This window comes from Ziziphus jujuba, chromosome 3 (assembly GCF_031755915.1).
Source record: "Ziziphus jujuba cultivar Dongzao chromosome 3, ASM3175591v1".
Classification (NCBI taxonomy): domain Eukaryota; kingdom Viridiplantae; phylum Streptophyta; class Magnoliopsida; order Rosales; family Rhamnaceae; genus Ziziphus; species Ziziphus jujuba.
In genome coordinates this window covers 3,046,882-3,118,970 of record NC_083381.1, presented here as the reverse complement: position 1 = coordinate 3,118,970, position 72,089 = coordinate 3,046,882, and the positions used below count along the sequence as shown (strand labels likewise).

Sequence of the window (72,089 nt, the reverse complement as noted above, 5' to 3'; positions counted from 1 at the left end):
TGATGGATTTGTGATTATATTGTGATGCAGTGTTGGCATATATTTGATCGGAATTTTATACCACCTCCTTCCAATAACTCTTCAGCTTATTATACATCACTGGAAGTTATTTCCAACCTTTAATGGTTTATGGATAGTAAGGCAAGGAACCATGTTACAGGAGATAAGTCTAATTAGCTACAAAAATGGACTATGGAAGCATTGAAGACCTTGTGGCGTATAACGGGTAGATTTGGATATTACAAACTAGTTCTTCAATTATTAAATTGTCACAAAAAATATTAAATTAAATGACATGTCCCTTGTTTCCTATTTTAAGAAAAATTGTTGATCATTGCTAAATTGACTTTTGATAATAATGTAATTGTTGAATTTAGATCTACTTTTTTGTTCGTGAAGGATTAAACTGTAAAGAAGGTCCTATTGTGAGGAACCCTTAAAGATGGACTCTACTGCATTATTTTGCCAAACATCAATCCCATTTCTACAACTTTTATAGCACATTTAGGGATTAGATCCTCTTTTAATTGTTTTTAGTTCATATTTATCTACTAATAATCTTTGGCAGTTGTGCCTTGGATATCCAACTTTTCTCATTATGAAAATAATTGCTAATAGTTGTAAGAAGGTTTTGGTGAAGAATAATAAGAATGATTTTTGCTATACTTGTCCATTGGGAAAATTACATTGTTTGTTTGCTCATCTTTCACATTCAAAAACGTAAAGAGCCATTAGAATTTGTATTTTCATATATGTGGGGTCGTGCACCTATAGTTTCAATGGAAGGGTTCAGATATTATATATCATTTGAAGATGAATTATTCAAGATTTTTGTAGATATATCCTCTTAAATTAAAATCAAAATTCAAAAATATTTTTCTTCAATTCAAATTACTGGTTGACAATCATTTTATAAAAAAAAAAAAAATTTAATAATAATAAAGAACTTTCAATCTGATTAGGGGGCTGAGTACAAAACCTTCTTACCTTTGTTGTCTAATTTTTGAATTAATTTCAACACCTATGTCCACACACATAAAATCAGAAAATCAGAGTGGCAAAATTGAAAGAAAACGCAGACATGTTATTGAAATTGGCCTCTTGATGCCTGTTCTACTATGACTTTTTAAATAAATAGGTTACTTACCAAAGTCTTGGAAAATAAATTACCACTGCAAAAATTATTCAAAAAATATTTTGACTTTTCTATTTTAAAATGTTTTGTATAGGAATGCTTCCCTTTCACAAGACCCTATTAAGCACCAAAATTTTTTTACCTTTATGAATGTTGTGTCTTTCTTAGCTATAATTCAATTCATCAGGGCTATAAATGTAAAAGTTTATCTTCTAATAAAATTTTTATTAGACCAAATGTTATTTTTAATGAGTCATGTTTTTCCTATACTATAAATCAACTTACTCAGCTAAAAACATATTAAATTCCAATTTTGCTCCTTTAAATTCTTTATCTTTATCGCTTGTTCGAATTCATATAGATCCAATACAGTTAAATTGGTTCCCAAGTAGGCCTTTTTTTAGGACACCCTCTAGGATTCCCTACCGAAATCCTAGGCTAGTGCTGACTAAGGGAAGACCTCATCGGAAATTACACAGAAAATTTGATAGCAACTCCCCTGGGCTTCGACCTTTCTCAAACGTCTCAACATAGAAAACACATTTCAAAGAGTACAATCACCTTATTCCTTCCCTCTTTACTAGAAAATTTTCATAAACTTGCAGCACTCCAAGATAAACGTACAAAGCACAAAATAATAATTAACAAATATGTAGCATTATACATGCCACCAAATCCACAGTTTAGTACTAAAGCATTCTAAGGATTATTTTAAGAAACAAAGATATTACAGAAACAGGAGTAATATAAATGAAAATACTATAAAGATAAAGAAAGATGATTTCTACTTGGATTTGCAGCATCGAAAGGAGATAGTCAATAAACTCGCAACCGTGTGATCAATCTACTAGTTACTTGAACATAAGGAAAAAAGTTGAAGAAAAAAAAAACTAATGCGACGTTAATCATCCCAGTAAATGGCATCATTCTAATTGCTAATAGTAATATTAAATAATAATAAATAATTACATAAATAAATAAATAATTAAATTAATAAGTAAATAATTAATGTGGAAATTAGAGGATTAATAATGGTTAAAGTGATTTGAGAAATTCAAGTAAATATTTAAAAGAATAATTTTCTCTCAAAATCCTTGCTAATTCAGTCCATTTGAAAAGTTTCCCTAGTTAAAATCATTTTCACAAAAACCTATAACTTCGTATTCCCAAAATATTATTGGACATAAAATAAATTAAGATAAAATAAAATAAAATAAAGTGAAAAGTTAAATAGGATTAAAAACAAAACAAAAAATTATTTAGATAGATATCCCAAAAATATTCATTTAATACAAGTGAAATTAGGATGAAAAAAAATAATATGTTATAATAAATATTATATTCAAACAATTAAATAAATTTAATAAATGACTTATTAAACAATTCAAAACTATAATTTAAATAAATTAATAAATAAATAAATACATTAACAACATGAACATAAGCATTAAACCAGGTATATACCTGATGCTCCACACTATATACCAAGAGGCGTAAAAAGGTACTTAGCGTCCCAAATATCCCCTGACAAAGAGAGATAGGGAGAGATACTTGCAATTAACCACCATGGTATCCCAAGGTGCAGATACTAACAACCAGCTATCCTACAGCTAAGGAGAGAGTAACTAATGCTCACAGTGCAAAAATACTTGCTGACTCTCTCTTGCTTAGCTTCCATAGGATGCTTAAATAATACATGTATGCTAATTAATAATAATGACAGTATAGAACACTAGCACTGTATGGTGTATCTAAAACAGTAGAAATATACAAATTTATCACAATACCAGTTTTGTAAACTTTTATCGGGTTATTATAACATACCGGTAAACTTTTATCAGGTTATTATAACATACCAAAACCATATAAATTACTTAATTAATCTAAAATGTATTTATAAGATTCACGGCTTTTACCAAAATATTTTACTAAAGAAATACATATAATTTTCCATCAAAAAATTATTCCTCAAATCTCAATCAAACATTTCTAAGAAAATAATCGTAAAAACCCTAAACCCTAAAATAATAGTTTTCTTTAATTAATTTACACCACATGTGATTGACTATCATTATTTGCACAAACAAACCATCATCATGGGGAAAATCTATCCCACAAAAATCTTGCATAATGAAAGCTATGAGTGGACCAGTCCAGACAACCACTTGTTAAAAACATGACATTTCAACTCCAAAATGCACCACTTTCAAGCAAAAATAGTTATTCCTCCAACATGAATGGTGGAGATCAAACGCAGTTACTCATTAGTCATTTATGGTTGTACATCGATTCTGGGTGGCTCTTCAACATCCATCAGACTCATCTTGTCTTGTGACACTTTCATATCCTTTCTGCAGCATGCTTTTTATCCTCTCTTGAAATTTCTAAATCTATCTTAACATTGACTAATGTCCTTATAGAATGTGCAATAGAATGATAAATTTCTTTTTACGTGCTTGAACTTCATGAAAATCGACCACTGCACGAATTTTTCCCACACATTGCTTTATCACTTCACCTAAAGTAACGAAAATTTATGGGATTGTGGTAAAAATTTATCTCTACATTCTCATCCTTGCAGCTTTAACATGTCCAATTAGAACTTCCAATCTAAATCTTATTTACCTATTATTTTGCTTTAACCATTTTTTTCCTTCTTCTAAGATGGATAGTCAAACCAAGCATCCTATTGCAATTTGTTCTCTTCATGTTTAAGCTAATTACTTATTACAAGCTTATCAATGCCCAATCACCTGGAGGTTGCTTTAATGTAAATTATTTTAATCTTTTTCATATTTTGTACCTTTACCAGGTAAAACATCATATTTTCTTCTTTGGCACTAGATGATCCATTGTGCTATTTTTTAAATCTTGAGTGATGGTCAAATATATTTCTTCCTCCAGTACTTTTTGACTTGTTCGATCAAAATCTTTTGTTAAAATTCCACCAGTAATGTATCTCATGATTGGATTTCTCAATTAGCTCTTTCTAATTTAGAATTTTTGAATTCTTTCCATTGACTCTTCTATCTTCAAAGAAGGAAACAACTTGTATTTGACTCCATCAAGATTGGAAGAAGGAATACAACAAGAAAGTATCATAGTTTTGTGATAAATCATGTGTTACAGAGACTTTATTCTTCCATCATGCAACTTTATTTAGTAAAAAACAATCAACTGAACTATAGTAGCGGATGTGCATCCAATTAAAACTCTGAGAATCTATTCTAACTATCTTAATGGATGGGTTTGATTGGAACTTCAATACGACTTAAGGCCCGCTTCTTCGGCCATCTCATGTCAACCTCAAACTTTTCCATTCAAAATATATGCTTAGGCTTTAGTCAATCTATATCAAGAGTAGAAATGATGATTGTCGATGTTCCTAGACAACAACACATAGATCAATTGTGTTCATCCCTTTTTTTTCTTTTTTCCTTTTTTCTTAAAGCAAATTATGTCACAAAAGAGATAGCCAACTTTGGAAATGATTTCATAGAGTCAGCCTTTAGCTAATTTTTAACCATGTAAAGGCTGCACCTTTCAGGCTGGATGGAAAAACTTTCCACATAACTTCATTTATATTAGAAGGAGGATTGCATGATGGCATCCTCATCGTTCTATAGTGGCTTATGTGCTCTAATGGATCTATAAATCCCTTATACACGTCAAAATGTGGCAATTGGAAGTGGTGAGGAACCTCTACTCTTGTCACTTACTTAGTGAATGGTACGTGGAATAGATCTTCAAATGAAGTTTTCGGTCACTTAACCTTTCAAATGAGTTTTCGGTCACTTAACCTTTCAAATGATCTTCTTGACATTTCATTCCACCATCTTTAATCTTTAATGAAGATTGGATCAATGGGAAATGCCTTCGATTGAACTCTTGCTTCAACTTCATGAGCTAAATGATGATTTAGCTAAATTAAGAATTCCAGTCCTTCCCTTATTTCATTACAAGAATTGTAATGATAGAAGACACAATTAATGCTTTGGGCAAAATAAGAGTCGGCGCTTCACAAAGCGTCACCCGATATGGTGTCGCTAGAAGTAACAAACAAAAGACAATGCTTTGAAAAGTGATGACTACTAGCCAAGAATAGCCGATGCTTTTCTTTAATAAAAGTTTCACCAAATCTATCAAAAATACTGACACTTTTCTAAAAAAGAGTGGCTAAAAGTTTATAAAAAGCCGATAGTTTTTCTAAAAAAGAGTCGGTTATTCTTAGGTTTTTAGCAATGATTTTTTTTTAAAAGCATTGACTGTTCTTTACATTTTCAGTGACACTTTTAGAGTATCGTCACTAAAAGTTTACAAAATTGTCGATGCTATTTAAGAAAGCGTCATTAGCCAACACTTTTACAAAGAGTGTTGGCTTTTCTCTTTTTAGGGACGCTTTTTCCAAAAAAAAAAAAAAAATTCATCTTTTCCTTTTTTTTTTTTTTTTTGGTTGAATGTTGCTTTTAATTTTGTCAAATTTAAATTGTTTTATAGAGCTTCATGCAAAATATTTAATATATAACAAAATTAAAATAAATATTTGCATAACAATACAATATTTCAAACTAAATTACATATTAACTCATGTAATATTTTGACAAATTGGTCAAATATTTTATATAGTTATATACAAACAAAATCAATTAAACTATCATACTCATTGAGATGAAAGGCTTGAGATCATAATTGATGAAAGGCTTGAAATCAATTCATCTCTAAACTGGTTGACATCATCTTGAGACCAAGTTACACCCTCATACTGCACATGAAAAAATTACGTCAAAAAATTATTAACACATATAAAAAAATAATTAAATGTTAATTATTATAAAGCAATTAAGTATATGGAAATGTTAAAATTACTATTGTTCTTAAGTGTTGCTGAGGTACATTTCTCCTAATGATATCCATCATTATCATCATGATATAATAATCACGTTCGATGTTCCCAGGTTGGTTAGAAGTCTAAATTTGTAAAATTTAATTTAAATATAATATTAGATAAGAAGTACATGTTTAAGATAACAAGTATATAAATTAACAACAAATAATGCTCACTTTAAATATGAAATTCAAACTACAACAAAAAAATAAAATTAAGCATATCTTTGCCAATGATACAAAATCCGATGCAATCCCGGTAACCAAACCCAAACACAATTTAAGGTCAAGCTCATCATCCAATGGAGCAAACTTCGGTCGTCATGCTAACCCAATCTACTGCACAACGAGTGACCAAAATAAAAATGAAAAACCTAACTTGATGCAAAATGAAGAATAAAATCCCAATCCTAAGTAAAATCAGGACAAAAACAACAATCCCAAGCAAAATCTGAAATAAAATATCAAACCCAAGCAAGATTGAGAAAATCCACCAATTAAATTTAAATTTGAAGAAAAACCCACAACCTAAATTTTTTCCACCTGCCACCCATACAACACAGAAACCTAGTAACAAACACACCAAGAAATCCACCAATGACACAACCCAGCAAGAAAAAAAAATTTTGATCAAAAAAGGAAACCCACTGATGAACCTAGCACAATCACTATTCAAAATGGAAGAAAAACTAGTGAATATGTGCTCACTAATGATGACAGAGGAAAAAGAAAAAAGAAACCCACAAAACCCAGCTAACTCGAATGTTTAGCTCTTCTTAAAGCATGACAAAGCTTAGGTCTTTTAGGACTGGTACTTGGTAAAAAGATGGGGATTGAAAAACGTGCCCAATATTTTTTTTTTAGTTGAAAAAAATGGAGCCAAATACAAATGATTTTAAATTTGAAAGAAAAATTAATTTGCTTAATATTTTATTCATTTTTGTGTATATCGCTACTTATTTATAATATTTTAGTCAAGGTTTAAAAAAATCGATATCGATGAAAATATCGAGAGTTTAAAATATGAAAATTTCCATGGAAATATCAGAAAATATTGAATATCGATAAAAAATTATAAAAATGATGGAATTTTGTTTTAAAAAATGGAAATTTTTATTAACACTTTAGAATTAGCTTATTTGATCCATCAATTATTAAATTGATTATAAAACTTATTAAAATATTTAATGGATGTTATATTCTTCTTAGTGAATTGATTTATAATAAGCATTAATTACCATAATTAAATTATTATTATTAATAAAAATATCTCAAAAAATACATATATGATAAAATTATTTATTAACTAAAATATATAAAACAATTATTACAATTATATTGTAGTTCATAAATGTCATCTTAATACCACATAGAATTTCTGGGTGGTTGAAAATCATCGGTTTCTTCCTCATTTTGATTTTGAAATGTGAAATGTGAGAAATAGTTATGAAAATATGTATCTTCCTAATAATTGTATATATAATTATTAATATGCCAACCTTATGAATCTTACATTATTGGTTGACTATGTACATAACTACTATTCTCTGATAGTTGAGTTTGAGATAGTACTCATGAGTTACTACTTAATGACATTCCATAAATATCCATTGAATAAGAGTTATGAAAATGACTTCCAACCCTCATAGATTCAAAATTCATAGAAATCGAATATTCTTCTTGTCGTGACATCTCTATTATAGATTTCTCTTTATGTATATAGTATTTTCCAATAGCAACGAATCCTTAACCTGCATCTCTACTCCCATGATCTTCATCTTATATTACATGTGTGTAAATATTATTCACTAGTAATTGGACTTAATCCAACTTCTCAATTTGGTGATTCCTTTTAGCCACTATCTTTTCTCAGTGATGAAAATATCGATATCAATAAAAATGTCGAGGGTATGATTTTATGGAAATGTTGATAAAATTACAGAAACTGTAAATATTTAATTTAGAATACAGATTTTTACATATGAAACAATTCATGTAGTAAAATAATATAAAAAAATACAATAATTAAAATATAATGATAATAAAATAGTCCATAAATATTAAAAATTATTGTAAGTAAAGAAAATACAGTGAAAATTTAACACCAAAATAATTCTAAGATATATGAAATTCTCAAGTGTAATTCATAATACATCATTAATATAAAAAAACTCTTTGGTGCTTCAAATTGATGATCATATGCATATATTTCACGGGTGTAATAATAGGCATTTCAACTCATCATATTAGAGAATTTTTCTATGTAATTGTGGATATGCCAACTGTATCTCTCTCCATCAACTCCAACCAACTGTCCAAGTGAAGGATAATGTGGATTTATCCAAAATGGTTTTACTTAAATTCAAGCCACTATCCTAAAAAACTTTAGAATTGTTTTGTATTTAGACTATTAAAAATTTTATCTGATCGTATTAAACTAACTTTAAAATCCTTTAATTTAATTGGTTTAAATTTAAAATAACTCAAGCCTATTCAACCTAAACCTACAACATAAATGGATAAATGGTCCCTCAAAGCAAATTTAAAGAAATATTTTGTTGGTATTTTTCTTACACCTGAAGGTTTGACTTTTGACTCTTTATTTTTGTTTCTAATAGAGGGAAATGAATTGGGAAAAGCAGAAGAGCATTAATGGGGCAAGTAGAGACTAACTCAAGTGACAAAACGACCCATCATACAAGGCCAAAAATAGTAAATAATGAAAATATATATAAAATTAAAAAATAAAAAATAAAAATCATAAACAATCCTATCCATCTCCATTTTCCTTATTAGGAAAATCTTGTCCACCCAAATCTAGGACCAAATTAAAAAACTTAGAGCTGACAAAACCCCAAAACCCAAAATTTATAACTATTTTACTTGTTTTATTTACTTGGGCCCGATCTCCAAAGAAATTAACCTAAATTTATTTCGTCCACATTCATCCCCCAAAAAAATAAATAAAAATAAGAAAAGAGGAGCGTCATTACATATCTCTCTCTCTCTCTCTCTCTCTCTCTCTCTCTAAAAGCTTAATAGGCATTATAACACCCCGTCCCGAAGTACATCAGAATTTTATCAAGTTGACTGATGTTGACCAGGTTTGACCGTCATTAACCGAAAGGGGTCAAACTTTGACTTTATGATTTGGATAGAGTTCTGGGTTGATTAAGACACCATTACGAAGTACGTGTCATTCCAAGTTCATAGACTGGTAGCACGTTGAAAGTGGAACTATGGTTTGAAAGTTATAAGCAAAAAATTTGAGGTCTGAATTGTTCGAGAGTGTCAGAGTTGACTTTTATTTCTTAGGGAATTGAGCTTTGACTTATGCATGGTTGTGAATTACTTGTCAATATGAGTTCATAGACTAGCGGCACGCCCGATTTGGACATGTGGTTTGAAAGTTACGGACCAATGAAGTTTTTTGAGACAGCTGTTACTATTCATTTATCTGTAAGTGTGCGTGAACAGCGACGCCACATGTAACATTATAAAGGGTGCCATGTGTCACAACAAGAAAATGCCACATGTCAACCATGATTAAATATTACATTATTTTATTATTTTATATTATATTATTATTTTAATATTATTTTATTTATTTATTTATTTATTTTATTTTTCTTTTTTCTTTTTGTTTTCTTTTTGTTTTCTTTTTTTTTATTTTTTTATTTTCATCCCGCACGTGGGAAAACACCCCACGGGACTCTTTCCTTTCTTCTCCCTGTCTTCTTCTCCTTCCTTCTTCTTCTTCTTCTCTCTTCCTGTCTCCCTCCCGTCGATCTCTCTCTCTCTCCCTACTGCATCTCTTCCGGCCACTACATGGCCACATGCGCCAAACAATGTGGTGGCCCAAGGCTAGTTGACCGACAGACGTGCTGGGATTGGTGCCCAAAACCGACGGTCTGCGTGGTGGTGGTTAGCCGGTTTTCCTGTGGCCACGGGTCCAGTGGCCGGTCCTCCCTCCTAGTTTTCGACCCCCTGATTCCAAAAATGGCCTTCATTTGTTCAATTTCGAAAGATTGTGAGATCTGTGGAGGGGAGTTTGTGGTCAATAGAGGTTAGAAATGTGTTCCTTATCTCATTAGCTTTCTATAGGTGTCTCATTTGCGAATCATGATGAAGTATTTTGAAGGATGCCATTTTTGAATAAAATATTATTAGTTTATTATGGTGGTTTGAAAAATGTATCTGTTTAATATTTAAATTATTATTGTTTATATTGGAGATGTCAAATTTATGTTGAATGGAATAAATATGATTTGAAATAATATTTCCGAAAATTTAGGAAGCTATAATTTTAAGCCACTATAAAATTATTGTTAATTTTACAGTGAGGTTAGGACACCTATTAGAATATATTTTTATACTTAATTATATGTGAAATTGTATATGGTTTTAACGATATTTGGGTGGATTGATTTGAAGGTCGAGGAATTAATTGTATCAAGATTACATTGATAACAAAAATATGTTATGTGTTTGATTATTTACTTAGTTATGGAATTGAATTATCACGGAAGAGATTAATTTTATAAAATCACGATTTAAATCTTATTAAATTTATTGTTAATTTAAATGTTGAAATTTTGATGCATAAATAATGCATTTATGTTATTTTATATATTTTTCTTTATATTATTTTGGCATAAATTGATTTTATGGATTTGAAGAAAATTATTTATTTAAATTTTAGTATTTCCAAAAAATATATTTATGCATTAACTAATTAATTAATTTATTTATTATTCATAAATTTGATTTTTATCAAAACTTATTATTTTAATAATACTATAAAAATTTAGAGTTTTTCTTGATACAGCATACACGTACCGGTGTTCTGTATATATAGATATGAATAGCGTGCATATGGATATGGTTAGTACGCAAATGGATGTGATTAGCGTGCAGGCTTATTTATGAGGTTATCCTGATGTTGCTATTGGAGCGAGGGCAGGCAAATTTGATATTGGCCACAACCGCCCCCCTCCATTGCCAGGACACCTGTTAGCAGTGACGCTGTGGGATGCCACGTGACCGTATGTCGGTTTCTCTCTCTAACCTCCCATCTGGTAGTGCTTGGGACGCTGAGTACCATCGACACCATTGGTATATAAGATGTGCATCAAATATCTTTATATGTATATATATATATATATAAACATATATGTGTGTTACATTTGTATGTATTACACCACACGGAGCGACGATCCGATGTGGTCCATGAAGAGCTAGGCTCGTAATTATGTTACCTACGAGTCAAGGGAATCGGACGGCCAATTTAGGCAACCATCCGAGATCGTATTGGTAGAAAAGTACCGGTGACAGCTAGAATCATGGATCGCGCAGAATATTAAAGAGTATCGTTTGTACCTCCGATACGGGTGTATGTTTTATATTATGATTTTAGTTTTAAAATATTATTTTACCTTATATTATCTTATTTATTCATAATCTGATTTTCTAATATTATTATTATTATTATTACTATTATCATTATGGTTACTGTAATTGTTATTATTATCTATTATGATTATTTTTAGTATCAATTTCATTATTTATTATTATTATTATTGCCATTAATTATCATTGTTGCTACCATTTTATTATTGGTATTTTGTGATTATTATCGTTGTTATTATGATTATTAATTATTTATTCCTTATTATTATTATTATTATTATTATTATTATTATTATTATTATCCTTATTATTATTATTTTTATTGGTATCATTATAATTTATATTTATCTTTATTATTATTATTATTATTATTATTATTATGATTATTATTATTGGTATTATACGGAAGCCTTCGGGCAAGTGGGTAAGCTTATGAGCAAGTACAGAAGCCTTTGGGCAAGTTATGAGGTTATTGTTATTAATATTACTATTATTAATATTATCATATTTTCTCCTGTTTACGTTGTGCATTGGAATGTGGTAAAATGATTTTAACATGTAATATGGTACTAAGTGGGTGGTGTGGCCGGACGTGAATAATTAAAGGTATTTCGTGTCTTTAAAATTATTTCTAATACATGTACCTATAGATAGTTTGATATTGAAGTACTATAAAGTACGTGAATTATTGTAGTAAGGTAGGAGGAATAAGGAGATATTGTTAGAAGTAAGTTTTTGTATACATAAATTTTGTGGTAAGTCCAACCTTTGGAAGGATGTTGCCGGATTTTCCATTGAAGGGTCTGATAGGGTTTCTCTGGGATCAGGACTTGTCTAAGATTCCAGTGGGGAATTTTAGACGGGTCCTGACAGCCATGGCAGGAACTTCATCTTCTCCGGCAACAACCTTAGAAACTAGTATTCCCCAGCAACAAGAACAAGATAACTCCGCTTCCTAATCCAATCAAAACAATCCTCTTCCCGCTTCCACACAAACACCAGCACTACCACAATTTCAGATGTCCACTGAAAGAGATGAGAAAGACATACAGTCGAGATTCCATCAGATTTTCACTGACAACTGACATTTCCATTGGATTTCCACAATTATCCATTGAAAATTCGAGATTTTCATCAATTTCAGACAATATCAATGATATTTCACGGCAACGATGAGATTTCTTCGACATCACGGACAAATATTTCTTCTCTCCCCTATCGGTATCACCGTTCGCCAAAACCCAATATTATCGCTGAAATATCGATGTTCTCGATGACTTTTTCTTCCCTGTATTTAGTGATGCTTTTTTCTTAGAAAAGTATCCTCCGTTGTTTAAAAAATAATCTCTTTTCCGTTTAATTATAAGCTGTCTATATATATAGAGATATATATGTAAAAATATAATATTAGTAATTATAAAGTTTTGCATATGCTTGAGTACACAATAACCATGCCATCATGAACCTTGCATGTCATGTTGCTCAAAATCTTATCAAAAAGGCAATGCATAATTAAAAATAATTTAAGATCATTTTAGTATACGAACTGTTTTTCCAAAAGGAAAAACACTTTTTTTCAATTTTTATTTTTATTTTTATTCCATGCCATTATGATAATGCTGCAATAATGTGATTATTATTTTAGCAAGTTTGAAATATAGTGGTAATTTTTCTTTTTGTCATAAATACCATTCAAACCAAAAAAAATAAAAAAAGAAGAAAAGAAGAAAAGCCAATGCTTTTAAACAAAAGTGTCGGCAAAAGTGATAATAGCCTATGTTTTTAGTTAGAAGTGCCAGCTTTTCTTCCACTATATACATATATATTTTTTAAGTTTTTCTTTTATTTTTTATTTTTAATTCGGAGCTATCTATTAAACAATCCAAATTTGAGGAAAATAAAAGCAAAATTTAAAAAATAGTTGATCAAATGGCAAAAATATTACATGAGTTAATATTTAATTTATTTGAAATATTATTTTGTTATGCAAATATTTATCTTAATTTTGTTGTCTTTTAATTATTTTGCATGAAGAAATCTTTTCAACAATCCAATTTTGACAAAATTTAAACACTATTCAAACAAAAAAAATAAAAAAAAGAAGCAAAGCCAACGCTTTTAGCTAAAAGCATCAGCCAAAGTGATAATAGCCAATGCTTTTAGTTAAAAGCATTGGCTTTGATTCATCTTTCTTTTTTTTTTTAAAGTTTTACTTTTATATTTTTTTCAAATTCAAAGCTACCAATTAAAACAATCCCAATTTCAGAAAAATAAAAGCAAAACTTAAAAAATAATTAACCAAATTGTAAACCTATTACATGATACCCAAAAAAAAAAAAAAAGCCAATGCTTTTAAGAAAAATGGTTGGCAAAAGTGGTAATAGCCAATGCTTTTTGATAAAAATGTCAGCTTTGCATCCTTTTTTTTTTTTAAAGTTTTATTTTTTTTCAAATTCGGAGCTATCTATTAAACAATCCAAATTTTAAAAAAATAAAAGCAAAACTTTAAAAATAGTGACAAGTTGTAAAAATATTATATGAGTTGATATTTAACTTATTTGAAATATTATTTTATTTCAAATAAAATAAAAAATATTATATGCTTCTTTAACATAATTATTCTCCTTCACACTTTTAAAATTAAATAAAATAAGTATAAATTATGAAATGAAATTATAATAACCGACATTTTCATTACAAAAATGTCGTCAAATATTAACCATTTTTACCTATGCCTTGTTTGTAAAAGTGTCGGCTAATGTTTTCAATCATCTATCCAGCGATGTCGAAGAAAAGAGTTGCTTATTTTTGTCATTAAGCAACGCTTTATCTTCAGCTTTTTTTGAAAGTGTCGTATATTTTTAGCATTTTAGCCGACGCTTTATCTTTAGCATTGCAGCTTTCTTTCGCAGATGCTTTTTTTTTTTTTTTTTTGTAGCATCTCATAATTGGTATGGCTAAATCACTATTTCGCATAGTGTTTGCATGGTACACATTGTTTTCAAAGGTGTATGTACTCTCAACCTGTCATTCTTAATCATCCCCAGCTCTTTTGCGCTTATTAAGCTTGCTAGAACTTTCCATGGGTTTCCCTAGATTTTCTTCTTATCTTTATTCATGTGATAGTCCACTTTGCTTTCTTGACGAGCCATCATAGCCTCTAGTTTCCTTAAAAGTTGGTTAAACTCATATTGAGGAGCGTTTGGTCTAGCAACTTCCAGCTTAACTTCATTTTGTTCCTGCCATTGGAATTCTTCCCCTATTCTTGGCTTTGATTCAAGGCTTGAGAACTACTTTCATCTTCATCCTCCGTAGTGGGATGCCAAGCAACCCTTTGAGAAGTGTTTCTTATGTTCGGCATGCATTTTTCAACAAAAGAAATAAAAGAATCCAAAGAGGTGTATAGCTTTTCTATTTGGAATGGATGGAGTTCAAGGTGACAATATTTATAACGCTGAATATATTTATATATATATATATATCCACAGAAAAATTATACAATGTGGACGGTCCGCATGTGCAGTATTGATAACGGTTTTTGAAGAAACCATCGTCAATATTGTCTATGTGTGATGATATTGATGATGATTTCTTCAAAAATAGTCTATGTGAGAGTATTGACTACTGTTTCTTCAAAAACCGTCTTCAATACTGCAGGTCCGCGTGCGGATAGTCCGCACCATAGACGGACTCTATATCTACATATATATATTGATAAGGATCTCTACTCTTGGCCCCTTATATGGCGTGCCACATTTTTCTAGTATAAACGATCTAAACAAAATTTTTGACCTTCCAATGAACTTTCCAGTGGGTTTCACCTAAAAACAAGAAAAGTAAAAGAGCTAGGAATCAATGGACAGGAATAAGAAGTTCATAGGTTCAACCCTTATATGGCATGCCTAATTGTTTTGGTACAAACAATTATCAAAATGAAATTAAATTTCATCCTTCCAACAAATTTTTTGATGGGTTTTACCCAAAAACAAGAAAAGAAAGAGTTGGGAGTATATGGGCACCAAACCAACCTACTGCTCCTTGACACTCAAGTGAGTAGAGTCATTCAATGGATATGTGGAGAAAAAAAAAAAAAAAGGATTTTAGGACATACATTGCCATGAAATCATCGCATTCTGTTTATATTCTTTCCTACTTGGATAATTTATAATGGTGTCACATGTTGAGGTTTTATAAAACCTTAGCTTATCAGTCTTTTTCTTCATCTAATTTAGATGGAAGTTGTAACCAAGTGATGAAATGTTCGATTAGAATATACTATACGTGTACATCTGATGGGACTATATTATAAGTGTATATTCGATTAGGCTATACTATAGGTGCAAATATCTAATCGAATTTCATCATTTTTGCATGATATAAAAACTAATGAGTTAACACTTCAATTAAACTACACTAACGCATATGTTTGGTTGGAACATATTATGCACATCCTAACTTATTAGAATGGGATGAATAGCTTAGTGGGAAAATATCCAATCGGACTTCGTTGTGTATGAAAGGTGTACAATCAGAGTTCACTCAAACTATCAAGTTTTGATGAGTTTAATTTGTACTTCAATATTCATCATGACCTTCCTTTTTTGACCTTACCATGAAAGTTTTGGTCTTGAATTTAAACTACTCAAATCTTTCCCTTGGACTATTTTATATAGGCTTAATAACATTGGTTTGTCTAGTCAGCTTTTAGGCTTCATGACCAACATTTTTGAGCTCATTCATCATGAACTCAATTTAACTAGAACTTAATGGTTTGGTCGAAAGGTTATTTCTTCAAAATGGATGACCAGATGTTTTCACTCTTCCATTATTTTCCACATTTCAAATAGAGTTCTCATGTAGTAAAAATATACCCATCCATTATCCAACCTTTATCATTTGAAAAAATCCAACTTTTGAGCTACTATTGCAATTTGCTTTTTCTTGGCATTTTATTAATATTTGGGGAAAATATTTAATTTTAAGATGGGTTATTCGGTTTCAGATTTTTGAGATCCATGCTAGTTCGACACCAATATGAAAATAACTAGTGGGATCCATAAATATAAATCTAATTTAAGCTATCACTTATTAAAATTGTGAACATAATAAACTTTAATATTATCAAATAATCCCATCCCGAATCACCAGAAATTTTCATATTGACTGAGGTTGATCGGGTTGACCGTTGACCGAATGGGTCAAAATGTTGACTTTTTGCTCTAGATGGAACTTTTCATTGACAAAGACACCATTGCGAAGTACATATTGATCCGAGTTCATATACTAGTAGCATATCGAAAACAGAGCTACGGTTTAAAACCTATAAGCAAAACAATATACGACCCAGATTGGTCAACGAGCCCCAATTGACTTTTTAATTACGTAGATTCTAGTGTTGACCCATTTGTTATATGAAAGTTCTTGTAGATCCGTAGATTGGCGGCACGCCTAATTTGGATCTACGGTTAAAAGGTTATGGCTCTGTAAAATCGTATATATATTTTCTAAGGTTGATTGTTACTGGTTAGTAAAATACTTGAGAGACTTTTTAAAGTTGCACCATGTGTCACTACTTGAAAGTTGCCATGTATCATGGTTAAAGAGAACCACGTGTCAGAAAACTGCCACGTGTCATATTAATTAAATATTATATTATTATTTGATTATTTTAATATTATTTTATTTTATTTATTTATTTATTTTTCCTTTTCTTTTTCTTTTCTTTGGTTTTTTTCTTCTCCCCATGTGGGGAAATACCCCCCACCCCGATCCTTTCTTTTTTCCTTTCTTCTTCTTCTTCTTTTCTCCTTCTTTCTCTCTCTCCCTTTTGATTCCACCAGAATTGAAGTTTTTTCAGTCACCAATGTGTGATATGCACCATATGAGTGAAGAGAGGATAGAAATTCCGGCCGACACCCTGAAGGACACGGCCAGTAGTCATCGAACGTGCCCAGATCGGGCTCCCAGCATCGGTGATGGCAAGGCTTGTTTCCCGGCAATCCGACCACCACCCGGTCAAATTGATATGCCTCTCCACCATTTTTGGATCTCTTGAACCCGATTTTGAGATCCATTCAGCTCAATTCCTTATGATTTGGGAGATATGACGAGTTAAACTTTGGCCGAAACTTTCCATCCATTTTCTAGCCATCACCGATCGAATTGAGCCCAACGGATGTTGGTAACGCATTCCTCATCTCTTTCGCTTCTATTGGTATATCATTTGTAAATTATAGTGGAATATTTTGAAAGATGCCATTTTTGAATAAAATATTATTATTTTAATGTTCTACAAAATGTATTTGTTTAATATTTAAATAATTATTATTTATATTGAAGATGCCAAATTGTGTTGAATTGAATAAATGTGATCTTGAATTAATGTTTTTAAAAGGTTGGGAAGCTGTGAATTTTAAACTGTTGTTAAATTATTGTTAATTTTAGATGACATCTAATAGAATGTATCTTTATATACTTAATTATATGTGAAAATTGTATGTGATTCTAATGATATTTTATATGAATTGATTTGAAGGTTTGAGGAATTAATCATATTAAATTACTGTAATAAAAAAATATATATATGTTCATGTGTTTTATTATTTATTTATGAAATGATGGTTTAATTTTTATTAAATTTATTGTTGATTTAAATGTTGATGTTTTGATGCATAAATAATGCATTTATGTGATTTCAATTATGTATGAATTTTTATATATTTTTTCTTTATGTTGTTTTGGTGTAAATCGATTTTATGGATTTGAAGAAAAATATTTATTTAAATTTTAGTATTTTCAAAAAAAAAATATTTATGCATTAATTAATAAATAAATAAATTTATTTATTTATTCATAAACTTGATTTTATCTTATTTTATCAAAACTCATTATTTTATAATAATATAAAAATTTATAATTTTTAGATGCACTATACACATACCATTGTTCTGTAGTTGATGGTGTGATTAGTGTGCAGGCCAATGTGATGAGTGTGCAGGTTGTATACTCTCGCGTGGTGGCCACCGGACTAAGAGCAGGCAAGTTTGATATTGGCCATAACCGCCCCCTCCATGGTCGGGATTGAGGTTTATAGCATTGGTGATGCTAGGACGCCAAGACGGCCTGGATGCAGGGTTTTCTCTTTAACCTCCACGCCAAACGGTGCTTTGGGACACTGAGTACCATCGGACATCACTGATATAAAGAATGTGCATCAAATATCTTTTTATATGTACACATACATGTTTGTAAATATATATATATATATAAATATGTTATATTATATTATGTTTGTCTGTACCACACCGTATGGGGACGACAATCCGACGTGGTCCATGAAGAGCTAGCTTCATGACTATGTTGCTTATGGATCCACAGGATTGGACAGCCAATATAGGCAACCATCCCCAGCCTGTACTTGTAGCAGAATATCGGTGACAGCTAGAGCCATGGATTGCGTAGCATATTAAATGATATCGTATACGCTTCCATTACGAGTGTGCACATTTCATTATATGTTATGGATTTTAAAATATTATTTTAACATAAAACTTTATCTATTCATGATTTGATTTCTTAATAGTATTCTTAAATGATTTTATTAACATTATTATTATTAATATTATTTTTGTTGTTAATAATATTGATATTATTATTATTGTTACTGTAATTGCTATTATTATTTATTATGATTATTTTTATTATTATTTCTATTATCTATTATTATTATTTTTTATTATCATTATTATAATTATTGTTGTTATTATTTTTACTATCAATAGTATTTACCACTAAAATTGTTATCAATTATCATGGTAGTTATTATTATTAATTATTAAGACTATTATAATTATCATTACTATTGTTATTATTATTATTATTTTATCATTTTTATTATTATTATTACTATTATTTTTATCGTCACTATCTTTATTATTATTATTATTTACTATCATCATGATTATATCTTTGGACAAGTATCATAGCCTACGAGCAAGAAATATGACCATCAAGTAAGTATAATAGTCTTGGTAAATGATAGCCTTTGGATAGGTGAGATAGCCCTCAGGCAAGTTATATTAATAATATTATCATTAAAATGATTACTAATATTATTGTGAATATAGTGGTTATTTTGTTACCTCTCTATCTATATTACACATTGGTATATTGTAAACTGATATTTAAAACGATATTTGATATGTGTGGCACTAAGTGGATGGTGTGGATGGACGTAAATGTTTAACGGTATATTTTGGTTGTTTATTTAGTAAATTATTCCTATTGCATATATATATATATATATATATGTGTGTGTTTTATATGAATTGTTATCGAAGTGCTGTTATTTATGGAGTTTATTTGTAATAAGGTGCGAGGGATAAGATGATACTATATAAGAGTGCATTTTCGCACAGGTAAATTTCGGGACATGTTCTACCCTTTACAAAAGATGCTACCGGATTTTTCATATGATAGTCTGATAGGGTTTTCTTGGGATTAGGATTTATCTAAGAGTTTCGGAAAGGGATTTTAAATTGCTCTTGACAATCCAACCTTTATCATTTGAAAAAATCCAACTTTTGAGCTACTATTGCAATTTGCTTTTTCTTGGTATTTTATTAATATTTGGGGAAAATATTTAATTTTAAGATGGGTTACTGGGCTTCAGATTTTTTAGATCCATGCTAGTTCGGCACCACTATGAAATTAACTAGTGGAATTCATAAATATAAATCTAATTTAAGCTATCATTTATTAAAATTGTAACATAGTAGACTTTAATATTATTAAACAAAGCTCAAAAAATGCAGTGTAAGTCTTTTGACGTTCATTTAAATATTCATAACGAACCATATAATTCATGAACCTAATTCATGAATATAAACTTAATTCAAGCTACCATTAATTAATTTCATGTATAAACATATCCCTCACACCCATATGATGAGATTATGATTTTGAGATATGCTCGCCTTCGCTTTACAATAGAGATGATTGTAGCCTGATATGTTTTTCTTTATATCATACTATATAGTATTGTCATTGTATTGTGGGATAAGGATCTTCTCCTGGTTTAAACTTCACCTAGGCTTTTAAGGATATAAGAACAAGTGGCAATTACCCCATTGGAATGTTAAGATTTTATTTCTCTCTTTTTTTAATTTCAAAAACTTCCGAATATAGTTAGTTATTTAATAAACATCTGTTAAATACATACGCAAATAATGGTCAACTACATATTAATTACAAAAAATAAAAATAAAAATAAAATTAAAAACAAAACTATGGAAATGGAAATCTTGAAAAATAATAAAAAAGTGCTCATAAAATCTGTACACATAAGAATTTAGATGAAATATTTTCTCAAACTCCTTTTTAAGTATAGATGGCCGCTTATACGTAGAGGTTCAAAAAAACTCAAAAAAAAAATTCAAAATGAAAGAAAAAAAAGGTTCTAAAATCTACCTAAGTATTAAAAAAATGAAAAAAAAAGTATAAATTATTTCAAAAAGAAAATTAAAAATTAAAAATTTGTACAATCACTGAAGTAATATTTTCTAAAACATAAATTAAAAATGATTAATTGTAACTATGTTATTGATTTTCTTTTATACTTAAATCCGTATAACTTTTGTCTCAAAATGCTCTAAGTTAAAGTGCACCTTTATTATCAAACATTTATACATATACTTGTCTAAGTATAAAATGTGAAGTATTCAAAGTTTTTTTATTTTTTAAAAATGTTTATTAGATAATATATTCATGAATATTATTATTATATTTTTTGAAAGGAGATTCATGATTTTTTTTTTTTTTATGCATGAATATCTGAAAGAAGTTAAAAAAAAAAATTGCTTTTTATTTTATGCATGAATATCTGAAAGAAGTTTTAAAAAAAAATATAAATATATATATATATATATATTGCATTAAAGAGTGACTTCATGCATTTATTATAAAATGTCCTTATTTGGAAGTTTTAGAAACTAAAATGAAAGGGAAATATTCTTGACCATACAAACTTAATGGAACACTTGATGATAATCTTAGAGATTTTGGATTTAAGTCGTAACCAACTAGGAGGGTCATTTCCTGACATAGAAACATCGTAACCAACGAGGAGGGTCATTTCCTGATATAGAAACATTCTCATCTCTGTGGAAATTGTATTTGGCTGATAATAAATTGGAGGGTCCTTTCCCATTTAGCCTAAGCCAAATTCACAAGCTTGTTGTCCTGCATTTATACCAGAACTCACTCAATGGGTCATTGCCTGATCTTTCAAAACTTTCCTTTTTGAGAGAGTTGAGGATAGATCACAATAAGTTAAACGGTACCTTAACAGAAAGTATTGGTCAGCTCTCTAATTTGTTGATCTTGGTTGTTTCTTTAAATTTTTTTACCGGGATAAATCTCACCCGCAAAAGCTTTTCAAACTGCAAGTATTGGACTTATCCTTCAACTCTTTAACATTCAAGTCCAATATGATTCTGCCTAGACTATTAACAATTACAAAATTCAATTCGTGCAAGGTGGGTCCTCAGTTCCCTTGCTGGCTTCAAACACAATTGATATCTTTGATGCCGGTGTTTATGATGCAATCCCAGAATGGTCTTATCATATGACTTCTAAATTATTCTACTTAAATTCATCTTTAAACCGTATCAGTGGCACCCTGCAAAATTTCCAAGGGGATTTGGTCCATTCCCTACAATCAATTTGAGTTCCAACCTATTTCAGTCATTCTAAATTTGGAAAGCAATAATCTATCGGGAACAGTGTAGCTCGTTGCCTTCATTTTATATTCCAACATTGCGTTTGAGGAACAATAACTTTTCTGGCATGATTTCAATATTGCAGAATTGTGCTTATTTGCATTTTTAGATCTTGGCAACAAGAAGTTGAGTGGAAACATACCCACATGGATTTGGTCAAAGACTCGAATACCTGTTGGTTCTTCGTCTAAAATCAAACAAACTCAATGGGAGCATGCCTCTGGAACTATGTATTGTTTCTTATCTTGAGATATTGGATCTCTCTCTAAATAATATATCAGGAAAAATTCCATCATTAAGTCGCAATCTGACCTCTATGGCTTACAATGGAGGACTATATCCAATATCCAAAAGTTAATGGATATTCTGGAATTCCTTTTAGTTTTGGATATATGAGCTCTTTTGAAATAAGGTCTGCAGACAATGCACTGTTAGTGTGGAAGGGAATAGAGTATCAATATGTAAAAATTCCTGAAAAGCTAAGAATAATATTATTGATCTGTCATGTAATACATTGGTTGGACATAACCCTTAAGAATTGACAAATCTTGTAGAGTTGGTTCAACTATACTTATCAAGGAATTGTTTGAATGAACTATCCCTGAGAAGATTGGACAACTGAAGTGGCTCGAATCCATGGACTTCCCACAACCAGCTTTCTGAAGAAATTCCTTCAAGCTTGGAAAACATATCTATTCTTGCCTTTTGGACTTGTCAAATAATAAGTTATCAGGAGAATACGTACAGACACTCACCTGCAAACCTTTAATACTTCTACATATTAAGGGAAATCTAGGACTGTGTGGGCCTCCCTTGACAAGTATGTGCCCTGGATATGAAACTTCACAACCTCCTTCACATTCAACTGAAGTTGGAGATTTCGAAGATGGTGGATTATGGTTTGACATGTTGTGGTTCTATATAGGAATTGGGATTGAGCACTTTCTGGAGAAGGGCCTATTTTGGGTTCTTGAGCAACTTGGGGAGAGAGAAGGGCCCATTTTGGGTTCTTGAGTAACTTGGGAGAGTGGCTCTATAAGACAGCATTAAGCGGAATAAAGTACCAAAGAAAACCCTTCAAAACTAGCAGGTTCGAATACCATTCGTTTCTTTATTTTTTTATTTTATTTTATTATATATATATATATATATATTGGGTAGATGATTCCTATTCTTTTCTATAATTAAAACATATCATGAAATCAGCCTTAATTACAATGTCAGCGAAATACCAATACCAATTTGTATCATATGTTGCATGTAAATTAATCACCATCTTAAAATCATATTTTGTTGCGTCATATTCAAAAATGATGCTTTAATTTGAAGTTTGCTCTTCAGAGTACATATGTATAGTAAGTGAAACACCCTTTTAGCTAATTGCTGAATTCTGTTAATGTCGCTTCTCTATTTACAGACTGAGCATCTGTTGCAAGTTATTTGGGATTTAACTGTACCAGAAGTTGAAACTAATAAATGCAAGACCTGTTTTCTCTATTATAATTCTTTAAACTAATTTGAGCATAAAGGACACTATTATAAAATTATATGGGATTTGAGTTGGACATCTTGATGAGTATGGATTTAATCTTGTGTTTGATCTGTAATATTATTTGTACAATTATTATGCATTTCATGCTGCATTCTTTCATAATGATAATGATGCCTGGTTTTCAACTTAAAATCACAGCTCAGGTCATATTTCTGTGGAGAAGAGATGATAAAGGTGGCAATGGTGCACAACTCCTGGAGAAGGGATCTAAAATCTAAGTGACTGAAACACTTGAAGACCACAAATTTACTTTCTAAAGCTTTGGTTGTAATTGTTCCCTCTTTTTTTTTTTTTTTTTTTTTTTTTACCTTTAATTTTGCTCCGTGAGCATTGTAAGGCAATTTCATGTCAGTCCCCTGAACTCTACTTGTTTTGGCAGTTCAATATTTGAAGTGACAACATTGATATTCTAATTATTCGACTCATTTGTCGCAAAATAACGACATAGAGTGACAATTTGTATATAGCAGATGAGAAACTGTGGCTAAATTACAGATGTTTTGGTAGTTTAGGTTGGACAAGGTTGATATCTCCAGTCCACTCTGTTCTGTTTCAGCCGATTACATATTTCCAACTTTCCATAAGACAATTAAATGCATATTTGTTCTAGGAAGCAAGCCTTCTTCCTAATGTGTTGATAATGCATGAAAAAGTTAAAAGATCAATAACTCAAAATTTTAATAAAAATATAGTTTACTAAATAAATAATAGCATGTAATTGTGTTACAAGGTTAAATGGAGTGCTCTGCTCAACAATTTAGTTAGAAAGGCATTCTACTCTAGAATTTTCCATCACAATGAACAATGAACAGAATTAAAACAGTTACACGAGTCAATGACTCACTTTGCGTATCTTACAAATATTTGAAGGCATATACTAAAATCCGCATTTTTTAAGACATAAATGTCAAAAATTTCCTAAATCAGTTCACCTATATCTCAATTTAAAAATATTTTCATCTACACGAGGCTTGTAAGGTAAAATTAGTGAAACTCACAAGTTTGCAATGTTCGAGAAAGTCTTTGTAATAAGCAACGTCAATCAAATGCAATGGGGAGCAAAAGAGCCATAGTTTGAACAACAATACGAGATACAGTCATACAGACGCTTTCCATTGAATCAAATCATCGCATTACTGATTCTTTTACAAAGGAACGGCCCCCAGAACTGCAAGGAAAAAAGATTAGTTTGTGAAAAATGTAAGCTAATTCTGATTTGACAATATACAAAGTACTACTAGGCCTATAACCAGTGATGACTCACGAGTATTCAAGGTGAATGTTCATGAACCGTGCGTTTTCTTTGCTTTGCGATAGTGTTATGGAACCTTCAATGAGCTGATCTTGCTCCACTTCTATTGGGTCATAAAAGTAAATCAATGTCTGCAAATTTTATTTGTCAGACACATTGACCATGAAAAAGTCCTCAGCATATATGATATAACCAATAAAAAATAACAAGCACTGATTAGTTTGTTTTTTGCCGGGGGCCTTAGCTCCCCCGTTTCACCACAGTACAAACTAAATAATATGCAACTAAATATCAATATCATTTGTTCATCTAAGTCTTCTGCAGCATCTAAACCTCCTTTGTATAACAACTGATCTCTGAGGGTATGTGGAAGTGAACTTAAAGATGACATTATTTAAGTCCATGCAAATGGTCAAATTTGTTCTAATTTCCAAACTAACATCTAAGCAAATAAGCCGATCAACTTACATTTACATGCATATAATTATACATGCATAAAATGTCCAATCAGCCAAAAGCAGACGGCGTATCATTCAACCAAAAGCTATGGCTGCCAGTAGAGGTTCAATTTTAATCTCTTAAGCTGGCATTTCTGACGGGACCACTTTTACCGTGCAACATCTTTAAGGGCTTCCACCAGGAGTCACATTGGACAACCCTGAGCCACCAATATATACGAAGAAGAAAAGACATCACAAGCTCATGGTTGTGATTTAATTTTATTTTGTATTTATACACATTAAGCGGTGTAACCTAGAATCTGGAAATGTGTCTAAATGTAATTCAGCCAGTCAAAAGAAAAAACTAAAATTAAATGTTTATATACATTACCTGTTGCCAATGTGTTGGAGGATCCTCAGGTGCAGTAGAAAGCACCAATGCCTCGTTTGGATTTGAACGTTTCTTCCTCTGATTACCATCCATTATATTGTTGTCAACAAGCAAGGATGGTTCATGATTATTGGTAGGAGATTCAGCAGCTCCACTGAATTCAACATCAAACCAAAATGCAAACCCATGTAGCGGAGCTGATATGAAAGAACAGTTAGATCTCCACTCTCCTAAGAAGATGGCTAGTAAAAATTTTCCCACCAGAATAACCAATTTTTACGTTGCTCATAAATACTTCATTAGAAAGTAAAAATTGTAACACAAAGGAAATAACATATTGTATTAGGTTATGGATGGTGAAAACAATAATTAATCCCCTATATATTTGTTAACATCATGAACTGGATCTTTGAATAAGAACAGTATTAGAGCATGTCTGGTTGTAAAACCTAGAATTTTAAAAGTGAATTACAAATTAACTTATTCTGCTACATCAAAATGAGCAACGTTGTTCTACATATTTGAATTATTATACTTTTAGCATAAATGAAGTCAGGCTCCCTATCAATCAAGGCAGATTACCAAACTTTAGCTTTTGTCTTCATAAAAGCTTTTCAAAAGAATCTAATCATTTCTTAATCATTAATTTTCATTTCAAGTGATAGAAAATTTTGAAATATTTTAGTCAATTACTCCCGACTAACTAAGAAGTAAAACATCTGTTAACAATAGCATAAACAATATACTTCAGAGGTGAAATGGACAAGAAAAGAAAAATGAACCATGTTTTCCTTTGCAGTAATACAAAACAAAAAGGATTTTCCAAATCTATAGGAAAGAGATGATGAAACTGATGATATGGAAACATAAATCAATCCTAATAGAGATAATATATATATATATACACATATGATGAAAATCTGATGATATGGAAACATAAATCCATCTTAACGGAGATAAAATAAAAAATAAAAATAAAAAAAAAAGAAAGGAAATATATATAGATATATATATATATATATATGATGGAAACAAATAGTGGGGGTAAAGAATTTAAATACCCAAAAACACATATAAGAGATAGAGAGAGAGTACCTCGCATCATTGATTTGAATTTATATCTTGTAGTAACAGATTCTAGTTCATGAATTGATATTGAATAGCAGTCCACGTGTTTTACCTACAATCAGTTAATAATCAATTACAATGGTTAATTTCATAGTCCCTATAAAGACATAAATGGACAATTGACGTGCTAAACCCAAGACCTCAAGCTCCTGTTCCAGGATTCCAACCACTCACAAATAAACATCAATGACCAAAAATTAATCTTCTAGGAAAAATAGAAATAAAATAAAAAAGACCATACATTTTGTATCATAAAATTCAAAATCTTCATCTAAATTACTTAAAAGGGAGAGGGAAAAATAAAAAATAAAAAATAAAAAAATAAGAAAAGGGTACCTATGATGAAAGGGACTCAATTTCAGACTCAAAACTTCTTGCAGAAAAGTATTGAAATTGTGATATCATATTATTGGCAGGAACTTATGTGATTACAAATTTTTGGAGAAAAGTCAAACACAAGAAAATAGAGAAGAAAGTTGGGAGATGAATTACAAATATTTTTTTCCCCCTGAAAAATATCCATTACTTAAATGAAAACTGAGATGATATAAATTCCATCATTGAACTAAAGTGATAATACTTACCACATGTGGCCATGTCAAAACATTCTCACCCGTTATTGTCTCCACACTTGGCTCTTCAAATGCGCATTGTTTTGCCAATGGTAACATCGCAGACACTGGATCAATTACAAAACTTGAATCACAATGCTAGCACTAGCAACGAATAGCAAAGCATAAATTCTCCAGGACTTAAGCCTCAGTATAAATATATATTATCATCTTCATATATCGAGAAACATATCATAAGCAGCTAAATAGTAGTACAAGTCAATATCATGAAAATTTCATAGTAAATGCATCCACAGAAGATCAAAGAATGTTTTGTTAGTTAATATACTGTGCACTTACTATCAATTCCATAGACATTGCGCCAGAAATCAATGCTTTCACTGTATCTGTCAGTGTGTGTGACAGGTGCCATGTATAACTGCAGCTCATTCAAATGAACATGAGCATCAGAGACAAATCCATTTCATTAAACAGCTAAAAACACATATATAAACAAAGATGCATCCCAAAAGTCAAGGCTTCTTAACAAATAGATTAACTTATTACAAATTCAGATTCGTAAAAATTTCAAACAAATTGGAAGCAGCAATTGAAAAACCGAAAAATAGAAATAAAAAAATTGAGGTAGCATCAATGGAAGAAATATCCTAAATATTGTTGTGGAAGTCATAATAAATAAATAAAAAGAAAAGTACCGTTGCATTTGAAGGAAGTATAAGACCTCCAGGTTTGAGCCATCTATCTCTGGCAGTAATGACACTTCCCAGCATGCTCTACAAAATAAAGCAAACAGATCCTTAAAGCAGCAGATCATGAAAAAATGGATATATTATATAATCTATTCAAACTAAAAATTATGTTAATGAGTTAAAGAGTATTTTCAACTGCAATTCTTCGATAAAAGCTCATGCACTGAAAACCCATCATGATCACCTCATACAAAAGCATGTAGCCCATCCACTCGGAAATTATAACATCAACCTCCTCATCAATTTCAACATCCTGCATAAATCATAATCTAAATCATAATCTAAGTGACATTTTATAAAGCTGATGCATGGGAAAAGAACACTTTTCAGTTATAATACTAGAGTATAATGTATAAATGAGACCACAGTAAAGTTACTTCCATACTATTCATATACATTTCAGTTCAATGAGCTGTCCCTCCCACATGCCTCCACTCAACTCGAACAAGCCCTTATGCCAAAAAAATTGCTCAGAAATTTGCGTTACTCCCAGTAAAAGGTAATTTGGTACTTTTAGTGATCTCCTTAATCAATTCACTTTTATTAGTTATCTGATTGAACGTTAAGGTCCCCAACCAACAAAATAGCAATTTACATTGCATGCCAATCTATATAAATGCAATTGCGAGTAACTTGACCAGAAGGTCGTGCACCCTATCTCCCACCTTCCTTCCAAACAGCATGGCTCACATAGAACAGCTCTTATGCATGCATTAAATGGACAACTGCTCTTTTACAATAACAAAGCTCCCAAGCAATAATCAAGTAGGGAAAATGCATAGCATATCAAATAAAACAGCAAAGTCTATGTAGGTATAAATCTTATCATCATGAACAAAATCTAATATCACTTTCAGTAATGGCTCATCGGTCCTATTTGCCTTTACCTATTGCAAGCATACAGAAGTTACATAACTCATCATAAAAATCAATGACATTACGCTACCACCAGAATGCAAATTCACATCGTTACTTTTCTTGAAATGGTGTCAACAATGATAAAAATGAAGTAACAAGGCTAGAATGCAAATTCCCATGGTTACTTTTCTTGAAATGGTGTCAACAATGACAAAAATGAAGCAACAAGGCTACTATGCTCTCAAGCACATTTAACTCCACTTTATAAACATTCAATGGAAAAAGTCTATTGCTTTCCTCTTCTGTAATATGATACACATGGATCCCAATTGTATTTAATCAAATAGATGCAAATAGGTGATACAATCAGCAAATCTTAAAACTAAAACTAAGTTGAAAAGCTTTTTATTAGCTTCATTAAGGAAGCCTACCTCAACTCGCCCATGAAGTACAATGACCGTATCAGATAAGTTATTTGCTTTAACAACTTCATTTGCCTGCTTACAAAAAGAACAAGATCAATCCATGCAGAATCCTTAACACAAACTTTAGAGACAATAACATTTCTAAAAATAAAACATAGCAAGTTTTGGAAAATGCAGTACCTGCACTGCAATATCACTTGCATCAACTGCATACACCTGGTAAGTGGTAAGAAATAACCATTCATAAAGCATGTTAAATTCCCGAATGACAGAACTTGAAGCCAGCTAAACTTACATCATACAAATTAAGAGTGTGTATGTAAGGAAAAGGCAGTACCTAAGTTCCTTATCCAAAATAATGGCCAAGGCCAAGACTGAAAATTATTATTTCAACAAAATTTAAACTTTTGAACATACCATGAAGTAGGAAACTACAATTCAATAAACAAGAAAAAGAATGAACAAAGAAAAGAAAACCAATATCAAAGTTTGTTGTACAAATGATAGTCAATAAATATATTCTTTAACAAAATTTGTTATTTTTAGGCTATGTTTGGTACTTGACAACTATTGAAGAAAGCAAATAAAAATAAAAGAAAGAGACAATTTAGTTTATAATATTTGGTTATGAAAAATCATAAAGAAAAAAATGTTTTAACTTTTGGAAACATTATATTCCATTAAAAAAAATAAAAATAAAGGAGAAACTCTTTTTCTCTTTCTTTTTTTCTTTCACAGTAGAATACAAATTTCAAACAGAGTATTAGAAAATACCATAACATAACTTTGTACATGATACATCAAACTATACTACTGGTTCAAAATTTTGACAACAGAAATAAAATTGAACCACATTCAAAGAAAATAAAAAGCATGTTCTTTTATTTTTATTTTTTTTCTTTTATTTTATTTTATTTTATTTTTTTTTATTTTATTTTTTTTTCGTGTTTGACAAAAAAGTTCCCTGATACCAAATTAATTTGCAGTGCAACCTAACACATCAAATAGCTTATTAGCTTACTCGTTTAGCGCCAGCCTGAGCACAAAATATGGAAAGAATGCCTGTGCCGCATCCAACATCCACTACAACCTGCAAACATTTTTATGTTGTAGAAGAAATGAGGAAGTGAAACACATAAACAACATTTTTTTTGCTCTAAATTTTACTATAGACCAGCATAGATAGTCTTAAGATAAATACATTATCATTTCATAAGTATTACTTTGCCTGCTATGGAATTTTGGTGCTGCATGATTGCTGCCCTATAAGTATCAGTACGTACACGATCCTGCATAAGAAAATTTTACCATCTGTCAATAATTTATGACAATAACCAAATAACAGCTCTAGCATGTTTTGGACCCACTAAGATTGAATGTAACTTTTTGCTTTTAACAAACATTCTAAAATAAACAAGTGTTTATTTATAAAACACATATTACTTTTTTTAACAAACATTCTTAAATAGGCCAAGTGTTTATTTATAAAACAAATGTACTATAGCAAGACTGTTCCATCACAGTATCAATAGAAAAAAGTCATACCCAATTAAAGGAAACATAATCAGGTCAATATAGTTCTAAGATTTTTTCAAGTGGACTTTCATTCACAAATCTATTAGTTGACCCATGCTTTGCTCAAACTAAGTTAGACCATCATGCTAGCACAGGCAAAAATAATCAATTTTAGTACAGTGGCATGCATATATAAATATATATATATATATATAATCAGATTCTCATTCAAAATAAGCACATGGAATTAACAGTTCTTTGAAACAAAGCAGTGCAACACTAATTTCTTCAGAAAACATGAAAAGTGGACAAACCTAAGCAGCACATATAAGCTTTGTCTGTACTCTAAAATGTAAGGGTACTTCAAGCACAACTCTCCAATCGAAAAGCTCTCACTTAGGTTCATGATTGAGGCACTTAGCTACTCTCTATTTGGTTGCAGCAAGTGCATCCTAATCATGTCATTCATTCTCAAAACTCACTTGTTCAATTATCATTACCTATTTACCGTTTAAATTGTACTGGAAACTTCTGAAAAACAATTCTCATTATCGATGAAATTGCAGCAAATAACCAAGAATAGAAGGATGAAACACAGCTTTCCCCTTGTTGCACACAACCAAAGTAATATGATCAGTCATATCATATAGTATCTTTGACATCACATCATTGGCTGCTGAAACCTATAGCTTCATCTCATAGGCATCCATTTTCTAACTATTCTAGGGTCACTTATTACAAATTGATTAACATAAGTTGAGGAAAACAAAAACAGAGGAATACTAAATTCTATATTAGACATAATATATATTCAATGACCAAGCGACGATAAAACAAAGTGAATAGTTACACAGCAAATTCCCACCGTACAAACTAAAGAAAGAAATTCATTAGACCATTTATAGAAGTTAGAACAAAGAAGGCTAAAACTATAACTCCAACACTCAAAACGTAATCAATCATTACAAAATCCATGTCACAAAATTTCATTTCCTTAGCCATTTCTATCAGACATCCTAAAAAACTCGAGAAAAATTCCATAAAAAATAAATAAATAAAAATATGGCATCCCAATGCCAGAAAAACAGGAAAAGAACACAAACCCATGATTCAAAATGCAGTAGAACTTGAACAAAACAAAACCCCACTAAAATGGTTATGAAAATTCCCATCACAAACTCCATTTCCTATGCCAAATTAGCCACAGACCAAAAATAAAAATCAAAGATAAAAAAATCCACACAAGCCAATGACAAAAAACCAAATGAACACAAACCCATGTTTTAGAATGCAGCAGAATTCGAAGGCAAAAAAAACAAAAAAGAAAAAAAAAATGGAGAGCAAAAACCTTGATCATCTCTTCATGGATTCCAACATGAGCATAGGAGTGGAAATAGGCCATGTCGAAGTCCGTAGGTGGTCTCTGAGAGTGCTGCTGTTGTTGCTGAAGCTTAGTGTTAGTATTATGGTCAGAAACCCTAAACCCAGCACCACTAGCACCGTGTCCATGGCCGTCTCTCAAGTCACGTGACCTCGAACGACTTCCTCTGCGAACTCGTTCCCTCTGACTCATTCCGAGTCGCCTCTCTCCCAGTTGCTGCTGCTGTTGCAGCTGGTGTTGGTCGTCGTGGTGGTGGTGGTAGCCGTTACTGTGTGTCGGGCTCGAATACATTATTATGGCTTTTTTCCTTTTTTCTTCTTTTTTCTTTTTTTTTTTTTTCCCTCAAACTCTCTTCCCTCTCTCAACTCTCCCAGGCCTACTACTATTCCTAACTGAGACACAGACACACATTTCAAAACTGCATCGTTTTGTATCACTCTTTTCCTATGGTTTTTGGGCCTCTATTATGGGCCACCCATTTCAACCCAGCTCCGCCCAATCTCAAATTCCGTGGCACATATTTTGGATTTAAGGTCATATATCGATAAACGATTTTTATTTTTATTTTTTCACTTTTTTCATGAATAGGAATTTTTTTTTTTTTTCCCACTTATGCCTCATGAGACTTTGCTTGTAATTTTCCTCCTCGACTTTGTATTGATAGGTGTGTATTTCTACAAAATTTAGAGGGCATAGATACACCATTCGATAAAGTTGAAGGGGTATAAATAACACAAAATTTAATTAGCAAATTGCAAATCTGTATAAACGTCAAGGGACATAATTGTGAATAGCCCTAATAATAAGTTTTATTAAATTAATAAACAGGTTCGTGGCCATTGCATTACTTTTAAAAAGATATTTTGAATTTATGAATTAAAATTCATTTATCAGCCTGAAATTTTATTCGAGAATGTTCAATTTTTTTTAGCATATAACTTTCCTAAATTTTTTATCCAAATGTACATATAGATATATATTCCTATATGCATTTAGTTAATTTTTAATATATGGAATGTCAATGTTCAGACTTCTCAAACAATTTTGGATTGTGGATTTGAATGAATTTTATTAAAGTTAACTAAACGGCTGGTTAATTAAGGTAACCGGTAAATTTTATTTTATTTTTTTAATGAAGGTTATTGGTGAATTGAAAAACATTTCTAATTAAGGTTAATTACATCTACCCTTTTTTATATTTAATTTAAATACAATTTGGTCTTTTGATTTCAAAAATATCATCAACATCTTTTTAACTTTCAAAAAATTATTATTTTTGTCTCATATTTTTTCATTCACACCTTTCATACTATTATCACCCACACCACCAATAAGTGCTAGTTGTAATTTTCAAATTTTAAAATATTAAATTATAATTAGTGCAAACTTTAAAACATGCAGATAAATTGTTATTTGATCAATGGTTTTAAAAATAGTTCCATATGATACCTTATAACAATCAATACCAAAATACTCATATTGTACAAGTTTGACTAGGTTTGATTAAATAGACCTTATGTTGATCCCAGATTGATTTTTTTTCTATGGTAAAGGTTTTGATTTGACTGATATATCATTGTGTAAAGCTCGTCAATACGAATTCACAGATTGGTGGCATGTCAGATTCTAAGTTAAGGATAAAAAGGTATAGTTCTAGAAAATTTTAAATATCAGTATTATACCCGTGTTCAAATCAGTCTTAGATTTTTATCTACTAGTGACCCAATGCTTTATATAAGTGTTAGTTTTTTCAACCAAAAAAACAAAAATGTTAGGAAGCATGCCCAATAGTGAAGAAATACCAAAATACCAGATTTGTCCCCCTAAACTCAAGAAACCTCTCCCCAAACCAATGGGTTCGAACTACATTTACCAAACCCTGTTTGATGCCTAAACTAGGTCTCTGCTGTTTTGCCTCTTTCCTGCCACTAGCAAGCTACACACTCTAGCTAGGCTTGTAGCCTATCAACCAGTGATCACACCCTCCAATTTTTCGGGCCAATCCATTATTGGACGCTCCTGGATCATGCCAGCAAAGCCAACAACACAGACGGAACAGGTTGCTAGAGTTTGTGGTTTTTCCAACCATTTCAGCCCGATCCATACACCTCACCTGCCCTCCCCCACCCCACCCTGCCCCTCCTGCCTAACAATTTTTGGATCTTTTGAATCCATTTTCGTGCTCTTTTTGCCAAGATTCCTCATAGTTTGAGAGATTCATCAATAGGAAATTTAATCAAGCTTTAAGATGAGTTTGTTGGCCATAGATGACACTTCTAAATTGAGGTGAGCACACCAATGTATTCCTTATCTCTTGGGCTTTCTGTTTATATAAAGTTTATAAATTTTAGACATCATTTGATAATGTTTTTCATTTTTGGATCAATTAGTTATATATTTGGATTGTGCTTTAGACATTATTTTTGGATTGTGTTTAGACATTATTTGATAATCTTGGATTGTGTTTAGATAAAAATTGGTCAAAAATGATAAAATTAAAATTGGTTTAGTGTAATTAGATATTAATACGATCCATTTGAAGGTTCAATTTCATAAAATTAACCTTCGAATGAAAAACTCCAATTTTGAGTATTAAGTACTATTGCGGTATAATTGGACTGCTCAGAATCTAACTTTTGTAATTTTATAGTTGTATAAATTATTTTAAAACATTTGGTATATACCAATGTCTTTAGTTTAGTTGTTAGAGCTTGAAAAATATTTTATTATATTACAAGTGTATGTATTGAGCATGGAGGCAATCATATAGAGGAGCAAGAGTAAGCATTGGTAGTACTTGTAAGTGATTATATTTTTAATTGAATTCGGGCATGCTAGTATATATTTATATATGGTCTGATATGATATATTTATGATTAGATTTAACTATTTATTTTATACATATATGGATATTGGTTTTCACATATATGTGTTATCATTTCATATGACTTTTAATAAGATTTTTAATGGTTTCATATTAATGAGTTCATAATGGACTTTTGAATATTGGTATTAAAATGTTTTGGTGATTGAATCGATATTTTAGTCTTTTTAAAAAATATTTTATTTTGAGAAAGAAGATTAAAAATTAAATTTTTTAAGCATATTTAAGTATAGCAACCCATACCAAAATACTCCCGCTGTACACTGGATTGGATTGGTTTTGACAAGATGGACCATATGTGTGTCCCAAGTTAATTTTTTCTATGGTCAAAGCTTTGGTTTGTAATGTACCATTATGTAGAGCTTGTTGATACGAGTTCACAGACTAGCAGCACGCTGAATTCCCAGTTACAGACAAAAATTATGGTTCTAGAAAATTTTGAACATTAGTTTTATATCAATGTCTAAATCAGTCTCTGGTTTTTATCTGCTAGTGATTCAAGGCTCTATATATGTGTTAGAAAGCATGCTCAACATTGAACAAATCCCAAAATATCTATTTTATCTCCCAAACCCGAGAAACTTCTCCTCAAACCTACAGATTCAAATCATGTCGACCTGAACCTATTTAATACCAAAACCGGATCACCGTTGTTTTACCTCTTTCAGACCACCAGCAAGCTACATGCACTGGTCAGGCTTATAGCCTATTGACTAGCGATCACACCCTCTAATTTTTCAACCAATCCTCTAGCAGACGTGCTCAGATAGGGCTAGCTAATCCAATGGTGGCGGACAAAATGGGTTGCCCGAGTTTATGGGTTTTCCAACCATTTCAAGCCAATCCATACACTTTCCCTTCCCCTTCCCCCCAATTTTTGGATCCTTTGAATCTGCGCTTCGTTTGCCAAAATTTCTCACAGTTTAAAAGATCAATTGATGTGGAGGTTGGCCAAGTTTTCCAACAAGTTTTCCAGCCACTGGTAACATTTTTGGACTGCAACACCCATATTGAGCCAATGGCAATACTATGGAGGAGCAGGAGTGAGCATTAGCGGCATCCGTGAGTGGTTATAATTTTAAATAGGTTTGGGCATGCCAATATAATAATATATGTGATTTGAATATTTTACATATATATCGTTTGAATTAAATGTTTATTTTATCTATATACGAATATCAGTTTTTACATATATATGTTATCATTTTATATGATTTTTGACAAGATTTTAAATAGTTTCAAATTCTAATGAGTTTATAGTGAATTTGCAGATCACAGTATTTAAATATCTTAGTATTTGAATTGAGATTTTAATCATTTTGGAAAATAATTAATTTTTAGAAAGCAGATTGGAAATTATATATATTTTTAAGCATGTTTAAGTATTTTATATTTTTAAATGCTTAAAAATAATTTATGGTGATATATATTTCACTGTTAATATTTATGTTTTGGGCATGAAATAGTGATTTAAAATTTTTGAAATATTTAAATAAATGGTTAGATTTGAACGTCAAATTATGCTTTATGGTACAATATTGTTGGAAAAGTATGATCTTGAAAATAGTTTTATGAATATTGTACTTATTTTTAACTGGTGTACTATAGTACTAGTATTTCTATTCAGTATTATATTATTATATATAGATTTACCATGATACTTGTAGTATGCTAAGGGTCATGAGATTAGATTCATCTCATAGGTTTATTATTATCACGATACCTTTCGTATACTAAGAATCGTAAGGTGAGTTCATCTCTCATATTTGTATTACCACGATACCTTTAGGATGCTAAGATTCGTGAGGTTAGTTCATCCCACAAGTTTCTTTTATTTTACTATTCGGTTTACTACTAGTTAGGTATATTTTATGGTACATTATTTATATTTCTGAGTACACTATTGATTTTTTTATATTTATGGTTTTATTGCACTTTCATAATCATTTTGTGAAATTATGTTTATATTATTTTATGCTAAATATTTATATTATAATTGATTCAATTTATAATATTTTTAATGGGCATTAATTTGTACTACTTGTGCATCGGTTTTGTGATATTTATTTAGAGTACAAGTTTAGATTTTGTGAAATAATTTTTAAACGAAAAATCTTTCAAAAAAGTGAAATGAGAGGTCTTCAGAAAATGATTTATACAAATAAAATATTATTTTTCTATTGTACTATGCCACTTATTGAGATAAAATAAAATATATTTTCTATTATACTATGTCATTCACTGAGATATATTTATCTCACTTTTAAAAAAAAAAATTATCCCTCTAGGTCCAAACAGTTATCTGGCAGTCTATTTTATGCATCACTTGTTATTTCGTATTTTCTATAGTAGTAGCAATGTTAAACTTTACTTGTAATATTTATTTTTCTAGAATTATTCACATCAGTTGTATTTGTAAATTTTATAAATACTTTTAAGATGCTCAAACCTAAATATTGGATATGGTAGTGACCCGTAGTTATGGCTGTAATATGATGGGCTGTAGTTGTAGACCATAGTTGTAGATTTACATGTTGTTGTGGCTCTACCTTTATATTTTGACGTATTATTTAACATTGCATGTGTTTGTTTGCTCGTGATCATGGAAGAAAAAATTGACGAAACCTTCGAAATATCACCAACATTATCATGTTTCGGCCACCGACAACACCGACAAGGGGGAGAAAAAATTTCTGTTAGACGTGCCAGAGAAATATCACCGTTATCAAAAAGTGTCGCCGGTATCGTCTGAAGTCGGTGGGATTTTCGGGTTTTCGGTGGACATTGATGAAAAATTGGCGACAATCAACGGTAAAAATCAAATAGTATCCATGGAAGTTAAACCAGAATGACTTCTTGTGAGATCCCACATCGGTTGGAAAGGGGAATGAAGCATACCTTAAAAGTGGGTATGGATACCTTTCCCTTGCGACACATTCCCATGAAGGAAAGTAAAACCGTGAGGGGTAGGATTGGGCTCACCACCTAGCTTCCAAAGCGGACAATATCGTAATTGGGCCTGGGAGGCCCAGGCCAGTGGGACTGGCAGGTGAAAGGGTGGGATCCCTAACCAATGCAACGTGTTTTGACAAAACCGTACGGGCTAGACCCAAAGTGGATAATATCGCATGCGGATGGTCTGAGCTATTACAGTTGGTATCAGAGCCAGTACCCGGATTGGTGTGCTAGTGAGAACGCTGAGCCCCAAGGAGGGATGATTGTGAGATCCCACATCGGTTGAAAAGAGGAACGAAGCATGCCTTAAAAGAGGGTGTGGATACATTTCCCTTGCGATGCATTCCCATGAGGGAAAGTAAAACCATAAGGGGTAGGATTGGGCTCACCACCTAGCTTCCAAAGCGGACAATATCGTAATTGGGCCTGGGAGGCCCGAGCCAGTGGGACGGGCAGATGAAGGGGTGGGACCCCTAACCATTGCGACGCGTTTTGACAAAACCATGCGGGCTGGGCCCAAAGCGGACAATATCGTATGCGGGTGGTTTGGACTGTTACACTTCTCATCTTCTTCTTGTCTGCCCGACGGCAGCACAGGATTATGTTTATGTGTTAAGGTTAAATAAATATGGGCTGAGGAAAGTAAAAATAAATTATATGTTTTGGATTTGGGCTTCTAATTCTTATACATAAAATGAGATGGATTGGGCTTTTTAAAATGAAAGAGTTTTTAATCCTTTTGATGGATTGGGCTTTTAAAAGTGAAAGATTAGAAAAAGACTATTATATAATTTTATTAATACAGAAAAATTATAAATAATATAATAGAGTAATCACTCAATAAATTAACCAACTAAATAAATAATTAACCATTCAATAATATTTAATTAACTTCTATTATTTCTATTATATTGCAATATTTACTATTTATATTTAAACTTTTAGATACATTATAATTCAACAGAATATATGATTTTATGTCTATAGTTAATTTTTTTTCTTTTTTAAGTATCTATTAAATTTACTTAGTCATCTTTATCATCAATATTCTTATATATTATAAAGTTATCATTTTTTTTTTTGTTCTTATATAAAGCTTATGTTGTGAATAATGCATTATTAATAGATTTAGTACTTTTCAAAAGGTTTCATTAAAATATATAAATGATTTTGGTAACATAAATATATAAATAAGTTTAATTATAATAAATATATAAATAAGTATAAATATACTAATATCATTTTAAAAAATGACAAAATCAAATTAACAAATAAAGAAAAAAATAAATACTCATTAAAATAGATTCTAAAAATTTAAAAATAAATTATAAATTTGTGTTTCAAACTTGTAAGCATGTTAGAAAGTATAGTATTTTAATGTTTTTTTTTAATCAACAATCTACACATATTTACAGTTTTTATAATTTTATCGACATTTTCATCAATATTTCCATAAAATTATACCCTCGACATTTCCATTGATAGCTATATTTTCATCACTGTTCATGATTCAAGTGAGATCCCATTAGTTATTCTCTAGGGATTCCCCAATGGGATTTCGCTAGACAAAACCACTTTGGCGATCCTAGAAGGATTCTCAGGGTGAGTCCTATCATTAAGTGTTTTGTATTTTTAAATGCTTAAAAATGGTTTATGGTAATATATATTTTATTGTGGTATTATTGTTTTGGCATGAAATAATGAATTGAAAATTTTGAAAATAGTTAAATAAATTGTTGGATTTAAATATTAAATTACGCTTTATGGCACAATATTGTTTGGAAAAATATGATATTATGAAGATTATTTATGGATATTGTACTGTTATTCTTAATTGATATACCATATAGTACCAATGTCTTTGTTAAATATTATATTATAGCATGCATGTTTGTCATGATTCCTATAGTACGTTAAAGGTCATGAGATGGTTTTATCCTACAGGCTAATTATTGTCACAATACCTTTCGTACACTAAGGATCGTGATATGAGTTCATCTCATAGGTTTGTATTGCCACGATGCCTGTAGGACCCTAAGTATTATGAGTGGGTTCATCCCATAAGTTTGTATTGCCACGATGCTTTTAGGACCCTAAGGGTTATGAGGTGGGTTCATCACATAGGCTTCTTTCTTTTACTGTCCGGTTGTGTTCTGGGATGCTGTGTACCACTTAATAGTACTAGGTATATTGTACGTTATATTTTTTATGTTTCTAAATACATTGTTAGTTTTATAATATTTATGATTTTACTGTACTTTCATAATTATTTTATAAAAATATATTTATAGTATTTTATGCACAATATTTATATTATGATTAATCCAATTTATAATATTTTTAATGGACATTAATTTGTATTATTTGAGTATTGATTTTATGATATTGGCTTGGAACACAAATTTAGACTTTGTAAAATGATTTTTAAACAAGAAATCTTTCAAAAGAATAGAACAAGAGGTCTTAATATAAAGATTTACAGAAATAAAATATTATTTTTTTCTATTGTACCATGTCATTCGTTAAGATATCTTTATCTCATATTTTATTTGCTTTTAAATTCATTCCCCTCGGTCCAGGAAGTAAACTAACAATCTACCTCATACATTGTCTATTGTTCCATATTTCTCATAGCAACAATAGTATTTGTCTTTCCTTGTTCATTTTTATTTTTCTAAACTTATTTGCATCAGTTGTATTACATAATTTTACATATACTTTGAGAATGTTCTGATCTAAATTATGGATACGGTAGTGACTCTATTCTGTTGGTATAGCATTGGCATGTACTATGATGGACTATAAATGTTGACTATAGTTGTGGACTTGTATACTATTGTGGCTCTATCTTTATATATTGAGGTACTATTTAATGTTGCATGTGTTTGTTTGTCCATGGTTGGGTGAGATTTCATTGGATTTTCTCTAAATATTTGGCAATGGGTTTTTCCTAGGCAGAACCATTCAACTATCCTAGAAAAATTCCCAAGGCAAATCCTATCATACTTTACTGTCAAACCTTATACATGATACGTGTAGGAGTAACACTATTTGTTTGCTGAATTTTGAATAGCAACTAATTAATGTTTCCATATCCAATACATGATAAATGAATATGGTGACTTCATAATAATATTATGATTGTATTTGTGTGCATTTACCAAAGATGGTTGTATTTGTATGATAAGGTAAAAAACAATTTTATTCTCTTATTTAGAATGTCCCTCGAAACAGTCTAGCATGAAAATCATTACATTCTCAATCAATGATCTAGAATTTATTCAACTTTTCCAACCCTTTATAACCTAATAATACCAACATCCTGTTTTTTCCCCCCTATTTTTTCCCCTTCTTTATACACCTGTCCCTTCTAAGACGACTTATAATGACAAAGTAATTACCATCTTAGGCAATAATCCTTAATTTGTTCATACATTTGAAAAACAATTTTAACCAAATAATATCTTTATCCTTTTTTTTTTTTCCCTTCTGCCCGTGAAGATATTTTAGTAAAATCATACTTAGATGAATATAAATAAGGTGTAACTATTATGAGTCAAAATCTATTTTAAAACACCAGAAGCATATTAATAAACCAAAACCATGAAAGTTATCAATTTAATAGTTTTCCAAGAAAATATAACATTTTTTATTTATTTAGTCATTATTTCTATCATAAATGTATGCCATGCATGGACAGAATTAATGGAGCATATCCTTTGATTTACTTTCATTTCTTCTTGAATAGGAAATGAGCAACCATCCATTCTTCTCCATTGTTGTATCCATAGTTTTCTGCAATAAATAGAAAAAAAGTTCTCCAATATACAGTCCACTTAACGGCTGAATCCTTCCCATAAGTTGACTCCATCATTTGCTTGATGGCTGGCAAATTCTTGTCCATTCTTTTCAGCCACTCTTCCCTATACACATTGACATAACAATGATTTTTTGAATTAATTTCTTTTAGAATTTTTGAGAATATATAATTAACTTAATTTGATTCCTAATTCGGAAAGAAAGAAATTACTTAAATCAAGATACTTAACTAGTAACATCCTAGCCGTTGAATATGTATCTCAAATAATGTATAAATTATGGTTTTAACTATGTCTAGCTTCCTAATAATTTATGTACTTATTTAAAATTAAGATGATTTATTAATAATGCTTTATTAAATATTTTGGTTCAATAAACTCTTGCTGAATCATCTCTATCCCAAAGGTTAAGTTAATAAGAAATAGGTTTAACAATTCATATCAAGCATACCATTTAACATATGCCCCTTACGTGTAAGGCCATTAAAAAGGAGAAGAAACTAGGCAAACAACCCAAACAACATATTCAATAGAAATACAAATTGCAGCTAGAGTGCCAAAGATCAAACACAAGTTTTCTTAGGCACTAAGGCTCTAATGCGTTAAGTCCAAAAATTTAAGCTAATCCAAAAAGGAGCCAACAAATCATATCAAGCATATTTTCAAATAACTCTTACTTTATCAATAAATACATTAATTGTTGCTAATTACTTGATCAGGTTGACTTACAAAGAGTATTTCACTCTTACCCTGTTTTCGAAAAATGCTTCCCATTGATAACCCAATGATCGACAACCGAAACATCATCCTGTAGGAAAATTATGATCACCCAAATGCAACAAAATAAGTCAAGTTTAAGTCGAATTATTAATTATTGATATAGTTTTATTATAATAATTTACGCAATTATCCTCAATAAACTACTAGATTTAAGATAAATTAAAATGTATAAGTCTATTTATTTATTTATTTTGTGGGACAGTGATTACAAGGAGAGGAAAATTTTAACCAAGATTACAATATATTATTATTATTATTATTATTATTACAATATATTGTAAACCAGAGGGGAAAAAAGATTTTACCAATGCCTAATCCAACCCAGGATTTAGAAATGTACTTCGAATGGCTATACCATTCACAAAACTTATAACTACGAAATGTGTAAATTTGATTGTTGAAAACTACTAGAATCACCTGAAAATAAAGTAGTAGATCTGCGGAAAGCATCACACCTCCTGCACTAAATAAGTTCTTATTGAGCCAGTCATATTTTCTGAGCCATTCCGCTTGAATTTCACCCTATCATAATAGATATAAGCCAAAATATAAATTAAGATATATATATATATATATATGTAACGCTGAGTTACCTTCCAACGGTCCAAACACTTAGAAAAGAGTAACAGTTAAACTTGTATTACTTTTAAAATTTCCCTTACGGAAGAATAAAATAACAAAAAATTATCAAGAAACCTTATAAAAATATTCTTTCTACTTTCACACATACTCCAATTCAACTTCTATTTTATTTTTAAGCAGTTTCTCTCTAGCTAACTATGATACAGTGTCAAATTGTTCCTTCTTCTTTCTTTAGAATTTAATATAATTGACCATCTAATGTTTGAAAGAGACCATTTTATAAAAATGAAAATTGTCTAAGTTATAACTTTATTTTCATCATAATTAGTAAAAAAAAATAAACCATAATTGTTTTTTTATTGGTATTATCTTTAATATATATATATATATATATCAATTTTGATCCAAAACAAGTTATAATTTGGACATATAAGATACAATATTAGATCACCAATTTTATCATATGATTAAAAGAATTAAAGAGGGAACAATTTGAAATTATGTTATAATTTAAGGGCAGCATTGCTATAAACAAAATGGTTGGGAAGCGGAAACCGAAACATAAGTGAAAGTTCATGAGATATTTTGTAATATTTTTAATTAAAAAAAAAACCAGAAAATAACAATGTGAATAAAGGGGCAATTAGTAATGATATATACATACCTCGAAGTGGTGTGCAAATATTTTATGACAATAATGTTCAACAAATAGAAGACCATCCTCCTTCATCCATTTTGATATCTTCTTTAGAAGGTCTTTATAGTTCTTCATATACTATATATCAAACAACAAATTAAGCCAATCCAGTTTTTCAAACAAATTGAGTAAAAAAGAAAAGTTATACCAAAATATTAATTAACTATAACATATATAATATAAATAATTGTGTTTAGTTACCTCAAACAGTTCAACAGAAACTAATCTGTCATAGGTTGCTTCCATTTCAAATGTGCTAATGTCTCCAACAATGATCTCTACATTATGTATTTGAAGTTCCCTACCAACAGGAAATAAGTGCCTTTGTAGGGTCATTTGTTGAATGCAAGCATAAAAAATTAAGCAAAGATTAAAGAAATGAAAATAATTGCCCTATTGTAAATGAATTTAAAATCTTAAAAGGCATTTTTTTAAGTATACTTCAGTGTACACATATATATATATATATATCTATATAATGAGGCCTGTAAGGTGCAATCGCTTTTTCATTCGCACCAGCACTTATTGTTGTTGAGATATTGCCACGTTTTTGCTCATCATTTTTTCAATAACAGTAACATAACTAATGTAAAATAATTACCCTTGTTTTACAAACAGTTATAATATTGTCACTCCTTTAAATGATATACATCTAATATTTATTTTATATTTTTGAAAACAGCTATTGTTTGTTTATTATAAACCAAAAGGAAGATACTTTTTTTTTTTTGGGGCTAAATTAAAAGAAGATACCGATTAAATAAAAGTAGCATTGAAAAAAAAAATAATAAAACATAACTTATTTCAGTAATTGCGACATATATATATATATATATATGTATATATATATTCTATTTTATTAAAACTAATATTTATAATATTTGATTTTTCAAGTATCATATAAAATATTTTACTTTAAATATTTTTAGTAATTTGCTTTACGTAAATACTTTTTATTCACAAATGAGAGGTAAATGTTAGTTGTTTTGGTTTTTCCAGTAAAAAATAAAAATATTTTTAAGAAATCAATTATTAAAATTTTTAATAATTTTTACTATTTGTTAATTTTAGTTTATTCGTATTTTCTTTTTTATTTACACTAAACAGTAAAATTTTTTGATAAAATCAATACAAATTTAATATCATTTGAAGGAATGACAAATTATAATTATCTGTGAAAAAACGATAATCATGTCATATTGATTATATATGTTGCTGTTTTTGAAAAGTAACGAAGAAATGTGGCAGCTTTCGAAAACAACAAATGCAAGAACGAATGAAAAAAACGATTGCATCTAGCACTTCCTTCTATATAATACTTATAGGGAAAATGCACTTTAGCCTCAGTTATAAAACAATGCCATTTGATCTCCTCTTGATTTACATTTTGTTGTAATCTTGTCAAACACCATCATCATCAGCATGACTGAAACAAGGTCATCATTAAAATATATTGGAGTACCATCTAGTTTCAAAGATATTTTATACTTTAATATATATATATATATATATTCTTTCGTTGGGAATATAATTATATTTTAATAGTAATCATGTGCAAATTATATGAGTTATATTGGTCAAAATATTCAATTCCATCAAATTGGAATTAAATTATAAATCAAAAACTTAAGTTGGAACATTTTAAAATAGATAAACTGAATTTAATAAATAAAAATAACCAAACAGAAATTACCGGCATCGCTCATCCACATATGCTTTTTGTGTTGATGAATCGGTAAGTCCAGTAATTTTGCAGTTATTGTAGCTTTTGGCAATGTGAAGAGTGAGTGATCCCCATCCACATCCTATATCAAGAATAGTTTGGCCATCTTTTATTTGGGCTCTCTTACAGTAAAGCTCCAATGTTGCTTTCTCAGCATCCTCTAACTTGCTTGATTTATCCGGGAAGTAACTGGCGCTGCATCCCATACATTTTTTGTCATTATAAGTGGGTAAATATACATTCTATGTATAATGGATTTTTACCTAGATGGTAATTCTGCTAATTTTAAGACCGTGAGCAGCATTGACGTGGCATAATATTAAAGGGGCAACACTCGGAAATGCCCTGCTTTTTTTTTTTTTTTTTTTTTTTTTTTTTTTAAAGGTCAAAAGCAATGCCCTGATTTGCCCAAAACTTTAACTGATTCAAATTTTATCCTAGCTATATTGCCCACCATAAAATTATCGACATTATCCACTATGAGAATTGTATATATAATTGAAATACATATATTCTTCTCCCCAGTTTATGAAAAAAATTAAATTACATACATATATATATATATATATATATAGTTTTGATATAGTAATTAATTGATTCAAAAATAACTTTAATGATATAAGGTATGGATATGGAAACTTATACTAACTAAGTAATGACGGATATGTTAGGCATATTTATTGCTATATACATATTAAATCCGTTTTTTAATAATTTAAAATTTTGAAATTTAAAGATTGATTTAGTGATAAAACTATTGAGGATACATAAAAAATATTGTATCAAACCAAAATAGTTTAAAAGGGAAATATTATACATAGCTAGATATATATATATATATATATATTAAACTAATTTTGTTTTTGGGATAATAGTAATTTAAAGACAATATTTTAATATTTAAAAAAAAATAAACAAGTATGTAAAGAGAAAGTTTGCATAGATAAAATGAAAAAGTAAAGGAGTATATTCTGGATTTAATTAATATGGTACCTGAATTTGAGATTTTTTCCGAGCACAATCTCAAAAAATGAAGTTGGTAATTCATAAACATCTGCTTCTGGCTTGCCCGTGTTCATGGATATCGGCATTTCTTTCAAAGCTGCACATTATAACTTATTCAGATTTAGTAAAGGAAAATTAAAAATAAATAAATAAATAAAAAACAACTAAAATTGTGGGAAAAAAAAAAAAAAAACCATAAGTGATGCGACAACTTGTGATCATTAGTTAAAAAAGAGAGAAAAAAAAATGACCACCACATAAATCTTACATATGATATGGATCGCATATATACATATATATGTTTGATGATATGGATTCCATATATATATATATATATTTGAAGGTAGAAATAAGGTAAACCTTATCTATCGAATTGTTATTATATATATGTTTATATATTTATATGCATGACTTAATTCAGAATAAATTGAGAACTATTTTCCAAAATCTTAAAAAAAAAAAAAAAAAAAGAAAAGAAAAAGAAAGAAAGAAAAGGTTAATTACATTTTGCAAATTCAACAAGTTGGGAGAGTTGAAGCTCGCGTGTAGGTTTGTAGCCGTGGAGAAGACGGCTAGCCAAGAATACGCGGATAATCCTTCTTATGACCACGTCCGGTAGAAGGTCCTGCTCTAGCAATCCTATTAGCATTCCCATTATTGCATCGCGCAGCATCCCCAGAATTCGAAACATTCTTTGTTGATTTCTTGGCAAGCTTCTTCACTATCTTTTTTCAAGGTTAAATGTAACGAGGCTTTTAATTTAGTATTTGGATTCTCACCATTTCTTCCAATGAACATATTTATATTAAATAGAAAAGCTCGCAACTTAAACAAACTATGCAATTCATTTTCTTTATTTATCTTTTTTATCTTGTTAAAATGAATCTTATTTAAATAATAATTAAAGAGCCCCTTATATTTATGCCACAATAGTAATTTAGATTATAGTATATTTGTTGGATACAAAAGATATATCAATTATCAAATTTTTCATTCCATCAAAAAGAAAACATTACCAAACTTACCATATATATGGTGACTAAATAAAATAGTTACCATATGTGGAGATATGATATGGGTCACCATGTATACGATGACCAAAATTAAAAGACTTACCATATGTAAATATGGAGTGATAAAAACTCAAATAAAAAAAATAAAAAAAATCTTACTCTAGGACCTTGTTTGAGTATTATGAACTTCCTATCCAAACCATAATACATTTTAGACGTTCTTTTATTATTATTATTATTTTTCGACAATAATGATAAGTACTTGACAATAAATATTGATTGGATTCACGCTTGGAACTAAGTTTTAAATTATCTACCACAATATATAAAAATATCCTCTTTTCCTTTTTCTTTTTTTTGGACAACTATATAAACTACCTTGCATAATTAAAAAAAAAAAAAAAGATAAAAAACCAAAAAGATAAAAAAAAATTGTAATCATATATTTTCACGATTGTTACTTGCCCAATACAACATAAGATAAAACCCCTCTCACTTTTAATAAATTAAAATAAAAAATAAAAAAAATACTCCACTTATTTTTTCAAAGCATTAAAGAAAACAATTGAAAATTAAGATATCCAGCCGTCAAGGATCAATAACAACTCCTCGTGATTTTATATTTTTCAGAAAAATATTATTTGTCATTATTGATGAATTACTAATAGTGAAATCTATATGTCAAATGTTTAATTTTATAGTTTTAATATAAAAAATAATAGAATTAAATACCTCTAATTAAAATCTGTTATATAAATTAGTGATCATTACTAACAATAACAAATAGAAAATCTCTTTCATTGAACCTCCTAAATTAATTGCCAACACACTGATTTATACAATTTTATCAAAGTACCATTAAAATATACAGTATTTTTTGAAAACCAACTAAAATTGTAAATATTAATAATACAATAACAAAATACTTATTGATGAAGTCAATAAGGAACAATTTATATTTTTTTGTTCAAGTATAAAGTCTATGAGTCTAGACCCATGATCCAAGTAAATACAAATAGGTTTAGTAAGGGGCTTCTAGCTTACAAAAATACGTCAACTTCTACCTATTTAACCTTTTTTAGTTATCAAAAAAATAAAGCATAGACCAATGAGGTTAGCCTAATTGTATGTCCTTTGCCAGTATCTTTGAGGTAACAATATAAGTTCTCAATTCTTCTCCAAAACAACTGTAAAAATGTTTAAATAGTTAGGTATATAGAATTTGGACGAGCTCAAATCATCTGGGTTATATATATCGAACTATTACTTTACATGTCACTTATTTATATCCATATTGTATAATCCAGATGAAACAGGATACATCCAAATTCATAACTCAAATGGGTTTAAATCGTTTGGGTTAAATATATACTGGATGACTACTTCATTTATTATATATTTTTGTTCAGATTATATAATAAGTGGAACAAGATACATTTGGCAAAATCTGGATGGGTTTAAATTATGTGGGTTAATGTATACCGTACAACTACTACATGTATTATTTATTTCCGTTTGGATTATATAATTCGAATGAAATAAGATAAGTTTGATATATAAAATCCAAACAAAGTCAAATCACCCAAGTTAAATATACTAAATGACTACTTCACGTATTTTTTTGTTTCCATTCAGATATATTCTCTGGATGAAACAAAATATGTTTGATATATAGAATTCAGACATATTCAAAAGACGGCTTCAAATCGTCCAAATTATGTATACAGGATGACTATTTCATATAATGGATGTTTCCATCTAATTATATGATCTGGAAAAAATAAAATTTGTCTGGTATACAAAACCTTGAGAGGTTCGAATCGTTTGGGTTATGTATACTGAATGATTATCCATATTGTTGAAGCATTTATCAATGTTGGAAATCATGTGATTGTTGTGCCATGTCAGCTTCTATTTGTTAGCTTTAGTTAGTTTTATCATAACTAGCTATTTTAGTTGTAACCAACTCTGAAATTGTACCAACATTGATATAAATGGAAAACAATGGCTTCATAATGAAGCTTATGTGAACTTCTGGGAAATACTCTCTCTCTCTCTCTTTCTCTCTCTCTTTCTCTCTTTTCTTCTTCTTTCTCTTTCTCTTCCTCTTCCTTTGTGGATTATAGCATGGTATCATAGCTGAGATTGAAAGGTCCAAGGCTTGCATTTATGCCAGACAAAAATCACATCTACAATGACAGATTCGCAAGGCAAGGTCTTTTCTGATAAGATTTTTTAGTCTCTAATTACTATGTCACCATTTCCAAGTACTATTTTGAAGCTGGGAGATGAGAGTTTTCTCATCTGGAAGTCATAGATTTTACCTATTCTTTGTGACAACAAGCTTGATAAATTTGTTTTATGTCCTGATCCAAATTTCTTGAAGAAATTTCTTGCTATTGACAAAAAATTACAGAAGATAATCTGGCATGTTTTCCTATTGAACAACAAATTTGGATTCTCCAAGATCAATTTCATCTTTGCCATTGATGTTCGTGACATAGGTGATCGGGTTGGTCTTTGTACTTCTCATTGAATTTGGAGTGCTATTGAGGAAAGCTATGCTCCTTAATATGAGATTTCAATGTTACAATTGAGGAATCAACTTTAAATTATGAAAAATGGCAATATGAAAATTATTGAATTTTATAGGAAAATAAAAAAGCTTGCTGATCAAATGATTGCAGGTGGTTTTTTTGTTTTAGAAAAAAAAATTGATCATGTGCATTCTCACTGGACTGGGACTTAAGTATGAAACAATATTTGTTAATATTACTAGCCAGCAACCACTGCCAAGTCTTCAGGAGTTAAAAAATTATCTCATTCGTTATGAATCTAAGCTTGAGAAGAATAATACTGTTACAGTGTTCGATTCAACCAATCTTGCTTCTGCCTTTAATAGTCAATTGACTTGAATAACAATTCTAATTCCATGACCACTAATCCTTTCCTTGATTCTACATGAATTTTACCTAATTCTCATATTCATTCTCATAATCCTTTTACAGAGAACTAGTCTAATCATGGTGATTATGAGAGAGGTTATAATGAAAATTTTAGAGAAAGGTATTTTGGTAAAGGTCGTGATACAGGCAGAAGTCGTAGATCTTGGAAACCTCAATGTTAGATATGTGGTCAGATTGGTCACATTACTAATGCATGTTACTTCAATTTAGGTAGTGTAATTTTTCACAACTCTGGTTTTCAGAATCATTTTAATCCGCCACCTGTGAATTTTTAGTTCAAATATTGTAGCCTCCAGTGGCATGTCTACTCAAGTTTCTCAATATCCACTTTCTGGTTTTTTTGGTCCTTCCATGTTTGGGAATATGCCTCAAGCTCACCTTTTGAATGGAAGATTTGTCTCTCCCTATCCAAGTGGTACTGGTAATGGGTGTCAAGGCAATTTTAGTGCTGTGATATCCATTGGAGCTGATCAACCAATTCTGCCTACTTCTTTGCCTTTGTTGCTTGGTAATGTTGGTTACTCCTCTACTGTTGGATCTAAATTTGGACCTCAAATTTCTAGCACTTTTGGTACAGAATCTGGCATCTTTGACAAACCCAATGGGCAAGCATCAGCTAACCTTGTAGTTACACTTGTTCTTGTTGGTGATCTTAATTGGTATCTTGATAGTGGGGCCACTAATCATGGGGTCTCTAATGGTATAAATTTGATTCATTAATCTGAATATAATGGCAATGATAAGCTTCTCATCGGTAATGGACAAGGACTTGATACTACAGGTGTAGGTAATACACTTCTCTACTCTTTGTTTTGTCCTAAATATATGTTTCCGCTTAAAGGAATTATAATTGTTTCATATATTGCTAAAAACTTGCCGAGCATATCTAAGTTAACTATGGATAATAATGTAACTATTGAGTTTACTAATTCTCACTGCTTAATAAAGGACAAGCAGATAGGCTAGGTTGTTCTACAAGGAGTTCTTGAAGGAGGTTAATACAAATTACAAGTTCCTTTTTGCATGCTTCAAGAAGAATTTTATTTCTTCAATCTGCAAGCAATTCAGGAGTATATTCAGTTCATGAGCAAGTTCATAGTGATGAAACAATCAATAAAAGTGATAGTTTTTGTATTTTGTTTGGTTTTTTAGTCCATTCACCAATTGATGTTGCGAATTCAAATAAGAGTTGTAATGTTGGTGGTGTTGCTCATATCATTTCTATACCTACAACTTCTACTGGTGCTGCTATTGATACTGGGCTTTCTAATACACATTGTCTTGATGAGGGTGCTGCTTCTACCAATTCTATAAATACAAATAATGATGTTACAGCTGTTCCGCTTAATAATAGTACCTTTGATTATGGTAAAGCTTGTCGTAATCTTAGAATTTTACATAGAAGACTTAGTCATGCTTCTTCTTTGGTGATCAAGAAAGTTGTTTCCTCGAACAAGCCAAGTATATCAATGAATAAAAGTTTAGATTTTTGTGATACTTCTTAATATGGCAAAGGACATATGTGTGTCTTTTCTTTAACTGAATCTAAAGCTTTAGCTTCTTTAGAATTAGTGCATACTGACATTTGGGGACCTATACCTACTATTTCTAAAAAAGGATTTCATTATTATATCCACTTTATTAATGATTTTTCACGATATATTTGGATTTTTCCATTAAAAGTCAAGTCAAAAGCTTTATCTGTTTTAAATCTTTTCATGTCTTGGTTGAAAGGACATTCTCTACCAAATTGAAGTGCTTATTTTCTAATTGAGGTGGTGAATATAGAGCTTTTCTGCCTTATCTACACTCTTTTGGCATTCAGTTTAAGATTCTTATCCTCATACTCATCAATAAAAATGGAAAAGGTGAAAGGAAGCATTGTCATATTGTTGAAATGGGTTTATGCTTGCTGTCACAAGCTTCTATGCCACTTCTTTATTGGTGGGAAGCCTTTAATAAAGCTGTTTATGTCATTAACTGGATACCATATTGTATATTGGAGTTTAAAAGTCCTTTCTAAATGTTGTTTCATAAAATTCCTGACTATAAGTTTCTCAAGATGTCTGGTTATTTTTGTTTCCATTTTCTTAGACCTTAAATAATCACAAATTTCAGTTTTATATAGCCAAATGTGTTTTTCTTGGCTATAGTGACAATCACAAAGGCTATAAATGCCTACACAAATTAAGAAGAGTTATTTTTCACGAAGTACCATCTTTAATGAAGATGTTTCCTTTTCAAATAGGTTTTGAATTCATCAGCTCTAAAAAATATAATGCTTCTCAATATTACTCAGTTGTTCCTTTTTTGCTCTCAAAAGCTTCTCAATCTCTTATGCCTCGTGAGGTTTCGAATTTCTATAATTAAGCTTAACATCAAATTTCTTCAATTGATAATTTTATTTATGTTTTTGATCAAGTTTTAATTACTCATGGTTCAACCTCACCAAATGATTAGGACAAATTTGGAAATGATCAATTTAAATCAATAACTGCCACTTCTTCTCATCCAGTGCATACACAGCTAAAAAGTGGACGTATAAAATCTGATAAGCAAAAAGCTGGATATGATCAGCTTAAATATGTGACAACCATTTCAACTCATCCTATGTAGACATGGTCAAAGAATGGAATTGTTAAACCTAAATGTTTTTTAGTTCAACATGGTTCTACATTAACTCTTTCTGATATTACTTTACCTATATCTATTTCAGCTACCTTACAGGATTTTAAGTGGAAAATAACTATCGATTCGAATTATCAAGCTTTACAAAATAATGGCACTTGGTCTTTGGTCCCTTATACTTTAAATATGAACATTGTTGGCCATAAATTGGTTTTTCGAGTAAAACATAATGTTGATGGATCTATCTAATGTTACAAGGCTCGCTTGGTTGCTAAGGGCTTTTGACAAAAGTCTCGTTTTGATTTCAATGAGACTTTTAGTCTGGTGATTAAACCAACAACTATTTCCTTACATTGGCCAATCAAATAGCTTGACTTCAATAATGCCTTTTTGAATGGAGATTTGCAAGAAGTTGTATATATGTCACAGCCTCAAGGATATGAAAATAAACATTTTTCTTATCATGTTTGTCATTTATATAAGGCTTTATATGGCCTGAAACAGGCTCCAAGAGCCCGGTTTGATAAGTTGAAGGGAGCTTTGTTTAAAAAAGGCTTTGTTAATTCTATGGTTGACTCCTTTTTGTTTGTGCTTAGACAAAGAAACACTTATATCCTAGTGTTGGTGTATATTGATGATGTCATTGTTACAGGTTCAAATTTGGAGGCTATTCAAAAATTAATTGTTGATTTGACTGATCAACTTTCTTTAAAGGATTTTGGTGATCTTAGCTTTTTCTTGGGAATCGAAGTTGTAATAAATGCTCAAAGTATGTTGCTTACTTAAACTAAGTATACCAAAGACTTGCTTCTTGAAACTAAAATGCACGAAGGAACTTGCTTTCCTTCTGCTATAATGGCTAACAATCCATTAACAACTTCAATGGGAGATGCTGCGCTTAATCCAGATTTGTATTGAAGTACTATTGGTGCTCTTGAGTACTTAACAATCACTAGACCTAACATTTCCTTTGCAATTAACAAGCTCAGTCAGTTACTTACTTCTCTAACCTTAGCACATTGGGAAGTTGTAAAAGATTGATGCGTTACCTGGGAGGGACAGTAAATCATGGTTTAAAATTGCAAGCTTCTACAAACTTACCTTTCCATGGTTTTTCAAACTCTGATTGGGCTAGTTACCATGATGATAGACACTCAATAAGTGGTTATTCATTGTTTCTTGGTCCAAATCTTACTTCGTAAAGTTTCAAGAAAACAATCTGTGGCTGCTAGATTTAGCACAAAGGCTGAAACAGGGTCATTGCTCATCTTACAGCTAAGTTGTGTTGGTTTACTGAGCTGCAAGTTAATTTCCTTGCTCCAATTATTTAGATTGGCAATCTAAAAGCTGCTGCTCTGGCTTGTAATCTAGTTCTTCATCAATGAACGAAACATATTGAAATTGATTTTCATTTCGTTTGTGACAAAGTATTGGAGAAGTTTATGTAAATTCAATATGTTGCCACTAAGAAACAGATAGCTAATCTCTTTACTAAGCATCTTGCACACTGAGATTCTTGCATCTCAAATCAAAGCTTAAGGTTGTTAATTGTTTGTCTTAATTCAACTAATTAAGGGAGAATATTTGATAGGTGACAAAGTTAGGCTTGTTTGTCATGACAATCTTAAGTTTGAGGGGAAATATTGGAAATCAAATGATTGTTGTACCATGTCAGCTTCTATTTGTTAGCTTTAGTTATTTCATTGTAACTAGCTGTACTCTGAAATTGTACCAACATTGACATGAATGAAAAACAGTGGCTTCATAATGAAGCTAACGTGAACTTCTAGGAAATACTCTCTCTCTCTGTCTCTCTCTCTCTCTCTCTCTCTGTATGTGTGTGTGTGTGTGTATCTTTCTTTCTTTTCTTCTTCTTTTTCTTTCTCTTCCTTTTCCTTTATGGATTATAACAATACCGAACAATTATCCATATCGTTGAAGCATTTATTTTCTTCGATATACAGAACTTGGACTTATTCAAGGCATCCAGGCTATTATACCAAATGACTTTAAAGTTTATATGATGAAAATTAAAATATTGAAGCATTTATTTTCTTCGATATATGGAATTGAATGTATTAAAGGCATCCAAGCTACTACACCAAACGATTTTAAAGTTTATATAATGAAATTAAAATAAGTAGTACGAAGAACAAATATAATGGAGAATTAAAATAAAAAAATATAAAAACATAAGGGAAAACAAACAAATTACAAAACAAAGCTAAATGCTACATGTATTTTTAGGTTTAAAATGAATGATGTGCAATCATTTTTGTGTTTTTTTTTTTTTTTTTTCTCTCTTGATTGCCAAACTCCATTTTTAAAGTTTAATATTTTTTCCTAAAATTGTTCTCTTTGATTTGAGAACTAAAAGATTTTTTATTAGGGGAGTACAAACTAAAGAAGGTTTTTGGGGTCTATCTTATTTAGTTTTATTCATTTTTCATTTTGTTAATAACTCAACTTATTAATAATTCAATCAAAATAAATACAATTATCTTCAATAAAAAAAAATAAGAAAATGTTTATTATGCTTATTATATTTAGTTTGATATGGGTTTATCTTAATTTTGCCCTTTACTCAAACAGTTTTTTTTGTCGCCAAATTACCAGAGCCCTTCACTTTCTTGAATTTGTTTTTCTCTTATAGTATATGTAGTAATTTATTTTCATTCTATTTTATATATGTAAAGATATTTGTGACCTTTTAATAAATGATATTTTTGAAATATTAAGAAGTAATTAAATATAATGTAGTTATTAAATTTTGTAATATAAATAAAACTATTCTTTTCAAAATAATAATACTTGCATAATTACATAAATATCTACCTTAATTGGTCTATCATAACAAGGATGTTATTTTGTTTTGCTAAGATAATATAATGACTTATAAGTATTTAACATGTGGCAACCTTTATATGAATAAACATTTTTCTAAATGACAATGCGTTCCACGCACTTGCAATAAATCTTAATTTGAAAGGAAATACTCATATTTTTAAAAAAATAATATGTGTATACATATATATATATATATATATATATTATTAAATGTGCAATTACATATTATCAATCTTCTTTATAAATTTTTTTTTTATATTTTATATATTGTTATTTATTGTTTTAGTTTTTTTTCACTTTAAGATCCAAAAGAAAAGAAAAAATATTTTTTTTAAAATAATCTTGCAATTATCAGATTAGGCTTGAGAAGAAAAAAATAATTCTAAACATTTTATTATATTATATGTTTTTTAAAATTTATATTTTTGTTTTAGAAATGTAAAACGATCCATTTACCTTGTTAACTTCAACCCAAATAAACAAATAAATAAACTGTAAAAACTGCGGTTGAAATATTAAAAAAATTTGAAAAACTGAAATTAAATAAGAAAAAACTTTAGAAATTGCACTTGAAAATTTTGCTATTTTAATTGATTAAAAAATGTTTTGAAGGTTTGTTTTAACTTAGGTCCCACATTATTTCTTGGACAGGAAAAAAACATTTCATTAATGAAACGATGCCCACCTTGAAAACCAAAAGGATAACTGCTTCTCACTTTTTTTTTTTTTTTCCAGCTCAAATTTTGGTTATGGTTTCGTTTTCATTCACGAAGCAGCAATTTAACCATTTTCCCGCGAAAAAGTGAAAGGAAAACGGGCGGGCAAATGGACATGGAGGCAGCCATTGAAGTAGTCTTTCCTTTCCCATTCTACTACTCTCTGGAAAATGGTGGGACCCATCGAAAGTAATGTCCCGAATAGGCCATTTCCTTATTCTCTGTCTCTTCCCTGTCTTATTGCCTTTGCTGCCCACTTCCTCAACTTCAGGTTTGTTCCCTATACATACGTTTGGGTGGTGGTTTGGGTGGTGAATGATGTAACTTTGAGTTTTGAGGGTGATATTGTGCAAGCTTTGCGGAATATTGTAGAACAAAGTTCATTTCATACTTCTTCATACTTTTATTTTTCTTATGCATGTTATTGGTGTCATGGAAACCCTTGCATAAGAGAAGATTTTCTACAGTAGTTTGTTTTTCTATTTCATCCTGCAACGAGGGTTTCTTCAAGTTTAACAAGGATGGTGATTTTTTTTTAATTTTTTTTTTCATTTATAAACTTTAATATTTGACATTGAGGTCTTCTACAGTCAAAATAAAATCATACAGAAAATGTGACCTTAATTCTTTATTTGAGCTACAATTGATGGTTCATAGACAATGTTAATGTGGTCTTCCAGTTCGGTTCCTTTTTCTCCTTTCCAACACTAACAAATTTGTTGTAGTTGTTGTCGTTGGTCCTTTTTTTAATTTTTAATTTTTTGTTTTTTTTGGCCCCAAGACTTTTGGTTTGGTTTTCTCTGGAATTTGAGCTATAAGGTTGCAACTAGGGAAGCAGGGCCAGTATTAAAATGCTAGGGAACTGAAATCAGGGAGGATATATGGAAAGAAAACAGGATTGAGTAGAAAAAAGCTTACATGTAGAATTTTGCAATGCTCCAAGATCCCCCTTTTATCAAGGAGTTTGGTGAGATTATTGACCAGAAAGAAAAGGAGTTTGGAGCGCTTTAGGACTTAGGATTCAAATTGGGAGTGCATAGATAATGTTTGTTAAAGGTACTAGGTGGAGGAGGAGAAACTACAGTTGGAGGAAATTGGGTAGGAGATACTATATTGTAACGTTTTTAAACGTTTTTTTATTAATGAAGTTTGAATGATTTTCCTTTAATTGCTTGATTGGGCCCTTATTGGCTTTTAATGTCTTGCCGTTTTGAGTTTTTGGGAAAAGAAAAAGACTTTTAACCAAAGTGGAAAAATTAAGGGAAAAAAGAAATAATAAACAATCTCCCCCTCACGTGTGTTTTGAAAAAATAGCTTTTCGTGCATATTTTACATTGTAAGTGTGGTAAAGATAAGGTGCACTGAAAGTTCGAAGGGAAGTCTTGGTGATATCTAGTCTAAGGTTTTAGATCCATTGTATATTGGGAGATATTCGTCGGAAAAATATTTACACCGATGGGATGGAAATTGTCTTAAGAACACAAGCCTCGGATAATTTATTCAACCAGCGGATTAAATACTAAGGACATACAGGTTCAATTTTTTCTAATTTATTTTTGTTCAATTGTGAATTTTATTTACATTTGTAGATCCACATGTATATATATATATATATATAATTATACATTATTGTTCAACAAGTTAGTCATAAAGTTCAGAAGTTTAGTGCACATATCTTGAGGAAAGATTTTTTTATTTTTTTTTATTTTTCCTTTTCCTGTCAATTTGGTAGAAAAAGTTCACTTCTTAGGAACTGGGCATGCAGGTTCTACTTGGTAAAAAAATCATTTCTCTGTGAGGTTTGTTATTTAAAAAATAAATAACAAAAATTCAAGGAGCAAAATTGATGATATCTTTCACTACCAGTATATGAATTACTTAAGCTGTTTAATACAAGAATGCTCTTATTTTCCTTGTTCTTTATTGCTTTTGTTCAATTTTTTTTTTCTTATGTCATGCGAATAATTGATGGAAATATGGATACTCGTCAGGTTTATTCTGCTGGTTCTTTGAGAATGTCGTTGGTTCAGTTCTGCTTTAGAAATGAAACAGATGTGTGCAATGTTCATGGTACACACTTACACACTGATGGATATGATACCTGTTTTTGAGAACATTGTAAATATCTTTTAACAGGAGTGAGTGCAGTTGATGTTTTCATCTTCCTCTTCTATAAGAGACTGAAAGAGGAGGAAGCCATGACTGCCACTCCAAACCCCTGTTTTCCTCCCATGCAGACATTCACAAAATCTACTCCTCCTCCTAAATCATAAAACTCCCTCTCATTCCCTTCTTGCATCAAAAATACCCTAAATCTTGTGAACTTTGATCCTCTACATACATTCCAAGATATGGGATTTCTGCCCCTTTGGACTGTCAATGAAATAGCTCAGGCTGTTGATGGAAAAATTGTGAAATGAGGTCCTCCTGGAGCAATTTCTACAGGCACCAGAACCATTCAACCAAATCAGTGGTTCTTTGCCATAACTAGAGAAAACTTTGATGGCCATGACTTTGTAACCCCAGTACTGTTGAGCAAAGGGTCTATTGGAGTTATTGGGAAATGGGTTAGTGAGAATTGGTTTGGGGGTTTTGTGGAAATCTCTGGCAATACTACTGTTTCCTTGACAAAAATGGCCAGTTACGCAAGGAATAAGTTCCATGGCCCTGTTATAGGAGTAACTAGCTTTGTCGGGAAGACTACTACAAAGGCTATGATAGGTTTGATTCTTGAAAGTCTTGGAAATCAGGTTTATCAAAGTCCTGGAAATTGGAATAATCAAATTGGAGTTGCTTTGTCACTGACTGGAATTCCTAGAAATGCTGAGGTTGTGGTTTTGGAAATGGGAATGAGTGGGAAAGGAGAGATATTAGAGCTTGCAAAGATGGCTCGGCCAACGATAAGAGTGGTTTTGAATGTAGGCGCTTCACATTACGAGAATTTTTCTAGTTTGGGCGAAATTTGTAAGGCGAAAGGGGAGATTCTGGTGGATGCTAAGCCAGGGGATGTGTGTGTTCTGAATGCTGATGATCCCCTGGTTATGAGCCTCCATGTACCATCTAGAGTTAAAAAGGTGAGCTGGATTTTAAATTTTAATCCAACCATGTTGTTTGATTTCTCTTATCATATTCTAGAATTTTAAAATAACATGACTTGGTTAAGAGTTGTAGGATTTCGTTGATTTATGCATGAGAAGGTGATTTGTAGATATGGTATGTTTCAAGATTTTATGGATATTGGACGAAAAAGATTGTCTCCTTTAATTGAAATACTGGACATCTCTGTCAATTATTGTTCTCTCCAAAAGGTGCTCTAATGAACTGAATCAATAACATTGGCTACGATATGGTCAGTATCTTATGAATGCATGACAGCAATATTACATGTGGATGTTACTTGTATCCAATGTTACTTTTAATTTTTCATGTTAAAGCATTCAAATTTTACTTTTACAGATTTAACATTTGAAAACCAAGCAAATTTTTTAAATGACTATTAGAAAGTAGTGAGATGGTTTACTTAAATTGAATTCTATTTTGTTTTAGTACTGTGCTGTTTGTTGCCACTTAAAGTTTGGTTATTCTGCTTAGTGTTACAGAACAGTTTCTGTTTGTTTTATTTCTTCTGGTTTTACATTGATTATGCAAATAGCTAGTCGATATTATAATGTTTTTGTAACTTCTTGTCAATAACAGGTGCTCTTTGGTAGGAAAGTGGGGTGTGATGTTAGGTTGGTTGTGGCAAAAAGCGCTAATGGAGGGCATGCAGTTCGAGTGGTTTTAGAGAAAGATAATGAAATGTAAGTTCAATTATAAATATTTGTTTCATAGTAAGTGAATAAATATTTTTTCTTTTCCTTTTTAAGTAACATGTGGGAATTTTTCAATAAGATATTGTATACATATGAACAAAGCATGCATACTAGAATTTACCCTTCTAGACTTCTATATAGTGATTTACATACTTGAGTTTTTTGAATCAAAAATAACTTAAAAATGCACTTGTATTCAAAACAGTAGAGGATTACTTTCATAAAAATTTTGATGATCAATTAGTTATAAGAATGAGGAAATACTGAAAATGCTTTTCTAGTGCAAGAGTGAGGACTTCTATTTTTTCTGTTACCTGGTTTCCTCATCCCATGGTAGCATTAAAAGAAGTTTGTCTACCATGCTTAATATCTGGACATGTTTATTTCCTTGTTCCAATTTTTTGGGATTTTTCTCCCAAATGGTATTATACATTCATTTCTGAATAGTTCAGCAAAATAATGGCATACACTTTCTCAATATTGATTGATATATGCTAAGCCCATTTCTGTCAGATTGTGTTATGCATTTCTTTCTTAGTTTTTGTAAACTAAAATGTATATATCATGTTCAAGGATCATAATATTTGCCTTACTTTCCCTTCAAATTCCAAGTTGCTAATCCTATCTTTCTACCTTTTCTAAACCTTTAGGGATCTTGTTTCTTCTCTTTGTCAATTTTGTGGTGCACATCTTAAGGGTTTGTTAAAAATCAAAGCTGTTACATATTTCTTTCCAATGAATCTTTAATTGTCCATTGACTGTTTTCACTGAGAAAAATAATTCATGCTCTAGCTATTACTTTTCAAATGGGATGGTCATTTCTTATTCCAGGGTGGACTTTCAGATTCCTAGCCCAGGTCTGCATTTGGGACAAGATGCATGTGCAGCAGCAGCAGTCGCAACTCTATTAGGTGTTTCTCTTTCACAAGTTGGAATTTCCTTGTCAAAATTTATCCCCGTTCACATGAGAGCAGAACTTGAAGTAGCTAGAAACGGCATCAAAATAATCAATGATGCTTAGAATGCCAATCCTGTCAGCACAGAAGCTGCCCTCAACTTGCTAAAGAGCATCGAATGCAAGGGTAAAAGAGTTGCCATACTAGAGGATATGTTACAGCTTGGTACAATTGAACTGGAGTCTCATAAGATGGTACTGAACTATTGTTGTGATGCCGGTATTGATTTAATTGGCCTTGTTGGGAATAGGTTCTTAACTGCAGCTGAGAATTTGAATTTAGCTGAGGATAGAAAATTGTTACTAGCCTATGATTCCAAAAATTTTGCTGTGGAAATTGGTAAGAGTGTTGGTCATAATGATGTTGTTTTGGTGAAGGGTAGTCGAGCAATGCAAATGGAGATAGTTGTGAATGCAATTAAAGAAATGGAAATACATAGTTGATATCCAGTTCATGGTATTATTATTATTATTAAGCATCTCTCTCCTTAAGCAAGACTATCTTTTGATCCTTGTTACCAAAATGATCTTGAAAACTAACCCTTGTTTTCCTTTCTATGTACAGAAGTCAAAGAAGCAGAGAATTCAAATATTAGGCAAATTATGTTGGCACTCTTTATTGCTAATTTTATCTTCAATTGCATAATATTGATTATGCCTGCCAGTATTCAAAAGAGTCAAAACATGATAGCATGGTTTGCAAAGCCGGTAGAAGGTGATCTTATGAATAAAATTTGGTTTTTCTCCCTCGCCGACTTTGGGTACATTCAACAAACAGAGTTATTACCACAATCAATGCGTATGATAGTAATGATTAACTTTTAGTATTTGAACCATGCACTTATATTTTAGATCCCTAAGTTAAGGAACTCTGTCATCTATTTTATGCTAGTAGAGTAAGTTCGACCATTTCATAATTTCTTCATCGAAATTAAAGAAACAAAGAAGGAAATTATAAAGAAACTTGAACAGAATTATAAGTAATTATGGTTCTCAAAACTTATTCTAGCCCCCTAAAATATAAACTTTCCATTCTTCATGTCCATTGCCAGCTCCACTTCATGTGACATGTTTTACAACAAATCAAAAGGAAACACGGTCTCTCTCTTGCCACCATCTGTAACCTGGCTGCAAAATTAAGTAGAAAATGAAACATCATTAGGAAATAATGCAAAGAAATAAAGTATAATTGCTGAAACGATATTGTTCGTAAAAAAAAAATGCAAATAAACTAAAGCTCATCAAGAAGTCAAATTATGAATCGTTGCATTTGTGTAGGCCTTGTTTATTTATAATTCCAAAATGATTTTCTATTCTAAGTACAATGAGAACTTAAGATAAAAGAAAAGTAGTTTCATGGTTCATTTTCTATTCAATATATATTGTAATTAATTTTAGGCTAATTGATTTTAGTATTTTTGGATATGAAATGAAGCTTGTAAAAAACATCGCAAAAATAATTGACAAAAGTCCATTGAAATTTGAACTTTTTGAAGTTTCATAACCAGCTGATCTGAAACGTACCACAAAATGCAAGAAACACACAACAAAATGAAATGAAAAGATGTATATGGAAAACAAAATTAATAAAATGTATCAATTGAAATTCATCTGGATTGTTAAAATTCCTAATTCATATAATTACAATCCATTATTTTATAGAATTGCAAAAAGAAAACAAAACCAAGGAAATGAAACAAATATATACTTGCTAAAACATAAACAAGTCTTAGAACTTCCTAAAGATGAAAAAAAGAAAAAGAAAAGTATAGATACTGAAACTTACATGTTTCTAGAAATACTCGAAGATGATGCCATACAGCTTGAGAACAAGTCTATCTAGCAAACCACACAAAGCAGTTGTCCAAGGCATGTTGATGAGCAACGAACCAAGCACACTCCAAAATCCAAAGGCAAATCCAAGCCCCAAGCTCAAATGTAGATAATTTACTTCCCCCGAATTACCCTGTCCACCTAAAACTCCAGGTGGAGTAATGTTCTCAGCCGGAGAGCAACCTTTCTGAAGTGGCGGTCCACAAAGTTGATTACCAATGAAGCTGGATTCATCCAAGCTTTGAATTTGAGTGCCTGTTGGAATGTGACCACTCAAGTTGTTGAAAGACAAATTCAGGTGACTTAGAAATGTCAAATTGGAGATGTTTGAAGGAATTTCTCCTGAGAGTTTGTTTCTCGACAAATCTAGCGATTCTAGCCACCTCATATCACCAACTTCTGAAGGAATTTTGCCTGTCAATTGATTTTGTGATAAATTGAGTGTTTGCAAGCAGAATAGTCTGGTTATTTCTGAAGGAATGTGTCCTGAAAGATTGTTGTCTGAAAGGTCGATACTTGCCACAAGATGAAGTATGTTGCTATACTCAGCTTTCGTTCCCTTTGTAACTAGCATCACATCTTCCATCGACTCAAAGGCATCATAATGAACATCACCAAGGGGATGAAAAAATATTTTAAAATGCTCCATTGTGTTCATAGAACTCAAATTGGAAAAACATTTTGGTATTGATCCCGAGAGATTATTATGTGCAAGGTCCAGTATTTGAAGCTGTGTAAGATTGCAGAGTTCCAAAGGAATATCGCCATGAAACTTATTCGAACGAAGACTTAGAACCATTAACCCTGACAGACTTCTCCCTATCCATTGAGGTATTTTTCCAACAAATTTATTTTCACCAAGGTCAAGGGTAAACAAATATGTACAGTTTTGTAGGGACAAAGGTAATCCTCCATAAAGACTATTATTGCGCAAGTGCAGTGACCAGAGATTAGTCAAATATCCTATGGAGCTAGGGATATTCCCAAACAAATTATTGTTTTCTAAGCTTAGAACCTTCAAATCTTTCCATTTATTCCAATACTCTGGAATGGCTCCTGAGAGTAAATTGTTCCGCAAGAAAACATATGTAAATGTTTCCACACTGACTTTATCAATATTCCGTTGACAGAAAAAGTGAAAGACTGATCCTGAAAATAAATTATTTGAAAAATCTAGAAACATTGTCACCGATGAGATTGTTGGCATCGAGCCATTGAAATGATTAAAACGTAGGTCAATTATTTCCGGTGGATAAGCTGCACAAGGAAAATCCCCATAAAATTGATTGTGAGAAAGATTTAATTTTGTTAACCGAGAAGAAATGTTACAAAACCAAAACGGAATGGCATCTGAAATGTTTGTGTTGGAAATTTCTAACCTCCGCAAATTTCGTTGCCACCTAATCCAGTGGGGAAAGTTTGGACCTAAATTCCAGGAATTTAGCACCAAATTTCTTGGTTGAAAAAGTGGGACCCAATGCCGACTTGTCTTCAAAGTCAATGAGTTTCCGCTTGCAAGAAAAGTCTTCAATCTTGTAAGATTACAAAAGTGAATTTCAGAAACCACACCCTCTAATGAATTATGAGATATATATAACCATTCTAATTTTGCAAGTTGACCAAAACTTTCAGGAAGACTTCCATTTAATTGATTGCGAGAAGCATCAAAATATTGTAAGTTGGACAATTTTCCAATACCCGGTGGAATGGAACCAGAAAATGAATTGTTATCAATTTCAAGTGAGATTAATTTCTCAAACAATCCAAGTTGGTTTGTTAACTGACCATTGAGTTGGTTATCACTTAACCTTAACTCCTCCAATGAATTTGCAACGCAAGGAAATCTTTCAGAACTCTCGAACATTGTTCCACTGAAGTTATTTGAACCACGCCAAAGTTCCCTTAATCTACAAAGATCTCGCAACAAGTGGTTTATTTTCCCTTCAAATTGATTCACGTCCAAGTTAAGACTGATGATGGATGTGAAGTTTCCAATGACACTTGGAATAGTACCCTTCAACCCATTGAAACTAAGATCAAGAGACTCAAGACGATCAAAACCACACAACCATTCTGGGATTGTAGAATTCAACGAATTACTAGATAAATGAAGGATTCTGAGACGAGTCATGTTGGTAAGACCGTAAGGAATTGATCCTCCCAAAAAGGTGTAACTTAAATAGAGAGAATCTAGATTGGTAAGACTGAATAGCCACTTGGGTAAGCCAAATTTTTCGTTGTCAGATACATCAAAGATGGCAAGTGAAGTAAAGTTTATCATGGACAGATGAGGAGAGCTATGACCAAGTTCACAGCTAGACAAGCGCAACTCCATAAGAGAGGGTAGCATGTTGAGCACTTCCACCCAATCATATGCTTTGCTAAGATGAACTCGACTCATGTCCAGGAATTGCAACGAAACGAGGCCAGAGACCCACTGAAGGATATCAACCTTCATAGTAGTACGATAATAGGAACGGAGATTGAGATAATGAAGATTGGAGAGATTTCCCAATTGATATGGGATTACCCCTCCAAATCCAGCATGTGAGAGATCAAGATATGTTAAATTTTTCAAAGAACCAATGAAGCTAGGTATTGGAATCCCTTCAAAGTCATTGTAGCTTAGATTTAAGTGATTGAGATAATTCAAATGGAGCAAGGAAGGATTTATCTTACCACTCAATGCATATCTCCAATCAGGTTCTTCAAGAAAAATGTCGAAGGGAGCAGGATAAGACTGACCAGCAAAAACGGTTTTGAAGGGATTTCCAAAATGAAGCTCACGAACATGACCGGTTAAGTTATCGCAAGAAATACCAGTCCAGCTGCAACAATCTCCTGAACCCTTCCAGCTTGAAAGTCGGTTCATAGGATCCTTCAGGTCATGCTTGAAGCTCAAAAGAGCCTGTCTCTCACTCTCTTTGCAAAACACATTCACAGTTCCATTGCAGAAGCTTATGGTAATGGTACTACTCAAGCTTGCAATTGCTATTAGAAACACAAAAAGGTGGCTAGAGTTCTCCATTAGATAGGTTTAATGGTAAAGACTAAAAGGATATGAACTTTGTATGAATTGAATGTCTGTTTATATGCCCATATATATAGAGTCCAGTTATTGGACCAATGGTGATCGACGTGCACCTATCCCAATTGTGTTCCCCCCTCCCCTCCCCCCCCCCCCCCCCCCCAAAAAAAAAAAAAAAAAACACACACACACACACACAAAAAAAATAAAAAATAAAAGAGTTAAAATACTAAAACCTGTACGGAAAAGGAGAAAAAAGAAGAACTACAAGATTCTATCAACCAATAAACATCATGTCACGAACTGTTATTCTAAGTTATGTATTAGAAATTTTCCGATGATTAATTTTCTAATTAACCAATAACGTGTTGACTAGAAATTTCCAAGCTCATGTTTACACATATAATTTTATTGATAAAAGTGTGAACTTCATAATTTCTTTATTGACTTGACTAACTAAATGAAATTAATCAATAATGTAGTGCCTGAGATAGACAAGGTAACGTTTTCAAGGGATAAATGAGTACATCAATTTATGTATATGGAACCATATCATTTGAAATTTTCTTTTCCTTTATTTTTTTTTTCAGTAGAAAAGAAAAATAAATTACCCTAAAGGAGAAAAGTTTCATAAATCCTTTAATTTATATAAATATTTTATTCATGTAGAATATATGTATATATATATCTTTATGTTTAAAACGGAAGATTTGAATTAAAACACAATTATAGAGATTTTTTTTATATTTTTTTTTTGGCTAGTGTGGCTGTTGCCCCCAGGCTGTTGCTAGTGTGGCTGTTACTAGATTGATTGTGTCTAACTACACTTATGATAAGTACGCCAACACACCATGTGACCCATTAATTAGTAAATAATTTTTATATTCTTTGCATAAATACTTTTTTCTTAATAATTATTTTATTTTAGAAATTACATTTTAATCGTTTGGGCATATATTTCATCCATGGATATATATATATATATATATATAATTCAAGATTTTGATATTTATGTTCCTCCAAAAATAAAAAATAAAAACCATGATATTTATGCACCAAGAATTCCATCAAAAGTCAACATCCACAATTAGAAAAGTTTGAATTGCCATGTAATTAATGGCACTAGACCCAAATGATGAAATTTCCACACAACACGGCCAATGACAATGAAAAGGTTTTGAAGTCTATTCTACTTAAAACAGATGGCATTTAAGAATAGGTTCAAGTATTTAATTTTTTGATTAATGCAAAAGAAAAATCTTAAGATCGATCTTGTCTAAAATCTGGTTTTGACTTCTTCTTTTTTTAAATTGTAAAAGAGGGATTCATTGGTCCTTTCTACATAGTTATTGGATTTTTTTATTTTTTTTTTATTTTTTATTTTTATTGTATTGTGTATGGGATGTTTTCATGGTAACATCAAGTTAAAAATAAAGTTTTATAGCAACTAAGATCTTATTTGACATAGTTGCTACTAAGCAACCCAAAATAAAAAATATATATTCCACTTTTATAAATAATTTCATTGTTAAAATTTGTATAATATTAAAAGAATTAAGAAAACGTTAAAAGAGAGAGAGAAAGAGAGAGAGAGAGAGAGCTACCATTCAAAAGGAAAATTAATATTATTTAAATGATTTTTTTTTTAAGTAAACGTATATACATGGGCAAAACAAAAGCTAAAGATTAAAATATATATATATTAAATTTAAAAAATATATATTATAAATAAATAAAACCACCTATTTGGCTGAATGAGAAATGTGCAGGCATGACCCCCGCCATCCCCTGCACTTATTTGGGCTGTCTATGCGTGCCAAGTGGTGTATTGGGAGTGATTTAAACGCCAGGAAAATGTGATAAAGAGCCAAACGTCTTGGATGGGCAGGATAACGTTTTCAAGGATAAAGGAATATATCAATTCCACACGGTATGAAAATTTTCTTTTTGTTTCTTTTCTTCTTCTTTTTTTGGGGTAGAAAAGAAAAGATTATTAAGGAGAAAAGTTTAATAAGCTATTTAATTTTATCAATATTTTACTTAGATGGTGATTCCACACCAGGCTCAATAAATAATTGAATGTAGAGTAGAAAGGGGATCCTAAACAAAAAAGAAGTCCATGACCGGAGAGGTCGAATTCCAAACTTTTCTCTCGTGTAGAATATACATATATTTTTTTCTTTATGTCTGAAACGGATGATTCGAATTAAAATATAATCGTAATAACTTTATCTCCTAATGAAAGTACCACATAGAATATATGGAAACCAATTTTGATTTGCTTTAAATTCGTTTTAATTTGCCACTGCATTGACTATTTCTAACTGCCTTTATGATAAATACATCAGTACATTATGTGACTTTTTAATTGGTACATAATTTGAATAAATTAACAAACTTGAAATGTCTATACTCTTTGCAAAAATTCTTTTTTATTATAGTTATTTCATTTTAGAAGTTGCATTTTAATCATTTCCACATATATTTCATTAATCTATGTATAAAAGATGGCATTTAATTTTTTTGTTAATACAAAAAGAAAAATCTTCAGATCAATCTTGTGTCAAATCTTATTTTGAGGTCTTTTTTTATTTTTTATTTTAAGAGAGGGATTCTTTTGTCCTTGCGATATGGCCATTGGATTTTTTTTATTTTTTTATTTTTTTTTATTGTGTTGTGTATGGGATATCCTCGTAGTAAAATCAAGTTAGAGTAAAATTTTATGGTAATTAAGGCTTTATTTGACATAGTAATTTTTTCTTTTTTTTAATGTTTGTTTTATACTTATTTTGGAAATGCTTTTTGAAGAAGCTATTTTTCATTTGTTTCAATTAAAAGTGCTTTTCAAAGCCAGAAATGCTTTTTGAAAATTACTCAAAACACTCTTAGAAGAAGCTTTTGAATCTGGCTTCCCAAAAACTATATTAAACAGGGCTTAAGCACAATTATACGGACTGAAACTCTCCAATCACCTATTTCATTATTCGTCTTTCAATCAACACCTGCTATTTTATTTTGTAAAAGTTACGACTATTTATTCTAATGTTTATTTTCTTCGTCTCCAAGTTAATATTTATTTTTCTGGTCTCTAAGTTAATAACTATCAATTTTCTCAATTAATACTCTTCCTTTCAAACTGAATGGAGAAAAAAAGGGAATGGCACTAACTGCCCACTATAATCATTATCATTATGGACACATTTGATATGCAAGAATATATTATATTAATTATGTCTCATTATATTGAATTGCAATATATTGTATTAATAATGTACAATGTTTGGTGTAAGAATGTACTGCACAATAAATTTTTTTTAAAAATTACTTTTAATTTAAAAAAATTAAATTTTATTATTATGAATATAATTTTCTTAAATAATTACTGTTCACAGTGGACAAAATTGGTTGTTTTTCTATCATCTATATATATTTTTAGAATTGATTATATTATTCATGCTATATTAAATTAAGTTTTGATTATTATTAATGTTAATACAACCACGCAAAACACTACACTCACACAAAGCTAGAGCTGACATATTTAAATTATTAGGAGGAATCTGCCCTTTACAGATCATATACTATAAAGCAAAAACCAGAGATGAAACGAAAAAAATAATAATAATAAATAAATAAATAAAATAAAATAAAAAATAAAAAAAGCCAACCTGGCTTAATGAGAATTGTGCAGGCCTGAACCCACCATCTCCTACATTTATTTGGTCTGGTTATACCGTGCTAAGTGGTGTGTCGGATTGATCTATACGCCACGGGAAATGTGATAAAGAGCCAAACATCTAACAGCATTATTTTAATGCTATGCAGTTGTTTCGTGTGCCTCCTCCATCGAAGAAAATATTGATATCGACATTGAATATATGATTTTGTAAAATCATCAATAAAAATGTTGTAAAAATTATAAAAATTATAAACATTTAACTTAAAACATAAATTTTGCATATCAAATGTTAATATAGCAAAATAAAGTACAACATAGCAAAATAAAGTATAGATACAATAATTAAAATAAAATGCTAATAAAATAGTTCCTAAACATTAAAACTATTCTATATAATAAAACAAATACAAATGCTTGTTAGTACCAAATATAGTATTTTGATAAATAATATTAAGATAAATAAAGTTTTCAAAAAAGTAAAGATAAAAACATATCATTAATATCAAAAAAGAATTTTTCAGTGGTTTAAATTTTTTTGATATTTGGTGTTTCAAATTGATAATTATATCTACGCTAAAAATATGTCATTATGAGGATTATGTGAGGATGGTCTAAAGATTTTACTATAAAAACATTTACTATTAACCATTTGATTACTTCAATTGGTAAGATTTAATGATAGATTTGGAATTTATGTAAGTATAATGAAATGCTAAAATTCTAAGAAGATAAAATGAATCGTGTATAGACTCATATAAATTTCAAATGCATTTTAAAATCTTGTAATCCAAAATATGAGAAAGAATGTCATTATGGAAATTCATATATATGTGTATGTATATATAATCTCACTTGTTAGCCATTGGATTATATAGAATGCTAAGATTTGAAAATTAATTTGTGGCCAATTATGAATTTAATGATATGTTAAAACTTTATTTATGTAAAATAAACCTTGTAGGAACTATAATGCTATAAATGTATTTTTAAATCTTAGTTATTGAAATGATTCAATGACTAATAAAGGAAATTTTGATAATAAAACCATTCATTCAACCTAATTATATATATACATATATATATATATATACAGGTACTTATGACATAATGCGCTATGTAGCCTATCTTATGATTTATAACATTTATATGACACAATACTAAGTTCAGGTAAAAAAGCATGAGTTTTCATTTTTTTTTTATAAAAAAAAAAAAGGAAAAAAGAATTGGATCTACATATCATTTAACAATTTAATTAACAACAATCAAGTTGAGTCAAAAGGGGAGTAGAGAAATTCACGTCTGTCTCAACCATTAAATTTTCACTTTCTAATAATAGATTTTTAGTATTAAAAGATAACAATAAAAATAAGTATTATAAAATTAATATTTTCATATAAGTATTATAAAATAATCTTATCATCCATAAATAATTTACCTACATAATTTACGGATACCAACATTGTGTCATACAACATAAGATAGCTAATGCAAGCCGCTAAATCATCATTACATGTTAAAAATTTATAATGAATAAAAATTATTTCTGAAACATTATGAATGTTGATAGAAAGATACAACTTGCATCGTTTTATTGCTAACAGTTGTAATGATTTTAAAGTGTCTGTGTATATTCCAATTAATGTTTCTTTTCCCAATCATTGTGTCTTCCCTTAAAACATTATGTCTATCTGGTATATCT

At 30.5% G+C, this 72,089-nt stretch overlaps 3 protein-coding genes and 1 pseudogene across 4 annotated transcripts; 1 reads left to right on the top strand and 3 right to left on the bottom strand.

Moving 5' to 3' along the window:
* Positions 1 to 24,530: 24,530 nt before the first annotated feature.
* On the bottom strand, positions 24,531 to 32,850 carry LOC107421966 (probable protein arginine N-methyltransferase 6). Of its 2 annotated transcripts, none has more exons than XM_016031337.4 (13): positions 32,437 to 32,848; positions 30,797 to 30,862; positions 30,595 to 30,663; positions 29,754 to 29,789; positions 29,580 to 29,645; positions 28,475 to 28,543; positions 28,237 to 28,314; positions 27,881 to 27,959; positions 27,554 to 27,648; positions 26,937 to 27,021; positions 25,842 to 26,038; positions 25,023 to 25,141; positions 24,531 to 24,926 (listed from the first exon to the last, which is right to left on the bottom strand). In XM_016031337.4, exons 1-13 carry the CDS (start codon positions 32,758 to 32,760, stop codon positions 24,884 to 24,886), a joined length of 1,326 nt encoding a protein of 441 aa, XP_015886823.2. In that variant the 5' UTR covers positions 32,761 to 32,848; the 3' UTR covers positions 24,531 to 24,883. The 2 variants fall into 2 exon arrangements, 1 of the variants encoding a protein (XP_015886823.2); XR_007242218.2 differs by lacking the exon at positions 24,531 to 24,926 and adding an exon at positions 25,479 to 25,668 and having other exon boundaries at positions 32,437 to 32,850.
* A 9,188-nt stretch (positions 32,851 to 42,038) lies between these two features.
* Positions 42,039 to 47,663, bottom strand: LOC107421960 (pavine N-methyltransferase). The gene is made up of 8 exons (XM_048478299.2): positions 47,418 to 47,663; positions 46,902 to 47,010; positions 45,879 to 46,103; positions 44,387 to 44,486; positions 44,149 to 44,263; positions 43,324 to 43,415; positions 42,876 to 42,934; positions 42,039 to 42,231 (listed from the first exon to the last, which is right to left on the bottom strand). The coding sequence occupies exons 1-8, from the start codon at positions 47,602 to 47,604 to the stop codon at positions 42,039 to 42,041; spliced, it is 1,080 nt and encodes a 359-aa protein (XP_048334256.2). The 5' UTR covers positions 47,605 to 47,663.
* Positions 47,664 to 57,105: 9,442 nt separating this feature from the next.
* Positions 57,106 to 62,301, top strand: LOC107421941 (uncharacterized; annotated as a pseudogene).
* A 1,341-nt stretch (positions 62,302 to 63,642) lies between these two features.
* Positions 63,643 to 66,711, bottom strand: LOC125423456 (receptor-like protein EIX1). Its single transcript, XM_048477711.2, has one exon. It carries the CDS (start codon positions 66,709 to 66,711, stop codon positions 63,643 to 63,645), a length of 3,069 nt encoding a protein of 1,022 aa, XP_048333668.2.
* Positions 66,712 to 72,089: the final 5,378 nt, after the last annotated feature.

Excerpts from the sequence above, each read along its gene's own strand:
- LOC125423456 (XM_048477711.2), bottom strand. The coding sequence starts at position 66,711 with ATGGAGAACTCTAGCCACCTTTTTGTGTTTCTAATAGCAATTGCAAGC.
- LOC107421960 (XM_048478299.2), bottom strand. The coding sequence starts at position 47,604 with ATGTTTCGAATTCTGGGGATGCTGCGCGATGCAATAATGGGAATGCTA. Across the intron at positions 47,011-47,417 it reads ACTTGTTGAATTTGCAAAAT|CTTTGAAAGAAATGCCGATA; the intron begins GTAATTAACCTT and ends TATAATGTGCAG. Across the intron at positions 44,487-45,878 it reads TATGTGGATGAGCGATGCCG|GGAACTTCAAATACATAATG; the intron begins GTAATTTCTGTT and ends TCCTGTTGGTAG.
- LOC107421966 (XM_016031337.4), bottom strand. The coding sequence starts at position 32,760 with ATGTATTCGAGCCCGACACACAGTAACGGCTACCACCACCACCACGAC. Across the intron at positions 26,039-26,936 it reads ATTCAAATCAATGATGCGAG|CTCCGCTACATGGGTTTGCA; the intron begins GTACTCTCTCTC and ends CTTTCATATCAG. Across the intron at positions 24,927-25,022 it reads AACATTCACCTTGAATACTC|TTCTGGGGGCCGTTCCTTTG; the intron begins GTGAGTCATCAC and ends TTTTCCTTGCAG.